Below are 72089 nucleotides of genomic sequence, written 5' to 3'. Positions count from 1 at the left end.
TCTAAGTTCCATCAGAAATGGTCTATAGACTGGTGACCCTTTTTTTTTATTTTCTTTGCTATTGTGGATAAGCTGGGATATAGCCAAATCTCTGAACTTCAGTTTTTTAAAGGCAACCCAATCTCTTCTGGAAAGAGTGCACAGCCTGCCCTGCTCCCATTTTTTTCCATTTTTCCAATGTAAAAACATACATTAGTCCTGCTGGAAAAATAATAAAAAGGAACTTCTGAATTCTGGAAGCTGCTGTCTATTTAAGGAGAAGGTACAACATGGAAGAGTTTGGCAGACTTCCTCCAGATGATCTTTAGAGTGTGGCTCATGCCCTGTGTAATGCAGTCAGTGCTTGGCCTCAAAGGATTCAAGGGTTCCATTTCCTCCCAGACAGCCCATCCTCTGTGCCAAAAATTATGTCACTATTCTGCCTTATCACTTAAAAAATTAACTGATCACCAAACTTCCCCACCACCTTTATGGTTTTTGGCCATTACAAATATGGACTTGATTAACTCTGTCAATACACATATGTCCTCATATGCTGGTTTAAAACTCATGATGCCATTTCCAAAAGTCTTTTTCAAAACTCAACCTCATGATGCCACTTTAACGTCTTTTTTTTCTTTAAGTTCAAACTTCATCTCAAAGAAGTTGTGAAATTTATACTAGTGCCTTGTTCCTGAAGGACTACAAAGAGCTAAAGCATTTGGTGATTGTAGAGAGCATGAGTAGCTCCAGTGCAGGCAGCAGCACTATAAATTTTCAGGGCATTTTGTGCTTTGAAAGCTGGAGTAGTTTGCTGGCACTAATGCACATTAATGTATCTGACTTTAAAGATTTTATGGTTCCATTTGACAGATGAGGTAGAGAAAGTTTAGGGTTCCTAAACATGTTTTCTCTCCTCTCAATTCAATGGTGCTGATTCCCTGTCCCCCATGTGTTGTCTTAGACCAGAATGGGTAGCTGTCAACTCACCAGGCAGCTCTGAGTTGCTTCTGCTTTGTATTTTTGTAGGTGAGCAAGTGCTTCCCTCCTGAATTCAGTTGCTGCTGGACTGGTCTTTTTCACACTAACAGCATTGCAAAGCAAAAAAGAATTCTTTAATTTCAAAGGACATGATTGTTAAAGTTGATTAGGGATAGTGGTTTGGATGCTCACTGACACGGATTGCTCTTTCAAGGTAAAATAAAACTCTATAGTTTAGATATCTTTTATTTGCTTTTTACCCTATACCCACACTGTGGTAAAAGTAAACAAAGTCAGTTTCTGGGAATGATAAGTTCTTAAGAAAACTTGTCTTCTAGGAAAAAATGTCTATTAGAGAAACAAAACCCAAATGAAGCTGTTAGTAGTCCTCTGTCTGTAAGACCAATCATGGTACCAGATCAGAAAGAACAAACGATGATGGTTTATTTTGCTTTTATTGTTGTAAAAATTGGAATAGAATAGGGTACTATCTTCTCTTCTTAGAAAAGTTTCTGTTGATCTGGAGCCCTGTACTGAAGAGGAGAAAAGTGGGCCTAGTTGAACAGAAGCTGATTGGACTTCTAGCTGTGACTGACTGTGCACTTTATTTTGGAGAATGTCTTCGCTCTGTCACTCTCAGTGGCACCAGAAGGAGCTTCTGGGATGCTTCCTGTAACAGGACTAGGCCACTTAGTTTATTTTCTTGATGAAAGGAAGCATTTAGTATCATTCATCTGATCTGGAAACAGAGGAAGGTAAAGGAGAGAAGCAAAAGATAATTTATTTGACCTAAGTATGAGAAATAACTACATTTTCTATAAATTATGGGTCTGAAGATTCCATAATGTTTTATGAGATTCAGGCCCAGAAAAAAAATGCATTTTCCACTCACTTTCACTTGTGTTTTGTTACATTTATTTTCAGTGGCTTCTTATCAGAATAAGGATTACTTTTATATCAAAGTGATGTGGTTTCTAAAGAGAAAACATCACACATTTTGAATTATTTTGCCATAACTTTCTTTACAACACAGTGTTTTACAGGGGAGTTTGCAATGTGATGAACTCTGAGGAATTTTTCTTCCTATTCATTTGAAGGTGTTTACCTCAGAAAGAATGAGAGCATTTATCTTCAGACTTGTTATTCACTGATCTGGATAAAATTGCTGTGTGAAGAGGTTCCATGTGAATTGAGATCAGACCAAAGAGTCAGTACCTGAATATTCAGCTGAGTAATCAGGAAGTTTGCTCTTCTGTTAAATATTTTCTCATCTGAGATTGAAAAAAAAAAATTAAAAAGAATCAAATAAAAATGTAGCTGTATCACTCATAATAAAATTTGGTTCATTTTTTTTTAAAATAAGAATTTGAAAAATGTGAGTATTTTATCTTAACAACATAGGTACTCTGGGACTGTTAAAAACTGTCAAAAAACCCAATGTATTTGAATATCTCAGCTTTATTTATCAGCACTGGAAACAAAATGCTGCTTTGTTATGATCAACATTTTGCATATTAAGACTATAACGATAAAAAAAATAGATCAGGCTTGTTATCAGAAAAGTATCACATTTTTTGTGATTTTAGTGAAGTGGATGGCAGTTAATCTCTGGCATGGTACACATCTGAGGATACTTTACATGTTAGACTACTTATTCAAAGGTGAATTTAAAGGTGAGCCTAATAGAGAATTTGGGTACTGAAAATTTAAGAGAGGACTGGCCTATGGGTTAGTTGGGGGCACTTTGCATCCAGTTCTTGTTTGCTGCTGAGCTAAGAAATTCATGGTTTTAATTTGGTTCATGACTTTTCTGTCAATTTTTAAACTTCTTAGTTTGAAATGGCTGGATCTATGCGTAGATAGCCAAGTTTCCTGGTAGCCCATGTGTGATTCAGGGAATACTTCTCTTTGTCTTAGGTATGAAAATCACCTCTTCTCTGACACTCCTATTACTGGGGATGTCTGTGAGCACCAGGACCCAGGGAATGAAGCTGGTGTTCTCCTGCCCAGCCTCTCAGTAACCCACAGAAAACTGGTGTCAGCTCCATTAGGAAATGGTGATACAGACTGGTTTGGGGTTCCACTGACCCCTTAGGCTGCTGCAGGCTCAAGCAGTTCAAGAAAAACAGGGGTAAATCTGGGAGCTTTCATGGGGAGAAGGGAGGAGATGGGTGGGGATTTCTTCATCCGCTTTTCCCTATCACCCTCACACAAAGGGAGAGGACAACGAGTGTATTCAAGTGAGCAAACATGTACAGATATGAACATGTCAGCTGTATCAAATGCCTTGAAATTAATTGCATGCTTAGAGTCACAGTGGCTGACCAGTGGTGGCCTAATCCTTTCAGAGCATTGCTCTCATCAATCAAGGACGACAGAAACACCCTTCAACAAGTGAACAGACGTTTTCTTCTGGGAAGAACGCCACAAGCAAGTTAGGGGTATTGTAAACAACACTGGGTTTATGTGGTTGACATCAATGCCAATACTCAAGGAAGAAAGTTTCTATATTTTCTATTTAATTTCAGGCACTTATGTTGTTCTTTCTGGAGTGTGTCACTGATATCTGTGTGTTGCTGACAAAACAAACTGAATTTATGTTGCTGAAATCATCACAATGAGTCATTAAAATCATTAAAATGAGTCAATAACATGAGTCATCAAGTGAGAGAGCTACACCTGCAACCAGCTCCTGTCCCTATGTTACGCAATTAAATTTTTGATGATGGCTTTAAAAACTGATGGCTGTCATGTTAACAGCTCATACAGCCACTGCAGTTATAATATTTAGTACTGATGAATGAATCTTTGTGATTGAATTAAACTGTGATTGAATTAAACAAAAATTAGAACCTGCCACACAGAAAGGGAACCTTGTTGCTCAAAAAGAAGTGTTTTTTTAAAAACGTTCTCATGAGCCTATGCTTGGGCAGGAATTGTTGGTGCATCAGAGATGACTTTCAAAACTAGTATATATTATGAAGATACATGCTGATTTCTGGATCTGAATTTATATACACCTTCATTCTTTCATTGGTGGGTTTTTATTTATGTGAATTAAAATGGTTTCACTTTTTGGAGGAGGAAAATTATATTTGAGATTACATGATGTATATATATGTATTAGATAAATGAAGCACTTGAGCTTTTTTAGGATGGGGACTACACATTATAGGTATCTGTAAAATGCCTGCCATACCTCTTTCTCCCTCTTATAGTTGGTGCCTTATTAATTAAAAAAAAAATGCAAGTATTATCCTTATTTTTTATGTGTTGGGTATTATTTGCTGAATACTGAGGATTAGAAGAAGTTTCAAATCTTCTAGTGACTGAAGATGCATCATTAATTTTTAACAAAAATTTGGTTTGTGCATTATTGGAGCTTTTTTCTGACCATAAGACAAAATATTTAAAACCCCAAATTTGTAAACTTGCTTATGTAAATAATGACTTCAATTCTTTTTGTCTTTCCAGATTTTTTAAACAATTTTCTTGATTTCAGGGACTTAAACATAGCTTTTGCTGTCCACCTTCACAAAGCCATTCATGAAAAGTTTGGTTTTAGGTATTGGTATCGGGTTTTGGCAAGGTTAGACTAGAAGCAAAAAAACTTGTCTTGTTCAACACTCTCTCTTATTATTCTAGTAGTCTCTTTCCAACTTTTCCCTGTTAATACTCTGAGATATAAATAAGCTTGTAAGAAAAAACACATTTCCAATTCTTAGCTGATTAATAAGAGCAAAATTAAAAAAAAAAAAAAAAACAACAAAAAAACCCAGTGGATCACCATGTTCTTTTAAAAAAGTTTGGGCTGTTTCATAAGTGGTGTAAGATGGTGAGGAGGGAATTTGCATCTTTCTTGTGCCTTCCCATTACTTTTTCTTGAGTGGCTTTAAGAAGTTCACTGAGGAATTAAGGAGTTTTAGCCTTTCTTACTGTTTCTTCAGAAGAAATTTATACCATGCTACAAAATGCCTTTTCTAGACAGATTAAACATTTATTCTGTCAGTCTATTTCATAATCTGTCAGATCACAGAGAGGTACCAATGGGAACTGCCTTTTCTTCTGCGCTAAGCTTCTATTTTAAAAGTGATTTACAATTCTTAGACAGAAAATCATAGCAATAGAGCTATAAAATTTATTATTGTGATCATGTCACCTTTCTCAGTGGACTTCTGAGTATTTAGTAAATAAAAGTGAGAAAATCAATCTTTCATGGGTAGTATATAATCTACGCTGTGATGGCAATCCTTCATCTTATCATGGCTTTCATGAACAGGGAGTTATAATTTCTATGGGAAAATATCAGGTGGTGACATCATTTGGAGCTTTCTAGAGAAAACACTGTGCTTTTATTTCATTTTGACAAGTCACAATGAAGCAGAAGAGTGGTTTGGCTGCTAAGAAATGATCTTTTTCTTCATATCTGTTTGCTACTCAAGTACAGCTTTAATAGATGGACATGTAATGAAAGTTGTGCTTCGGATTAACATCTAATACAGTTTGTGCAGAAGAGGGAAGCAGAAAAAAAGGGGATTTGAGAAAACTAATTTTTGGAGGAGCCCTTTCAGTAAGGCTCTTTGTGAAGCTAGTCAGATTTGCTAAGCTAAGGCAAAGCACCACCAGGAAGAGCCTCAGATCTGTGAAAATGCTGATATTTTTGCATTAAATTCCCTTTCTTTTCTAACTGCCTGTGTCAGAATATTTCAAATAAATACATCTTCCAAACATGATGCCTCCAGCTGAATTCTCTGCCTTGCTCTATATTTGCTTTCAAGTTAAATAACGCAAGATGAAAATCAAGAGCACTTTAATTCCTGTTCTTTTCTCAGTCGTAATGGTTCAAAAGTCTTAAGGGAAATTCTCAAAAGACTCTAATAGGCAATTTCAGTAATGCAGCAGTGTTATAGATTCTTGGCTTTTCTGTAAGGTGGACTATGATTTAAGAGACAGATCTTTTTTTATTTGCCTTAGTCTTCTATTAAGGGGTTTCTGCCTTCCTGGAAAAATGCTTATTTCTATCATTGATTGATGTCTTCAGTGAATCACAGTTTAAAACCTGGTTCAAGGGTTAGGTAATTCTTAGTGATATGATTTAATATTTCTAGACAGTAACTTTTGCTGTTAAAATCTAAAATATTTATATATTCTGGGAGATGGTGAAAACTGTTATTTTACCAGCCATAACCAGAGCCAAGCCTGCAGCAATGGTCATGAGAATTTTCTTGTAGAAAAAAATTCCAAACAATAAAAAAGCAGAAAGCTTCTCCTAGATTCTTATTATGTCAGAAAAAAAATAACAATCACAGTCACTTGTCCTCCATAAAGATGGGTGTTAAGGGAAGAGAACATTTGAGGAAGATTTGATAATAGTCTTCAGTTATGTTAAAGGTAGATGTGGAAGAGTAAGCACTCATCCTGTCTTACTTGGGATTAGTAATAACAGGTTTAAACTATAATAAGTGACAATAAATTATATAGAGTAAAACTTTATTACAGCATTGAAGAAGTTTTCTTTTGGAGATGGGAGAGTCTCCCAGCACTTTAGGCTCTTCAGAATAGACTGTCAGAAACACTAGTGCTGTGTTTTGGAGAAGGCTGAGAGACTAGATGTTATGTGATAATCACTTTCCTAGGAGAAGAAGGACCTCAAGAACTGCTTGTAGAGAGAGTAGCACTCTTCTAAAAGAGGGGAGTGGGGAGCATGCTTCCCATGGTGCCAATGCTTGACCATCAGCCCATAAGGCAAGTGGAGAGCAGCATTATGGCCTGTAATGGAAGGATGACGAGGAAGGCAGTGCCATTTCTCTATTGTGCCTGCAAGGCATAAGCTCCCTCTGCTTTAATCTGTGCTAATGGAAGAGGAAGCATTTACTAGCTGCAGGCTACCTCCAGAGGAGACACTGACACAATTCCTGCGCACACAGCATCATCCCTGCAGGCATCAGGCTCTGAGAACTCAGCTGGGGCTTCTGGCTCTCAGCAGTTACCGCTCAGCCCAGAGTGGCACAACTGCTCTTACACTGAGTCTCTCTGCTGAGGATCTCAGGCTGCTACTCAGGCAATTTTACCCCATTTTGCAGAGAGAAGAAATGGCTCACAGAGTGCCTGAGTGACAGTTCAAAGCCACACAAAAGCAGTCAGGTGCTCACTCCCTGTCAGCCTTGGGTAAAACACGGGAGTTTGCTCTGTAGTTTTTACCTGAATGAAGCAGGCTATTGTCCCTGTTGCTGAATGGACCAGCACTGTATTCCCAGGAGACCCACAAAGAAATTTGTTGAGACTTCTTTCACGTTCCTTACATGTGTTGATTAATCCTAGCCTCAATAAATGCAGAACAGTGAAAAAAATGCCTTCTCCCTGGCTGTATTTAAAAGGCTTGTGGATATGGGGCTTGGGAACCTGTTTTAGTGTTGAGCACGGTGGTGCTAAGTTAAAGGTTGAACCCAATAGTCTCAGAGATACCTTCCAACCCTTACAGTTCTATGATTCTCTGTTACTAAACATAATGCCAAACTAGGAGGATTCTTTTAAGACATGTTGAAAACAGCAATGGAAGCAAAACAAAATTAAAGAAAATGGGTGATTTTAGGCACATTTCACTGAGTGTAGTGATGTTGGTATAATTTTGAGAGACTAAATTTGTGCAAAAATATTTCACACCCAGTCTTCTTCCCCTGTATAATCCATCAGTGCCTTGTTCCATATCCACTTCTGGGGTTTACATTAACTGTGGTGGACTCCACTAAATGTGTCAAATTTAAACTAGAGCTACATTAAAATTTCTGGTGAAATTGAAAACTAAGAAGTTTGCAAGAAAGTTCATTCTGCAAGCCCAGTCTGAAGTTCAATTGGCACAAATCCCATTTCCCTTGGCTGTTACTGCAGATCCCTTCCCTTATGAGGTGAATGAATCTTTGTTTCTTTAGGTACCTGCTGCCTGTGCTGCCTCTGTGCCTCACAGTAAATGCAACAGGTAGTTATGTGTTTGCAAAGCCTTTCCTGATCTTGAATTTGCATTTCTATCAACTATGATGGGTGACTGTGGAGAAGATCTGTCACAGTTTCCTTTTGAAAGAAAAGTGGCAAGAGAAGTGAGTCAGAGGGAATGGGCTAGTTGTGAAACTTATTTTCCTAGCATCTCTTTTCTGAAATGAAGATCATCTGACTTGACCATCCTCTTGAACAGACTTGATCAGAGCTCAAAAGGAAGTGGATCAGGGATGTTTTGTCTCGAAGGCAATAGATGTATTACCTACTAGGGAATTACTTTTTCTCCCAGATTCCTATTTAGGGCATTTGGATTCTCAAGTGAATGTTGGTATGTTAGCCATGTAAACCTTTTTTTTTTTTTTTTTTTTTTTTGTCATCCAGTTGTATATCCCTAAGGTCTACAGCTGTAATATTACTGTTTTGACCGCTTTTTTTCTAATTGCAATAAATAGTTCATACTCCCAATAACTTGGTCAACTCTAGATCTAATATTTTCAAAATTTATTTAGAGCTTGTAATTATTTTTCCCAGAGGATAATTTTGCTTTAGTACTGTGATCTTTATTGCATTTACCATTACTAAACTTTGTAGGTTAAAACCATGCATGGTGTTTTAATTGAAAATACTTTGAGATTTTAGCCTCTATTTATATGCCTGAGAATGTGTTTATTCTTCTAAGATTTAATTACTGTTTGATTACTGTTTAATTACTGTTTGAAGAGATTGTGTTGTGTTTTAATATTAATGGGTTAATATGAAATGTTTGCAGTTCACAAATAAGATTTTTCTAATTAGACCCATAGCAAGTTAGCCAAATATCAGGAGACAAAGGTATTATGTACCTGTCATGATTGAACAACTCTGTGTTATCAGCAATATGGACAGATCCTATATGACAGTTACAAATTGTGGGTGAAATATTCAAATGTATTTGTTGTTTTATGGCAAATAAAATAAGTAAAATATTTTATTTTAACATAGCCATTCCTTTGAAATGAGTAGATTTAAATCTAGCCCCAAGTCTTCTGTAAACTTTATTCTAGCTATGTCAGTGATTAGAACACATAAGGGGGAAGGAATCTTTAAAAAGCTACTGAAGGAGCTAAAACACCTACAGTTAACAGGATGAGCATCCACTGGAACTTCTCTGTGTGACCTGGGAATGATCCTGACTGGTGAAGCTGTGATAGCATTGCTCTCAGGTTGTATCACTTTGCCTTCCCTCCCATCCTGGTGCATTTGGTAAAAGAAAAGAACTCTTATATATTAGCTCAACTAATATTTCAATTAAGTATTTCATATACTTATACTGATATATCCAAATCAAATACAATTTCTGTTGCAGAACAGGGATGGACAGAGGAGCTCTGATCTTTGAAACCCAAGGGATAATTTGCTTTTCTAAAGAGATACCAACTAAGGGCCAAAATACATTTCTGTCAGTGGCTAACTACTCTGGGTTGATTTACTCTTTTAAAAGCCTGTATGTTATTCATAGGACCTCATTAAATAGGAGGTTGTTCTTCACCCAAATATAGATCATATATATATATATTGCTGAGCTGTTGTTGTGTTCTCTCTGTGCACGTCTCACTGAATCAAGAGCTGTATGGTTAGAGCAACAGATTTTTGGACTCCTGCACTCAACTACCAATCTTGGTTTACTAATCTTTATGATGAATGGATTGATTCTAATAAATTAAGTGCATTATGAAATATGCTGTGATAGATCTCAATATAGAATTAAATATATAATCATGTTTTCCTACTTTTCCAAGAACTCAAAATTTTAAAAGTGTTTTTTCAGACTCTTAATGACTTCTTTTCCATTTGGATCTATCTTCAATTACAGCAACAAATCTGGTACTCTGATCTTGAAGTCAGTAAAACCATAAGCATGCAAGTTTCAGAGCTACTGTAACAGAAGGAAAAATTAGGTTGATTCTTAGGTTTCTGAAACAAAAAACTCTCAGGCAGCTTTAAAGCATGTAGTAATGACTCTGGAATTATTCAGAGGTGAATGAGAAACCAATGGAATTAATAAATAAACAGAAGTGCTGCTGTTCTGGCAACTCTTCTGGCACAGTCTGGAGACTCAAGTTATCATCAGTGCAATCTGTAGCTGTAGTTTAGAAGTGAGAAGTCTGAACTTCTTTCTAAAAAGGTCAAAGAAAAATTGTTGACACTAATCAAGGCTCACATGATAAAAAGGTATTCTGAACTGGGAAAACTTCCTGGTATCTTTTCTTGGTGGGTCTAAGTTCTGTGTCATAAATTATATTATTTATGGATGTCATGCACTGAGTCAGCTGTGAAAGTCTGGGCCACAACAAAGCTAAAATTTTACACTGGAATAAGATCTAGTGAAACACATGTCAAAACTATGATCTATGATTCTGGCTGATTCTTTAGACTCAAACAGAGAAGAGATCTAATGAGAAATTAGACACAGATTTATATATTAAGAGAAATTGGGCAATATATGTACACTCATTTTTAAAATATATATATACATATATACATATATAGTTTCCTGGCTAATTAGTTTTGAAAACGAAGGCAGAAGGGCAGAGAAAATTGCACTCATTGTCTTCTGTTTCAGATTCTATCCTTTCTTTTCCATCCTCTTCTCCTTTTGAATACTATAGAAAGGGGAAGGATGTTGAATATTATTAGTACCAACTATGAAACAGGTGCAATAAAGGAATGGGATGTTAAAAAGGACATTGGGTGCAAGTTCTGTGTTTTGTCCTCAAATTCTGCCCAATTCAGCTGAGCCTGTCATGTTGGAGGCATCCTAAAAGTACAATTATTCGCTATTTTCCTTTTGTCTTCCATGAGCTCTTTGTACCATGGTAATTATTAGTGCTCCTGAGCATACCCAGACTAGATTGGTTTACATGGGAAGTAGTATCAGATTACATCTGTTTCTACTTCAAAACAAAGTAAGGGAGGTTTCTTTTGAAGTTACTCAATTCTGTTTCTTGTACTTCCACATCTAAACTGTTTTGAATTTCATTATTTGGGTTTTAGTGAGTGAAAGAATAAAATTGTGTTGCTCTTAGTTTCATTGAGCTGGGGAGAACATATGAATAACATAGAAATTTTGCTGTATTTTAGCATGTGCCATTTATATGAGCATAAGTGTAACAAAAGGCAGTTGAGTTATATTTAATTAATTTTATATTAATAAATAAATATTTCATAAATTTAATGGAAGGAAATTATGCTACATTCTTTGTTGTAATAGGATCTAGAGTCAGCCAAAGCTGCCTGCACATTTCCTAACATTTCCAGAACTAAAGCTTTTAGATGACCTTGAACAACATCCCTTTTGCATTGCTTGTCTGTTGTTCTCTGACCTCCTCAACTGAAGTATTCACTTGTGGTCCTAATGTATAATATCATGACTAAACTGCTAAAATTGCTGTCTTCACCATCTCTGGCACTTTGATAATCTTGGGGCAACTCTCAGGAGAGAGGCTAGAGGTTAAAAATCAAAGTTCATTATTTTTTTTCCAAGAAAAAAAAAATCTTGCATAGATGATTTCATTAGCCCCCATCATTTCTATTATTATTGTGCCAATCTCTCTGGTTTGTCTTTTAAGTCTGTTCATTCACTTTGAATTCCAGACTGCTCTCCAGCAGTCTTCATATCCATGTAAGGATGCTAACACCTCTTCCACTGCAGTTTTGTCCCTCCTCTTTTTTCCTGCTGCTTCTGGCAATATTTGTGGTTTTGTTCACTATGTCTGGCTGCAGTTTCCTCCTTCTTCCTTGCATCTTATGTTTAGATTGCACCCAATGCTTTCTGTCTCCTCACATATAAGTGCTCAGAATTCTTCTTGATATTTCTGTCCCAATGTTTTCAAATAATCTTAATGTGTTTGTTCTCTCCTTTACCAGTAAATACAATGAACTCATTCAAGGTTTAGATTAAGAAATCAATGCAGAGTACAGAGTGAAGGTTGCACCAGAGGCAAGAGACAGGGATTTGATGACAACAAATTAAACATATGTTTATTTGTGTTACCCTCTTCTCTTTGTACATCAAATAAAAGCAGTTGTTTGTTTGGTTTTTTTTTTAATGGGAATCTAATATTTAAATGCTAGTGTTTCGTCTTTCAAGGTAAGGATGGAAGCAACAAGGTTCAAAAATATATTTTCTGCCACATAGGCAAAACAAATATATACTTATTTTAGAGGAATAATATAAACTTTTCAGTAGTAAAATAGAAGTTTGAATGGTTGTAGTGAGATGTTTTCTACAAGGCTTGATCCAAACAGTCATTGTAAAGATAGTCTTTTCTTCTGAATACACTGTGCAAAGAAAGAAAAAATTGAGATGATTCTGTGTCTTAAAAATTTATTCAGAACTGTTTAAATTGTTTACATATCTGTGCATGTTTTAAGACACATTTCTTTGTGTAGTCAATGACCTTTGACTGATGGGTTTTTCTGAAGGTTTGTAACCCTACATAAGAGAACTTTCGAAGTTCTCTTATGTAGGGTTACATTCTCTTAATTAGGGGAAGTGGGAACATTCAAGCCTTTCAACAAAATGGACCAGGAATACTGTGCTTACTATGATATCTTTGGCTTCCAGATGGGTATGTGAGTGCAAATGTCAAAATAGCTTGGTTTTGATGATATTTTGGATCTAAATGAAAAATCCACAATATCAGCTGATTCATCACTGAGCCACATAGGGAAAATCACCATCCATGTGTTTGCAATAATGCATTAAAAGTTTAGTAGGTGAGAAATGCCTGGTCATCCCTACCATGATCTGTCTTAAATCCCCAATATGTTCCATCCTAAGACACCAAAATTACTAAATAGTTCTCTTCACATATTTACTGGTTCATGTTATTCAGTACTTCAGATGGGACCTGGAGAACCTCATTCTTTGAGTAGAGGAGACCTTTGTGACTAGGGAATATGTCCTGGATCCAAATTCTGTCAGTTGTAATAGAAATGAAGCAGAAATTCAAGTTGGTACTTGAAGTATTTAGGGACACATCCCTTTTGTCTTTAAGTCTCTGACATGGATTGTCAGCCATCACTAGTTCCTCTAGGAAGTCAGATATTTATCTCAAGGCTGGAAAATAGGCATTTCCTTTTATGATGTTCATATCCATGACGCTTGTCCTGTAGTTAGGAAAACATTAATGCAGTCTAAATGGTGGTGGGAAAGAGAAAAGGGGTATTGAAAGGATAAAATGAGTCAATGGCTTGGGAAATTTTTAGAAAGGAGGAGAAGTGTGCTCACCTCCTGTGATTTCCTGTGAATTTGCAGCTGTACAGATTGGAGCAGCTGTCAAATTTCAAAGCTTTTTATTTTCAAGTAGGAAAGGGAGCTAGCTTTGATTTTCTTCATTCCAAGTAAATTTTTAACCACAGTATTAATAAGCAAAAATATGCCATTGTCGCTTCTCCTTTGCTGGTGTGTGTGTGCAAATACTCTTCTGAGAGTTGCCTCATTCAGCTCAAAAAGAGAAGCTCTTAATTTGTTAGTTTTGCTGGAACTCCAGTACAGTGACAATGTCTGGCTGATCATCAAATTTATGAAGACTCTAGAAATATAGAAGTGCCTTCAGACTACAGATGGAACCATGACTAGGTGACAGATAGGAGTGGTATTTTGAGGATCTAGAGATTTGGCTTAGGTATTTAAAGAAGTAAAATGTTTAAATCCTTTAATGGATCTGTGGTGATTAGTCAATTCAAAGGCTCCTGAAAACTCAAGAAATGTTTGGGAAGGGTTCATTTTCCCCTAAGACAGCAGAATGAAAACAACTGAGAGTGGTCATGGAAGTAGTTAAAACAAAGAAAATAGCTAACTCCTTTACCAAAGCTATGAGGTATTTTGATATGAACTGAAATAAGTTGGGAGAAGATACATCTGACAGAGATAAGATTTGAACTGAAGTCACCTTGAGTCTTGGCAAGCTGTGCAAATGCTGAAAGAGAAAATTTTGAATGTGTTGCATATTTCACTTTTTTCACATTTTATTTGCATACTCAGACCCTTCAAGAGGCTGGCTGATCTTTGTGAAGGAGTGAGTGTTTGCAGGCTCTGAGTCACTCAAGAAAATACAGCCACACTGCTGAGAGCTACAGAGGACTCAAGCCCAGTAGATACCATCTGGATCTGAAAAAACCCCAGCAGTGACTGGGTGAGGATTTGCTTTTTTCTTCTGTTGCTTTCATGCTGATGGCACTGCAATCCCAGCTGGTTTGTGTTTTGCTTACAGGAAGTGAGTGGAAGGAGAAATTCTGAATCTATCTCATAGATCAGATGAGGAGATCCTTTGCATGACAGTGGCACCAACAATTCACCATTCTCATCCCCCAGAGCTTCCTGTCCACCAAGTCTCCTTCTGACTGTACCTTTCCAAAGAGAGTGGCTACTGCCTGCTGAGTTGCCTCCTGAGGAGGGATGAGCAGTGTACTGGGAGGGCTTCACTCCAGTCCAGCCTGACATCAGGCCATGAAATCGAAAGGAAGCTTCAAAAGAGGTTTCCTTAATCCAAGGACTACCTGATATTGGAACACATGGAAGTATAGAAGTGTTCTGGTGAAACGCCCAATAGTAATAACTTCAGGATTTATAGAAGGATTTGCCTGAATGCATACCCATCTCCCAACACTTGATTTGTTACACAATTGTTATTCCTGAAGGAAACTGAGTGATCACTGCCATCTATTGGCAACAAATAAGCTAACATTACTTTCCCACTGAGAAAATGCACTAGAAATTACACCATTGACCTGAAATTCAACATGCTGATGTTAAGGATTTTGTTGGGTTTTTTTTTTTTGTTTTTAAATGAGAGTATCACCCCACATGAAATGTGCACTTCTTATGCTAGTTTTCTTTGTCTTAGTTGGATGTTTTTGTCTCTTACAACCCAAATCTCCATTTATACGGTTCACATGAGATTGTGCTCCTGTTTCCAACAAACACCTGGCTAGGATAGCTCCAGGGGATTAAAAAATTGAAATTTCCAAGTATGAGATAACTTGGTTTCCTCAGGGAAAAAATTTGTGCTCATGACACAAATCTTGTGAGAAGAATCACCACAAGATCTTCTAAAAGAAATGTACCTATTGTCACATTTTTGTTTATTATTATCACACTGGTCTTTAGAGAAAGGAAAGGAAAACCCTTTCTGCATGGGAGTTCTACCAATTTAGACATGTAAAGGAGAACTGCCAGCATCTATGAAATTAATCACAAGCAAAACAAAGTAAGTGATAAACCCCTTATTGATATTTTAAACATTTATCTTTGATAACTGAATATTTAAGGGTACTAAGTATACAGAAATAACAAATGTAAAAATGCATTAAATAATGTTTTTCAACACCTTTATTTTGAATGTTCAGTGTTTAAACGATTTTCATACCTACATATAAATAATTCAAAACTAATTTTAGACACATCCTCAGTGGCTCAAGGTCACTAACTTTATTCGAAGTTGGAGGTATTTTTGTTTGAAAGATATAATATAAATTTACTATGAGTGATATCATAACTGCAGTTGTGTTACAACTAACACAAGAATAAGTTTTTCTGCCGCATGTAAATTTATACCCTCAGTGACATTATTGCTACTATAGATTAGAGAATTAGTCAAAACAAATTTGGAAGAAAATTTTTTTTTTCCAGTTTGTAATCAATGGCATATAGACCTGCCTAAACACATTGAAGGTTGTTCCTTTTGAAAATTAACAGATGTATGTTTTCAGAAGCCCAAAATTTCATCCGTATTTGTGTTCCCATTATAGATTGGAATTTGATTTACCTCAGCTGACATAATTTTTTCTAAACAATCGCTGCAGATTCACCAAATAAGATGAGAACTGATATTCTATGTAGAAGCAGAATGGTGATTCAAATATTCAAACAGCCTAAAATTGCATTTCTCATTCATTTAAGATTGTTTTTCAGGTGCTTAGAGCAGTAAAGAAAACTTTGTCTATTTGAACCATGATGAAATTTAAGACTACTGGCTTGCAGGAGGAAACTGCTCAGCACAGACCAAGGATTTCAGGGTCTTGTGCTATGCAAGTACAAGGCAAGTAAAGCTGCCTGACAAGCTTTATGAATGGTTGTTTGAATTCTGTAAGAGAATATTTTCATAGACTTGTAATCCTTTTATCTTGAAAGGATTGCTGCTTAAATTACTGTTAACAAAAATGAGAGTGGGAGGCAACAGATGCCTGCCAGTATTAAGGGGATCAAAGCATGTTGGCATCAATAGATATATTTATGTTGCAGATTCACTGTATTAAATTACTGATGTATTTCAGAAGTTAAGAAAAATTTACTATCAATAAAAGAAATATTATGTTGCTAACTTTAGTTTGAACTTATTTCTCTTTAAGAAGAAAACCTTCTTAATTTGCCATTATCTAATAAATTTGCCATCAACAGCAAATTAGGATGAGCTGTCAACTCCTTCTAGGGCAGAGAGGCCCTGTAGAGAGACCTTGATAAATTAGAGGCCTGGGCAATCACCAACAATATGAAGTTCAACCAAGAATGTGCTGGGTTCTGCACCTGGGATGGGGCAAACCTGGATGTGTGTAGGCTGGGGAGTGAGAGGCTGGAGAGCGGCATTGCAGAAAGGGACTTGGGGGTCCTGGTTGGTGGCAAGTTGAAGATGAGCCAGCAGTGCCCTGGCAGCCAGGAGGGCCAAGCATGTCCTGGGGGGCATCAGGCACAGCATGGCCAGCTGGGCAAGGGAGGGGATTGTCCTGCTCTGCTCTGCACTGGGGCAGCCTCACCTCGAGTGCTGGGGGCAGTTTTAGGTGCCACAATATAAGAAAGATATTAAGGTATTAGAGAGCTTTGAAAGGAAGGCCACAAGGATGGTGAAGGGTCTGAAGGGGAAACCTTATCAGGAGAGGCTGAGGCCACATATTCTTCTTAGTCTGGAGGAGATGAAACACAGGGGAAACCTCATTGCAGTCTACAACTTCCTTGGGAATGGAAGAGGAGGGGCAGGAAACAATGTCTTCACTGTGGTGACCAGTGACAGGACCCAAGGAAATGGCCTGAAGTTGTCAGGGGATGTTTTGGTTGAATACTGGAACAGACTCCCCAGGGAGTGGTCACAGCCCCAAGGCTGACAGAGTCCAAGGAGTGTATGGACAATGCTCTCAGACACATGGTGTGACTCTTGGGGTGTCCTGCACAGGGCCACAAGGTACCTTACAACACAGCATATTCTATGATTCTATGAAATAAGATTAAATTGGTTTTTTCTTTAAAATAAAACAAAATTTAACATTTTTCTGTACTTGTTTAAGGCTAGGGGGAAGGAGTGATTTGCATATCCAAGACAACAAATGAGGTTTCCTACATGTTTTACACTTCTTGTTATAATTTTCCTATGTTCTACATGGGGAGGAAAACAGTTTCTAAAATGCAGTAATTGTGGCTTTTCAAAATTGAGAGCTTGCTCCTCTGTCTGAAGCAGTGATGTACACATTACAGCATTTTCAGCTTTTTCTATTGTTTGCTTTTTTTAGTATTTCCATTAAGTTGCTCTTTGATTTAAAGAACAAGAATCAGAAAGTCCTTAGAAAGAGCTTATGATCCTCCCAGTTTTGTGTTTTATTTTTTCTTCTCAATGTTGCTGAACCAAGGAATGTTTTTTCTTACAAATAAGAACAGAAGTGTACGAGCAAACACTGCTGACACAGAAGTCCCACTTCACATAAATATGTATTTTAAAATTCATTTAAATTAATTACATTTATTTCCTCTTGTGTTCTTATTTTCTTCATACTTAAAAAAGCTTGAAAAAAAAATTTAGTGATGGTTGTTTAGTGTAGGACTAAAAAAGTTCTGTTCTATTGATTTAACCCCATGCTCTGGATCACAATTTTTGTAATAATGTGCAGTGACAACATCATGACATTTTTATAATCAGCTGGGGGTCCCTGAAATTGTCTTTCCTAATTTTGGCCTTTAGTTGCTGCCTTAGAAATTTCATGGCACAGAACAGCAAAAATTCATTATGGTTAACTGGAATAAGGACTTCATTTCTCACAAAAAATAACACTTTTAAATATGTGTAGATATATGCAGGCATATGTATATATGGCGCTTTTTTTTGCTTGTACATAGACATATGTGCACATGTGTATATTTCGTCCTGGATCGGGATGAAAAGTCAGAAACCTGACACTTTTCATGGGAATGAGATTCTTCTAATACCTTTCTTGATTTTCTAGCTGCCAAGCTCCTTTGGTTCCCACCTCTCCAACTGCTTTCCTGGATGCCCAGCTGCCATGCTGGCTTGCTGGCTGCCCCAGGAGCCAGCTGCTCCAACTGGGAAGTGCAGGATTATGGGGAGCAGGCAAGCTCCCCACCCTGCTGCCAACTGGCTGGAGCCTTGCATAAGGAAACCTCTACTATTTCTGTCCATTTTTCTACAGACTCCTGCAGGATCTGTATGTGCTGTTTAATCCATGTTCTCTGATGGACCAGCAAACCTTCAGGGACAAAAAGTAACTTTCCTCAGTAAAACAAGTGATTTTCTGGGGCATGCAGGAGTGCTCTTCTCAAATGTGTACTTTAGCTGTGACTGCACTAATGTGTGCTCGGGATATGCCAGTGTGTCAGAACCCTATTCAAATGGGGATCAAGAAAAACTGAGAAAGAACCACAGAGGTCCAGAAAGCTGACAATAATGAAAGGCACTCAGGTATTTCAAGAAATGAGAAAGCAGGGCACTTCAGAAAGATAAGAATGATCTTGGAGAATGGAAAAAATATGGGGGGAAATCCTGACGAGCCAGTGTCTTCATCTTTTAGAGACAGAAAGCTATAATTCTTTTCAATTTATTCTTTTAAAATGCTTACCAACTTATAAAAGCTCAAGGTTGTTGCATGACTACAGGATAGTTAAGGAACACCACCCCTGGTTACACAACAGCAATGCCAAGTTCATCATCTTTCATTTACCTCAGTAGCAGAGAAAATTCCTCTATAATGCCCTATGCCAGAGAAAATGTTTTGCTTTGGGATTTTTTTCAGCTAGTAAATGACATAAAATCCAACTTACACACTAACCAGAATCTATTTAACACAATCCATACTGAAGAAGAGTGCATGAAAAGAATCTGACTTGTACGTATGTGTTTCAGGTATTTGACATTTTTGACAATGGTCTTTCTCCATAAATTATTATATTTGAAGTAATATTTCTCTTGTAAAAAATTTCTCTCCCTCAGTTCAAAAAAGTTGTTTGCTTGGGTTTTTTAACTTCTGTTTTCAGATGTTCAATACCAACTTAACTCTCCCTGTGAAAAGACCCCTTTATTTTCCAAGAAAATACAGTAAATATAGTATTTAAACCAATACCTCAGCTTCTTCCCCTTCATATGTCAAACACATGGTTTTTGCTTTTCATAATTTCCTTTCCTAACACAGCCCACTATTCTTTTCTTCTTATCTACCTCATGTATTCCAACTCCTTCATTCCTTCTTAATTTGCTTCAGTTTCTTCACTCTGTAAAAAAGGTGTGGAGCAGAACTTCATTCCTTCAGCCTGTTCAGCCTATTCTGTCTTTCCGTATCTTTCCCCTTGCCCTTCAGATTTCACTGTAAGAAAAGTCTTCCTTCCTTTTCACATTCAACTTTTTGATTTCTTCTTAATCACCTCCTCCTACTCTGCATTGACTCAGACTTTCTTTTGATCCTCTTTTAACTCTTCCCTGCCCCGCATCTCTTTCCTCCTCCCTGCATCACTGCTCCTCACTGCACTCACTCAACATTCTTTTCAAATCTTCTACCTCCTCCACTAACTTGTTATCTTTCCTTGTTAAATCTCTCCTTGACTCATTCAGTGTTATTATTGTTAATAATAATAGTAGAAAAGAAGCTCTCCATGGAAAGCAAAAGAGGTCTCTGCCAGTGAACCTGACAATATAAAGAGAGATTATAGAGACAAATGTGAGGTGAATAGAACTGAATAAGGCAATGGCACCTAATGGGACGATGAAGTCCTTGTTTAGTTCTTCATCATTTTGTTATTTCAGAAATTTTCTAGTGAAGGAAAAATTGGGTTAGGGATTAAAGCACCTGCAGAACTCACTATAGATAGGTAGCTGTTTCAGATAACCAAGTGGGAGTGCTTCGCCTGTGTCACTGAAGCCATTTGTCAGAGACATCCATATTCTTCTTTCCTTTCCAGTATTGTGGCAGTATTTATTCTTCTGCCTTTGGGTTGGGTTGGGTTTTTTACTCTAAATTGCTCTTCAAGTATTTATTAGGGCTTGCATCAAAATAAGTTAAACCTACTGAAATCAGATTTAGTAAAGGCCCATATGCTGCAAGCAGTCAGTGTGGCAGGCTATCCCTAATCTTAGTCTTTCTCCTCAAAAAGCTAAGGATTTTTGTCTGGCCCAAGGAGATCTGCTTATCTTAGATCCACTAGCTTCAGTGACACATTTTTTTACAGTGTTTTATAAACTGTCTGAACATCACATCTGGCAGATAAAAATCTATTTAATAGTTTGTTTTTTTATTTAGAAGTGTAGGAAAGAAACGGCTTAAGAAATGCAATCTTTGCCAAGCTTCCTGTTGGGTGCTGCCTACCAGGTGAGAGGGCAGCACAGGAGGAGCCCGGTGCAGTCTGCTTAGGAGCATATTCAAATTCCTCCAACAATAATGAAATGAGAGTTGTGGAGGAAGGAAAGCAGGAGATGAGACAGGAGAGATGGAGCAGTAGTGAATGCAGTGCTGGCTCCACTTCCTGCCAAGTCAATTCTCTCTTGACCTGGGAAGGAGAACAGAAGAGCATGACATCCCTCACAGAGGTCTTTAGTTCCTTTTGTTCTCCATACACTAATGAATTGCTCTGTCTGCCTTTGTCTTTTATATTTGGAAAAATATAAGGATAACTTTAACTGTTGCACATTTGTCAAAATGGTTGAAATGTCCAGTGCACTCAAACATTGTTGAGGTGTGCAGAGGACACCACAGTCTCATCTGGACCCACAAATTTCTGAACACCATAAGACAGCAATGCTTCTGGAAGAGGCACCCCTGCTCTCCTTTGCCACCAGCAATTCACTGACATCTCCATGGTATCCACTTCTTGATATTCTTCCCAAGAGGAATTGTGAGCTATACATGGACCTGGTGGGGGAACCAGCCATTAGGAACCAATTTCATCTCAAAATGGTTACTTGAGCCAGTTCAGCTTCTTTTTTTTCTAACTCAGGTTATTCTATGATTCTGTGATCATAGTGTGCCTCATATTAATCCTGTCCATGATTGTAAAAGATTGATAGATATTTTGGGTTTCTTTTTCTATATTTTCTGCTCCATTTGGTCCTTTCCATATCAGAAGGGGTCCCATTTTGAGAGAGAGAGATGACACTGATGTAAAGTGTGTCACCTGAATTGTGGAACCCCTCCAGCAGTGAACAGAAAGGGATCCAGTGGAAGCTATTAGATAGGCACAGTTTAGTTCCCATGGGGTCTCACTGCCAGGACTTGTGGCAAAAGATGCAGTAATTCAGAATAAGGAATGTACAACCTCAGCACAACTTCTTCCAGTTTTAATATTAGTTTCAAATAGACTGAAAATAATCTCCAACAACAATACACCATGTAATTAACACAGCTTGATTGTCTGTCAGTCAATCTTTATTCTTTTAAAAATGTCCAAGTCAATTTGGAAAAAGAGCCCCAGAGAAAAAAAATAAATACATCACTACCACCAAAATTAAAATTATTATTAAAATGAAATAATTAAAAAACATTGAAAGTGTTACTAAGCGTCTTTATTAAGTTGTCATAGATCACGATGAAAATTAATGTTTAGCAGAAATTTTGCAAGTGTTTAATATGGTTTCTTCTTCCTTTCCTTGGTAACAAAGAACTCAGTAAATGGCTTCCTTGTTTTTGGAAATACAAGGAACATGTAAAAAACTACATGAGTGAACACATTTGATATTTCAGCTATAGTGTCATGTGTCATTTTAAATGAAAAGAAAAAAAAAAAGCAGTGTCAGGGATGGATGGCTGAAAAGAGGAATACAGGATCAAAAACTTAATACCAAGGAGAAACTGAGGCAGCTGAAGGAACAGGTTAAGTGATGTTTTTAGATTTAGGAATAGCATGGCAGGAAGGACATTAGAAAAGAGGACAAAAAAGGACAAATTGAATAGGGCTAGGGAAATCTAGTTCTTTTGTTTTTTTGTGTGATTTTGGACCAGAGTTCTTCAACAGTCCAGTCTTGCAACACAGTAGAAAGGAAGCAAAATTAAATGCTTGTTCTTTTCAAACTTATCAGAAAAAAAGCCACATATAAATTATATAATGTATAATTTATTATTTCCTTTTACGATAATCAAAAGCTTTAGTTAGGATCTGGGATACGGCAAGGTCCTTAAAAGTATTTCAAACCTGATGCTAACAAATTACACAGATTATTTTTTTTAAAATTTTTTTATTTATAATGTCCAAATATACTTCTACATAATTTATTATAAGGTGAATTTTCTGCCATTGGCAGAGATTTTTACTAAATAACTTTTATCAAAGGATGAACATCTCAAGATATAAGGAAAATCTACTATCAAATAAATATTCCTTTGAACCATTATTTAATTTAATAAGAAATCTGGGGGGTGGGGATGGGGAGGGAAGAGATGAAGCCATTGGTCCCACTGCCCCTACTACCAGAAGAGTGCCAGGCCTAGAAGTAGTCTATTAAAAACAACAATTACTATATCCAAGTGAATTTAGAAATTATTGGAACACTGCTCACTTATTTAATTTCCACTGCTTTAACCCCAGGTTCTCACCTGATGAAAAAGGAACTATTCCTTAGGCATCCCTTTGATTCCTTGTTTTTCTCAAGAGGCAGAGAGGAGGAGCAGGTTGGTATTTTTCCCTTCCCTTTGAGTCACTGGAGACTTTCACAGCTGGAGACAATACGTCAAAAAGATCCATTAGTAATTTATAAAATTCTCAGCTTCTTGGCTAGTGTATCATAATCACAGGTTCAGCTTTAAGTCAGTCACCAGTGCTGGAGTCATCATGAAATTTTTCCTCTAGGTCAGATATGCAGAAGAATTCTGACATTCATAGCAAGGGGATGACCTGCTTCCTCAGGTTGGTTTATTTTAAAAATCCTCTACTCCTTCAAGGCCTTAAGGCTTTGGCATTGTTCTGGATTTTTTTTCCTGAAGTGCCCTCAGGCATTATAGATTTACTTTTGGCCTGTCACAGGTATTTTAAATTTGCGCTAGACTATTTGTTAATGTTGTGCCATCTGAAGGGGCACATGGAGGGCATGTCTTATACCCTGTTTGAAGTAGGTCTCTATTTCACTTTTACAGATTCAGGTTTGTGGGCCAAGTGACCATGATGCTCTTTTACAAATTCATGTTCCTATATTAAAGAGATTCCTAACATCAAATTTTTGTTTTCCAAGTAGATATTTTTAAACCAAGCTGAAAGTTATTTCTGATAAACTTGAGTCTTTTGCTCTAAAGTACTTTTTTCAAAATTTAAAAGCATATTCCTTATTTTTCTTCAGTTTTTTGTTATTTTTCCTGAGGTCTGAATTGATGATTAAAGTACAAGCTTTGATCAGTGGTGTCATCAGTGAGAAACAGCAGTATTGAGATTCTTCTTTCTAGACATCAGTGGCATTTCCTGGCCATCTCTTTTTCAGGCAGGAGTCCATGCTCACAAAGCTTCACTCTCTTCATTTGGTTGTGTTCTGATTGTGCCCTGTCAGTCTCAACATCCATATTGGCCTGCAAAACAGAGACCAATTTTCTTTACCTCTTGCCAGTCTAAACCTCAATTCCTGCTGAAAATCTCTTTCCGAATCAACACTGATGTATGTTTTATTCAAACAAACATTGCCCCACTACCTTTTCTCGTCAGAGAACCAGTTAATTCACTGAATTCAGACCATGTTAGCTTTCAAAGTTCTTCTCTAAACTGCCAAGCTGCAGAAAGCCAAATGCTTCTTAGAAATCTTTTGCATTGAAACCACCAATATGCAGCAGGTCTGCAAAGTCTGCCATCAGACAAGAAATCATCAAGGATTCACAGGAGACTATTGTGGAAATCTATCCTTAATGTAATAGATAATCAGAAAATATCTTTGTTGCAGGGAATGTTATCAAATGTCTTAACTTCTACTTTAGAAGTAACAAGAACCTAAGCTGGAGGACTTTCTCACTTGGGGTGGTCCCTACAGTTAATTTTTTCTAAAACTTTTCAAGCCTCCTCTGACACAACACTTAGATCCAAATTTTCTTTTTCTTTTTTAAAAGTTGATTCCTTCAGCAGTGGAAGTCAGTGAGCTCTAAACTCAGAGCACTCTCTGCAGCACACCTGGAGTGATTCTCCACCTGCAGTGAAGGCTGCCCTTGAACTTTTCCATCCACAAAATTCCCTAGGTTCAGGTTCCCCTGATGAAGGCTCTCTTTGCAAGAAGAAATGAAACATTTATTTTTTTTTTTTCTGAATCAGTGACTCCATGATTTGAATGTAAAGTCTTGACATTGTCCTTGTTGCCAAGCCCTGAAAATGTCACTCAGTCTTTGGTGTTGAAAGGAAACATTTGGGTGATGAACCTCATGTTGGTCCGATGGATGTCTTCAAGGAAGCCATGTCACCTGCGCAGTTACTCTGGTCACCAGTCAGCTTTTTGGTGCTGTCAGTAAGTTGCTGTCATGAATTTGCTGCCACAAAGAGCATATGGTGAAGATGCCTTCTGTGCCAGGAGATTTAATTTAAACCTGCTGCATCTGCAAATAAATTCTTTTAGCTGCTATAATGACAGGTGTAATAAGCTGTCATTACCTTAGAAAAAGAACTTTTGTCTTTTGCAGTGCATCTGACAGAGCTGAGGATCTGGGTTCAAAAGAAAAATACTCAAACCAGTGGGACAAATTGCTATCTATTTTTGGTATTCTGGGGTCAGATAACAGCAGGTGCCTGCAGCAGGATTCTTGTAGTGGAGGGTCTGCATTGTCCTTCTTAAATGTAATTCTGGCCGAAATGAAAAGGTGACAACAAACCAAGCCACTATTACATATTTTCTAAAATAAACTAAACTATCAATCTTCAGAATCATGGTAATACAAATTATTGCCTTTATATCTTCCATGTGAAGAAAATTTGTGAAGAACTGAAAGCAGTTCAAAAGATCTTTTGATCACACTGCTTTTTTCTCAGCCTTCGAGACCAGTTTTCCTCAGCACACCACTCCTAGGTCCTGGAAAATCTGTCCAGGTTTTAAAGTCTATTTTTCTTTGAAAATCTTGTAGAAGATTTTGTCCAGGGAACAATTTAAAAGGCAAGCCATGTTAATTTCTTGCTATTAAGTTCTCTAAGAGAAAAACTATTTGGATTAGATTCTTGTGAAATAACATCTATAGACTCAAACTCATGAGTTTATCCCATGTGCCATCTTCAGCTGAACAGTCCCAGCTGCAGACCGTGAGTCAGTGCAGAAACAAAACCTTTACTACTGAAACTGTTTCAGGAAAAATAGAAGACTAATTTCACAGTCCTACCAAACTTGGCTCCTCAGTGTTCTCCCTAGATCCTCTTTTCTTCCTGCTGAACAACTCGTAGGTTAGTTTTCAGGTTATTGTTTGAAACCTCTATGTCAGAAACTTCTTCATGTTTCCAGCTTGGTCTTCCAGAGCACAGGGGAGACAAAGGGCCTAAAAAATGACTCATTATATTGTAACTGCAGGTGCAAAATATACCCCAAACCTTAAAAGTGGTGACTTCATTGTAGAATTTCTTAATGATAAGGCCAGTAAAGATCATTACATCTTTGCAATTAAAAACGCTAAGACATGTTTGTAATAATAAAACTCATATGCTATTCTTTAATGGGAAGGATTATGATCTTTGTTGTATGGAATAACCTCTGGAAGCTGCTATCTAAAATTCAATTAAGAACACATAATTCTCTGCTGTGCTACTTCTACCAAAAAAGTTCAAAAAATAATATCAAGTTATGAGATGCACCAAGTTTTCATTTAAGATATAAATACAGCACACTGATTCTCACATTTCTTTTAATAACACTGTTTTGCTTCTTTAACTGTATGGCCTTCCCGTCAGACAGTCCATTAGCATGACCTGTGCCTTAAAAGCCACTTGCAAAAAACTCTATAGATTAACAGAAACAAAGGACTGCAAAAAGCATTCAAAAAGTCATCTGATTAAGTCCTCTGCACTGAGCCTCAACAGGCATGTATGTATATGGCTGTGTAAAATCTCTGATTCTAAGGAAATGATGTGATCTGAAAAGAGCTGCAATCCTCTGTTACTTATCAGGAATTACAACGGCCATCTATAATTTACTGCCTTGGCTAATACATTCATGGTTCCAAGGTGATTTCTCACTTCTTCACCTCTTCTTTAATAACAACCCTGCATTAAATCCCTGCTCAACAAAGTCAACAGGAAAATTCCTATGAACTTCAACAGAAACAGGTTTTCTCTGTTTTTCTTCTTGATTTAGATGAGTGGCAACGGAAATCTTTGGCTGACAGATTTATGTAGACACAGCAAGACACCTAAATTTTAAATCTTCACTTTAGCCTGTCTTTTATTTGAGTGTGTGCTTTGGGAATATATTTAGATAATTTTTATATTTCAGTGTAAATCCCGAGGTAAAATGTCACTTCTAAACCCACATTTACCAATTTTTCATTTAATGGATTTGTGATGAAGTGTTGAGCTTGACGGGAGAAATTAAAAGTTTTTGGCTGAGCCCTGATGAGACAGGTGCAGTTGTCTCTGCCTTGAACAAGGGAAAGCACTAGATCATCTCTCTGAGTCCCTGTCAGCCCTATGATACTTCAACATAACTAGTTTGCTTTCAACTTCAATCAGACATACTTGTGGCTAAGGCAGACGAGAAAATAAAAAGAACATGTTGCAGGAAAAATAATGCGTGTAGCTGTTTAAATCCGTTAGCTAAGGGAAGAAAATAACCAGACTTATTTAGGCTCACTACTAACAGGTTTTCTGTTCCTAAATAAGATACTGAGTGAAGCCTTAAGATGGTCTCTTTGATGTAAATCTCATGCTGAGATTCTTTCTCCCTATAATGATGAGGAGAAACATTAGAGCTACAAACAAAAGGGCCAATGAGAATGGGGTTTCATCCTGCCAGAATTGCCTGGGATTAGTAAAACATCATCCTCTGGATGCAGTCTTGTCTTCCTTCTTTCAGCTGCTCTCTTGTGAATTCAAATATCAAAACAACTTAAATGGAGACAAGGCTTTGCACAATAATAGGAAACAAGTCTTTTTGTTTATTTTTACACAAGACGTTAAGGTTCTTGAGTGCAGAAAGAATCTGAAAAAGCTACTTAAAACTTGTGATTTAGGTGTGCTATGGTTCTAATTGGTTCTTTTCATTTTAAGGCTTGTCCCAACTCCTACAGAAGTGAATGAAAATCTTTGCAGTAACTTCAAGGGCTGATAGATCTGCCTCTCAAGCTGCTCTGCAGGGACTCTCTTCTTTTCTTGTCTTCTTGATTATTCTTTTGAAAATACCAAAAGATAACATTAAATAAAAAGGGTAAGAAGTGAAGCAACCTACCTGTTTATTTTGTCTAACCTAAAACTAATTATAAAACAGTTCATTGCACTCTGGGTGGATATAATGTCCATCCAAGGAAAGAAGGATACAGCTCTTCTGAAGGAGAGAAACAAGTTCCAGTAGAGCTAAAGGACAATGGTAAAACTGGGTGGCTCATAACAGTAAAGGGCCTAGTTGGGTTCCAATAGAAAGCTCCAAAACCCTAAATAATCAGCATGTAAATTAAAGAACAAAATTTAATGGCCTTAGTATTTGTAGCAGCATTTGTATCTTAAGAGCCCACTGCACGGGGGTGACATATTTGAGAATCTTTGCTGCAGGGGTTAGAAATTTCCCAGACTGGCAGCTCCAGGATGTTGTCCATGAGGATTGCATAGCCAACTATGCCAGTCTGCAGACTCTCTAGATCTTCTCTGGGGATGTTGGCGAGAAAAGAGGGTCTATTTGCTTGTCTTTTGCAATACTGCTTTTAGTCCTTATGAGTATTCTGTTATCTGCCTCAAACCAACATCCAATAAAGACTTTGAGGTTTTTATGAGCAGCAAAATTATTCTGTTTAACAGAGCCACATGGATTTCTGTCCCGTGTGACCTGCTCCCAGGGCTAGAAGATGTAAACCTAGTCCATGACTAGTAATGAAGTTGGGCAGAGGAGCTCGAGTCAAGGCAATACTTTGGGATGTTCCATAGAAAAATTCAGTCCCGTTCTGTGGTGTCAATATATGTCTCTGAGAGCAAAAAAAAATAATAAGATAATAGAAACAAATAAGCAAACTGAGAGAAAATTTGGGATTTATTTGCAGCTAGTTAATTAATATGCTGCTTTGTTTTATTGCTGATTACTGCTCCCCTTTTCCTCTTCAATGAACATAACCATCAGCTTGCTAAAAGTAAACTCCTCATATGCACCCAATAAAGATGCAAAAGCAGGAAATCCCATAGCAAGAAAGAGAATGGTACCTTGCTTCAGTTATCCTGGGAATCCACAGGTCAGCCCAATGTATCTAGTGCATTACACTGACCTCTAAACCAATTTTGTGTGATAAAACCCTTTGCAAGGCTTTATTAGTTAAACATGGTTTGATCTCTGATCTTTGTGGGATCATGCCCCCAAAGGTGAGTGAAGATGGCCAAGCAGGGGATGATGTGGGGAAGAAGCTGGTTCCCATCACCAGCAATGACAGTCCCTGTGAGATACAGCCCAGAGTGTGTGCTGTCTGAGGCAGCAAGAGAAGGGCATGAATGAAGGAGTTTGGGGAAAGAGACAAAGTTCGTAGGGAAATGTTGTGTGCCAGACAGGTTCAGAATAGTTTAAATCTCTTTCAAATTCCCCTTTTTCACATCTTAAAGGATATCTCAGATCTTTTTTCTTTTTGTCCCACTCTTTTTAAGTAAATATCTAAGTGATAACTTATGACAAAGAGTTATACTTGCAAAATGTCAACATAAAATATTTTCTGGTATAATTAGAAAAATGTGTATTGCTTTTTAATCTGTCAAGACCACCTGCATACAACTGGTCTCCTAAGATTGAGATTTTATTCACTAGTTTATTTGCTACCTTTTGTGTGAGCTTTTCATTTAGTCTCATTGTCAAAAATTTAAAAATCTGTTTTGAAGAAGCAAACTTTTATAAGTTTCATAGTTTGTGAATTCACCTGCTAAAGAGAGACTACCACTTTCCTTGCCATCAAAACAAAACCAAATTTATACACACTTCAGACTTTGCTCACGGCTTCTTGGTTCAATAAAAAAGGGGGGAATTAAATAGTTTCCTTGTTGTACTCCCAAAGGAATCCCGCTAAGTTAAAGCACATTTTAATCTCTTGAGCCGGCAGCTTTATTAGTAAGCATTCCCCTATCTTCAGGGAAATCTAATTTCGCAAATATATCAGAGTCACTTCAAACGCAGCTTTCAGTTGCCATCCACCGGGGGACAAACGGGGAGGAGGAAGTTTGTCAGAAAAGACCCTCTCTGAGCCCAAGAGTGATTACCAGAGGTGTCTCCATCGACTGCCACCCACCTAAAGTCGATAGTACTCAAATGAGTACGCCGGTGTGGACTATATAAGAGAAGCGCATGGCCCTGAAGGGCGCATCCCCCATCTCCGGGCGCAGCACCGAGCGCCCCACTCCGCGCCCTGCGGATCCTCCGCGGGGACCCGGGCTCTCCGACGGCGGCACAGGACCTCGCTCCCCAGCCCGCACGCACCCAGCCCGACTCGCCTCCGCCTGAAGGTAAGCGGCCGCCCGCCGGCTCTCCGGAGGGGATCTCCCCGTGGAACGAGGGGGTGTCGCTGCCCCGGCAGCGAACCGCTGCTGGTTCCCCGGTGACTCCCCGGGTTTGCCGTGCACCCCGGTACGGCAGGGAGGCAGAGCCCGGAGCCGTCGGGGAAAGCCGGCTCTCTTGAGGCTCCGATTAACTCCTTTGCCCAAGAGGATTTTCAAGGCAGGCCAGCTAGAAAACAGTTTGTAAGTAACAGAATTTCCCTCCCTCTTAATCCTACCCGTTTTCTATAATTGGAATAGCTTACTTAGGGCATTAAGTACTGCTCTCGAAGCTCCAGCCTGTGTTGTTTTCGCCCTTTACACCCTGATTTGCGGCACTTCCAATGTAACTCGCCCCTCACTGAACTCCATCCGACTGCCGTCCGTGCTCTGTCCCCGAACCCCCGGTGTGGCACCGCCAAGGCTGGCCCATCGCGGGGGCTGCCCCGCCGCCCATCTCCGCCGGCAGAGCCAGGAGGCACCCGACTCCAGGGGCAAAGGGAGCCGAGCGAATCCCCTGCAAAACCCTGCACCGCCGATATGTGCGGCGCGGTTAATAACCTTCCCCTAATCCGCGTCTATTAAACGCAGGCTCCGCGGAGCCGGGCGAGCGCGGGGGCCGGCGGGGCCAGCGGGGCCGGCGGTCCGTCGGGTCCCCGTTCCGCGGTCCCTCCGCCGGCCGCGCCCGGCCCAGCCGTGCGGAGCGGCAGGCGGGGGTGCCCCCGGGCGCGGCATGGGGGGCGGGCGGGTGGGGTGCGGGCCGGGCCCGCCGCTGACCGCCTTCACTCTCTGCCTCCTCCCAGCGCCGCAGAGATGCGAGGGGCGAAGAAGCGGCAGGCGCTGCCCGCCATCGTGCTCCTGCTGCTGGCCTCGGCCCCGCCGCCGCCGGGCGCCGAGGGCAGGGACGTGCCCGCCGCCGGAGCCGAACGGGGGGCGCTCCTCGACATCCTCCTCCAAGCCCTAGGCGACGACGGCCGCCCGCTGCCGCCCCGCCCGCCGCGGAGGGAGCGGGTGATCTCCCGGCGGTTCAGCGGCGGCAGTGCCCCTCCGACAGACCCCCGAGCCGCCGCCGCCGCCGCCCCGCCGCCCCCGCGGCTCTTCGCCGCCGCCCGGCACGGAGGTAAGAGACGCCGCGCTGCCCCGCGCAGGGGGCCCGGGGGTGCAGTCCCCTCCGCATCCCGTCCCTGCCGCCTTCTCCGGCAGCCGAGCCCGACGGCTCCTTTTCCGGCGCATCCCGCTGCGGGAGGGAGCGAGCGAGCGGAAAGCGGGTCGGGGGATGCCCTCCCATCGCCCCGGGGCTGCCGCGGCCGGGGCAGCACAGCCCAGCCCCGCTCCCCGGCTGGAGATGTGGGGGTATCCGAGGGTCACTGGGGCTTCGGCACCTTCGGCCGGGAGGTCAGCTGCGTGCAGCATTGATCGACAGCCCCTCAGAGCAAGCCTTCCAACTTCCCTATACTGCAGCGCAGCACTGGGGGAACCACATTTCTCCCCAGTCTTAGGAATGCTGCTATGGTCTGCACAAAGATGATAATGACCAATCTGAGCGACATCTCTCTGGATGTACTGCTTTAAACTTCTTCAACTTTGCTGGCTCCCATGTGATGCACTTCTCTAGGTTTGCAGGGCAGATGCAGAAGATCCAGACCGAGCTGGGCATGGGGCTTATTTCACCTTTCGGAGGATGCTCAGACTAGGGCAGGGAGCCATCTCCAGCACTGGCACGGGCCAGGCTTGGCAGTGACAGCAGGGACAGTTCAGGGCAAAGCACAGCTGCCTGGTGATAGTTGCACAGTCCTTGGCCAGGAGACTGACACTGCTAGGCTTGATGCAGAGTCGTGCAAAGACATTTCCTCCTCGAGTGCAGCTGCCTGAGGGGTTTGTGTGGGTCAGGATAGTGCAGTGCCACAAAAAAGGAGAATCTAGTGAGTGTCCCTGGCTGTAGCCCACTAATGTTTTTCTCTTGTTGCCTGCCACAGACCTTGCTGGAGAGAGACCAAACTGAGGAAACCCAAGGAAGTTCCATTTCTTAGGGATTTGTGTCCCTGGAGAGCGCCCTTGTGGCAGATGGCTGGTAATGGGTGAAGCTGAGATGCAGCCCTCCTCAAGTCTCACTGGTAGACTTACTCTTTTCTGTTCAGTAGTCTGTTTTAAATTAAATTAAGCCCCCTTTAGGAAAACTTGAAGTTTGGTGACAAATTCAGAAGTTAATAGGTGCGTAACTGATTGGTAGGTTGGCACTTGTTCAGGGAGATTGCTTCACATTCTAAGGAAACTGGGCTAAAATTTATCAATCAAAAAAGCAATCAGTGCTCTGGCCTTGGAAGCTTCTCAGTCTGATCTGCTCCAGGTCTTGAACTGTACGTCAGTAAGGGGTTGTATTGTCCCAGTGAGCTTCCAGATATTCTTGCTTTTTTCAGACCGTAAAGTCTCTGGTAGTTACGGAAAACCAGCCCAAACCAGATTGCCACGGATTTGTGTGCTGACTGAAAAAAATGCTGCAGGTTATCAGCATGGCTGGTCATAATTGTTTATTTACTGTGGCTTGAGTTCTTTATGCGCAGTGGGCATGACCTCAGTAAAGTAAAAAAGTAAAATAGTCTTTTCAAGGTAGAGTACATGTAGGCTTACATTCTTCTTTTTAAGAGAATGAAAGAGTGAATGAAATATAAACCTGGGAATTTGTCTCAGATTTATACTTTGCAATTATTTCAATAATTACTATTATCAGGTTGTTTGAGGAAAAATTCTGATTTGGACAAGAGTCTCTCCCATTTGAGATGTTTGCTCTTAACTAAATAATTCTATTTAATGATAGAAAGCATAAATATTTCATAATATTTATATAACTTTGAAGGGGAATTTTTTTAAATCCATCAGTATTCTACACAGTAAGATTATGTTTTCTGTTAGTTGTTACTTTTAGTAACTGTGTTATGCACAAAAAAGAACAGCTGAACATCCTTAGGGAAATTCTCCAGTCATCACTGGCATAGGTGCAGTGCTCTTGGGGCAGCCACAAAAGTAGCTGTCTCTCCAGCCTAGAAAGAGCAGATCTACAATTTAAATAACAGTCACATTTTTATAATCATCTTATTTTTTGTTACCAATACCAAGGATACAAATTAATACCTGTCATGATGGTGTGTACTTTTTTTTTTTGGATAGAGGACTGTGACAAGGCTTTTCTTACAAATAATTAACTTTTTTTTGTAGCTTCTGTCATCAACACATTAATGGCAGCTTTTTGCTCCAGCTGGTAGTACCTGATCATCAGCTGAACAGAACAGCTTATCTTCCCCTCACACAGGAAAGTTGTTGCATTCAGTTGAGCACTCAGCCAAGCATTTGAAACTGGAGTTATGTATTTTGATTGTCTGTAGCTGCTGAAAATCAAACCAAGAGTCTGATTTAAAAGACAATTGAGCAGCTAATTACTTCTTTTGTTTGAAACAAAAAGCATCAGGAATAGTGCTGTATATAGAAAAGAGAATGCAAGACAATTTCTGTGTGTTTTTCTTTTCCTTTTTTTTCTTTTCTGAGGATGCTTCTCTGTATTATCAATGAGTTGAATAGCAGGAAAACTGAAATGTGCTTTCCCTTCCTCTCCTCTCCTCTCATTCCCTCACTCCTGGGACTCTCTCCAGCTTTGGTCTAGCCACTCACTGAGCTGCACCTCCACGCTCACCTTTCTTTTATTTCATTTAGGGGCTTGGTTAACTGTTAGTTATACATATTTATATGTAGTGAGAAAGCTGACCTGGAGTAGCACTGCGTGAATTCTAGGGGCAGCACAGGGCAAGGGACTATAATATATATATATATATATATATAATATATATAACTACACATGCCCAGGGGTGAGGTTTGAAAGAGGATAGGACCTCCTCCTTAGATTGACTGTGTACTGCTCATTTAGCTCAGGCTGTAATGGAAAAGCACAGCACCCACAGGGTTTCTTTGATGAGGCAGGAAGAAGAAGAATGAAACTCTTACCTGTCAGACATTGTACATGTACCACTCAGTTTAGATGCATAAAGAGGATACGAAAGCAAGAGTGTTTTTTTTCTGTGATGCCCCATCTGGATGTGGCTTGCAGGTGGCTCACAGACAGGTCCTGGGCCAGAGCTATGCCATGGGAATAGGAGTTGTGCTCTACCTCATGTGATTTTGTCACAGAGCAATGGGGCATGCCTGAAATAGAGTGGTCACTCAAACCTGTCCACCTGTGTGGGACAGTGAGATACTGTGACCTCTCTGGAAAGGACTCTTTAGGTCTTTCTCGCCTCTTAATTGGTTATATTGCTTAAATGGGTTATATTCCATGTCATGTGCTTCATAACCATTAGAAAATTAGCGTCATGGTTCTTGTATGACCCAGGACACTTATATATGCAATAGAAATACCAGTTTCACCATCACTTTAGCTGTCTTAACTTCTTATCTCTTTTATCCCTACATGTTCAAATGCCTTATCTCACACAGATCTGTCCCTGTTTTTCTTGGTGACCTGATTAATAAGTGAGCACTTACTCTGAACTGTACCTTTAGAAGAAATTCCAACTAAACAGAAAGCAATCTTAATATTTTCTAGGATTCCTGGTAGGATGTTACTAAAAATACAAGTTGTTCCTTTGAGTTATTATATCCAATGGGATTCAAATTTCTGTCATAGCATCCTTTACTTGCCTGATTTCCATGAAGTTTCTATGCTTGAGTGTGATTTTATTTTTTTTCACTAAGAAGTGTCTTTAAGTTTTTTAAGCTTAGTGATGAAAGCTCTTCAATGGATAATCTTTTTTATAACTATCCCCTGCTTCTGATGCATAACTGTGGTCAGCTTTTTTTTTATGAAGAAAACATGTGTTTTCACAAAGAGAAGATTCAGCTTCAGGTTATTTTTGGATGCCACGTCAGGGGAACTAGAATAGTTTGTCATTCTTCTTAGATTTTCTTTGTTACATTTATTCAAACACTTTCCTCAAAACCAGAATAGCTTCCATGTAATTAGATTTAAAGAAATCTTGAGAAATAAAAACTCTTCTTGGATTATCCTTTCCTTACAAATTGCCCACCATGGTAGAGAATAGAGCTATCTTGACTTACAAGCATTAGGGGGCTTTCTAAATTTCTCTTTTGTCCTGGGAGACCAACAAGACGTGTTAAAACATTTTGAGTAGTCATTTTTCAAGCATGAAGGAATGAAGATAAATATTGCTCTGAGTTTACGAGTATGTTCAAATTAGCCTCCTGAGCATATGTACTTCAGATTTAGAATAACATATCAGAGAAGAGAATTTGGCCCTCAAAATATTTAAACTTTGAGGCTGCACTTACGAGTTCAGTTTTATGCCAAAATTTCCTACACATCAGCAGCAGAAAACCGTAAGTTGTCCTATGACGTAGTGCTAGTTTAACTATTCATAATGAATTAGATTTGAAAGATATGTTTGAGGTTTATTTTAGTTTATGGTTAAATCAAACTCGTCCTGTGTAAGGCATAAGAAAAGTTTTGTTATTTTTCCTCACTTAAAAAATCTCCTGTAAGTGTAGTGATAATTACAGCTGGGAGCCCCTAATTCTTCAAGACTTGCTGTACCTAATACTAAACTGCTTCAGTGAATGTAACTACAGATCTGGAGTAAAGAAAGGAGACCACTGAGGAATGTAAACTTTGTCTCTAAGAAATTAAAATGCATGGTATGACATAACACAGAGTTCTTTGTAATACTTAAGCCTCATCCGATTATTATTCTTGTTAATAAGATACATTTATTTTTTTCCCCTGTATTCTGTCAATAAGAATTGCTGGGCATTCATCTGATTTAAAGGAGGAGAGTTAACAAAAATTACATTCTCCAAAATCAAATTTATCAAAAACACATTATCTTAGAAATTAGCAAAACAGTGGATGAAATTGATTTAAAAGAATAATAACAGTTACATTAAAAAAACCCACAAATAAATTCTTCTGATTTATAGTAATCATTCCTGATTCTGTAACTGACATTTTTGAATCAATTATTTTTACAGTCAAGTTGGTAGGTAGGCTTTTCTTTGTTTTTGGAAACAAAACCAGGCAAGCATAGTGTGCTTTTGAAAGATTAATATAATCCATATTCCAAACAGGCAAGGGGCTTGGTTTTCTTTATTTTTAATGAAGTGTACATGATCTGGAAATGAATTCTAAGTTTGTATATTCCCGATCTGGTGGTTAAAAGAAAATATATTGTCATAAATTAGCAAATGTAATGAACCATCAAATACTACTCCTGTCAGCTGAACATCTCTACGGCAGTGTCCTTGGGACAGGGTAGCTGGCCTGGGAGCTGGGAGGAGTGAAGATTCCACAGGGCAATATTCTTCCCAGGCCAGTGGGTCCTGAGGCAGGATCAGAGGGGCTGTGAGGACCTCAGCACACTATGAGGCAGAAATATAAACAGTCCCACGGGGTTCAGTGGAAATAACCATTATTATGGTTATTTCTTGTATCATGGGCAGCTGTCAGTTCCATCCAAAAAATACGAGTGGGCAGGATAGATTTTCATTTCATTTGATGAAAGTATGTCCCAAAGGCTGCAGAGATATTCCTTCAGTTCTGCACAGTGCTTGGCTCAATCACGGTTACAATGGCTTTGCAGTCACACCACAGCTACATTCCTTTCCCTGACTGCTTGGGCTCTCAGGTGTACTGTGCAATATGACTTTTAACTCTGGGTTTGGCAAACATAACTGCCAGACAGTACAGCCAGGCCACTGAACAAAAGGCATGTGAAATTTAGGATGAGGCAGCAGTCTTCCATATCGTGGTGAAGAGTATCAAACCCATGGACCAACCCTGGGAGCTGATGAGGGAGTGAGCAAAGATAAAACGTAATTTTCATGTACATGGAGACCTAAAACAAAGCAAAGTACCAGAGCAGACCTTCAAATGAAGTGGTCACCAAGAGGTTTTGCTCTCACCCCCATTAATCCCAGAGAAGGGCACTGGATATCTGCTATGTCGTGCTGTCCTGGCAGAAAAAGGGAGAAGCCCCACTGAACTGCTGTACCCTGAGCAGCAAACGTTTCAGAGTGCACTGTGCTTGCCCAGGAGCAAGATGGGATGTCAGCATATGGGAAAGCTTTTCTGTTGAGCTATTACTTTGATCAGTATTAGGAGAACTTCTGGGTTTTGTTTTAGTCCTATTTCATATTTTTATAAAACTCATATTTAGCACGACAAGACACTCAATTACTAATGTGTACAGCTCTGGCCCCAAAAAAGTGAATGTCAGAATTTTCACTGTATGACACCAGGATAGGGCCTGAAGTACACCAGGACTTCTCCAATATGCAGCAGAGTGAATAGCAATGAAAGCAGAAGTTTTGTTTCAAAGAAGATCTGCATGCATTACTGTCTGTAATCAGGATTTTGTATTAGTCTAGCTTGGCCCTGAGCCTGTGAGCGAACTGAAGAGCGGATATATTTTGTGTGCTTTTTTTCTTTCTATTACACGCAATTCAATTTTTATATCAAGAAAGAATGGCAGGTCTCTGTGTCTTTGTGGTTTGTTATTTCAGGTGTTAGTCTGCCAGGGAAAGCCTCTGAGAGGTGGGATAATGGCAGTGCACAGGTAAAGGGCTTTTTAATACATTATTGTTTGATAGACTCTAGCCTTGAAAATACACTGCTTCAAGTGTGAGGATGACGTTGCTTGTTAAATAAATATGTATAGAAGGAGAAAGATACAAAAAGAGAATTATATATACATCCATACATCTAGGCACATCCTCTTTTAATTAATAAGGTTTGAGGGAAATTTGCATGAGAATGATGTGATTTAAGAGTTACCTATGTAACTTATAAAGGCTTATCTTTTCCAAAATATAAAATAATATAATATATATCATATATATATATCATATATATATAATATATATATAATATATATATAATATAATATAATATAAATATAAAAATACACAGCATAAAATTAATTGCAAAGAAGTGGTCACTGTGGAAAGCTATAAGCAAAACTTCATAATCAATGAGATGCCCAAGAAAGATGCACCATCTACAAAATGAGCCACTGAAAGGCTGCAGAGAGAAAGGGGTGACTGGTTCCATGCCTAAAGTACACTTAAGGCCACAGCCTGTGTTTGGATCATTTTATCCTTAAAGAAGATCTCTCCAAGTGACCTGAAAGTAGTTTTTGGAAGGGTAACATATCCCCCCCTTATTAACACCCGTTTTTTAGAAAACTAAGATTTTCAGAGGTTTATCTAGTACATTTCACAGAAGTAAACCTACCCAAAAACTGAAATGGAACCTTATCCTTTGTTAATAATTTGTAAGACTTGTTTTAAAACATACCCAGTAAGTACATTTTAATAGTCATGGTAAATATCTTCTTTTTCATTACTTGCATTCATAAGACATTACAATGTCATAAGACATTGTACTGGAAAGAAAAACAACAAACAACTCCATGACATTTGTTTATGTTTGGTTTTGCTGGTTGATGGTTAGGCTTTTCTATTCAATTTAAGGATGACTGCTTCATTTTGTCACTTGTGAATTAGAGGTTACTACTTTTGTCTATGTCCTACAGGCTATTTACTCAAGTTTTCTGTGTTTTTAATGTCAGCCAATTGGAAAACAGTTGCTCTAGTGAGGGATTTAATTGACTATTGATTACATACTGAGGGCACAATTCTTTAGGTTATAAACAAGATTTAACACATGAAGGATCCAAGTGTTTGATTGATTAGTGGCCATTTTGATATTATCCTACATTTTATTATGTCTGCTTGTGCAAAAAAATCATTAATGTTCAGCGCTCCACTGTTTTTACCAAAACAGTGCTTAAAAGTTTGTTTAACATAGGCTTTAACATCAGTGAAAAAAATACTATTTGGAGTTACAAATTGTGGCAACTTTTTTGATCCTAATACTTTGCTTTTAAACACACAGTTAAAATGTATGCAGCCAAGCAAAAAACACTCATAGTACAGGCACAATTCTGAATGCTAAGAATATTTAAACTTTTCTATTTTTTTGTACGTTTATTCTTGTTGTTTTTTAAAGTCTATTAAGCTTTTCTTTCTCAATTCAAGTAAGTTGTTTCAATTGCATTTTAGTATGTATTATCTTATTATGTGATTTGAAATCTGTGTCTTTAGCTCAAAGAAAAACATTTAAAGTTACATCAGCAAAGCAATTGTTGCCATGTTCCTTGCAGATTTTAGACAGGATCCTGAGTGACATAGCATAAATCTAATTAAGGCTTTTCTGCTCAAATTATTTCCTCCTTTTTTACTCAAGCCCGTAAAATTAAGTGAAAAGCAAAATAAAGCCCTACTGGAAAACAGTCAGAAATTTTTTCTTCCTTAATCTGTTCTGTTTATGATGACTTTGAAGTGAAGTGTTAGAAAATGCATTCTTTTCAGTATATGTGGCAGTAGTGGATGTATACCCAGTGGATGTATATCCTGGATTAGTAAAACCCTTAAATCCCACTGGATTAAAATAAGTAAGGAGATAGCTGTGATGTTATTACTCTAATCAAGATGGAGTAATTACTTCTTTGTCTGTTAATGACATAGCATGCCCAACACGAGACATCTCTGCTGTCACAGAAATGTCAATTTAGGAAATCTAGGAAAAAAATTTTCAGAACTTGTCTTTTGCATGATAAACAAAGATTTATGGCTGAGACATACTAATAAGAGAATTTTTTGTGGCCTTCAGGTAGACCTTCTGTGTCAGAAGACAATCTAGAGCAGGCTAATTTCTTGCATTTCATACTATGCAACTAAAGTTTGAATGGACCTCTTGGTCAGTAGTAAATTAGTGAAGTACCACGATTTGGGCATCCCATTATTATATGTTTAAATGACAGGTTTGTATATGAAGATAATGTAAACAGATTTCCCCCTTTATTCGGTACCAAGTCTCTTTTCCAGATATCGGGCAATTTTCATTCTTTCAAAAAAGGGATTACTACAAAAGAAATAATTTGTGTGGATAAGACTGGCAAAGGTACAGCAAACTTACCCTCAGACCTCCTTCTCATGAACAGGGTGGCTCTATATTATCTACATGATGGAGTCACTGCACTTGTGAATGTGTGATTCAGCTGCATGGGAATATGGAGGGTCACTTATATAAGATGCAGTCAGGGCTTCCAAAACCCTTGAAACAAATCCAAACTACACATTTATATTGAAGTCCACTGTCCCAGAACTGAGCAGCACCTCCAGAAAAGCCATCTTTACTTTTGGCTGGGATCGCTGTTTCTTTCCTGTCAGAACAAGGAGTGAGAGAAGGAGAAAATCTGGAGATTAAGTATTACAAATATGTTAAGTGTTATCTTAGAATAAATAGAAAACCTCTCAAGTATTAAGGATAGCACTTTCTCTGCAGTTACACTCTATTTCAGAATGCCAGAATATTATAACAGTGAAAGTATTGTTAAAAAAACAGGGAAATGTTGAAGTTGCTCAGCCCCAAGATATGGAAAGTGTCTTCTGCTTTTTTATTTAAGGTGAGCTCTTTCTGTTCCATACCTTTTGGCCCACTGAAATATATGTTTGCATGTATATACAGCTGTTTGTGATCCTTAAAGATAAAACCTCAAATAATAATATTTCTAAGTAGCTCACTACCTTTGATACGTAACACTCAAATAAAATATTTTGATCTTGGTTATACTTTATAAGCAGTCTCCTTATGTAACTATGATAGGGTAAAATGACCCTAGCCTGAGTATAAACTTGACATATATTAACCTGACTGGGAACATCGTTAAAGTAGTAGTTTAGATAATGTATCTTTAATGGAGAAATGGTGTATTATTAATCCATTTGTGATAGATGATGGATATTAATCCATCTGTATCTGTTCTAATTCAGAAAGAAATAGAAACATTTCTAAAATAAGCACAGGAAATGTAAAGTACAGTTAAACATCACCATTTGCACAGCAATCAACCTGGAGCCTATTCATATTAGGAAAATAGAGCAGGGTCTAATTAAGCTCTGGCAAACTCGATTCTATTTCCTTTCACACCAATAGAGTTTGCCTATGTTTGTCAGTGCTGAGTTTGGCTTGTATGCAGTTAAGCACATGTCATCAGTTTTCATTCAGTCAATTCAACTGGTTCATATATTGCCTTTGATGTATTGCAGCTGTTCTTGTGTTTAATTTATGCAAATATTCCAGAATCTACATTTATTAGCAGCCATGATAGCTAAAACAGAGTGCTTTGCAGAACTGCACAAAGTGAATTTCCTCTTAATACTAACAGATATGTAGTCTCTGTATCTTATTCTAAGAGTGGTTTTGCCCTCCAGTAACTTTCCAGGCATAATTTGGAGTCTCTGGATTCATCTGAAATATCATCTGAAATGTCTTGATAGTTTAGTGATTCCAAGTGGCTGATTTTTCTGTTATAGAAAAAACCCATTATGAATAGGGAAAAATAGCTTCAGAAAATAATGCCTTGAATAGTTTGACCTGTCTTTCCTATATGTCTCATTATTTTCAGTGAATTATCCTTTTGTAAGTTTAATGAACAATTAGTACTGTAATATATCTTTCCTCTTGGAAAGGGGGAAGTACATATTCACAGATTAGTATCCAAAATAGCAAGGGTTTCATAGTACCCTAAATTTTCTCATTTGAATTATTTCAGGGATATGCCGTCCTTTTTATTAAATTTTCTTTCAAAAAGAAGGATCTTTTGCTTAAACTCATACATCACATCTGTAATAGTTTTGAGATTTTTTTCTTTACTTTTCAAAATAAGTATGCATTTTAGTGTTTTACATGTTCATATTTCTGACAGAGGCGAAAAGAAAAAAGATGAAGTATGCACATAATGCTAATCTGTCTGTATGTGGTGCTGTTGCAGAGTCTCATAATGCAAAGTATAGTTGTTAAATAAGCTTTTATATTTCAAAGGAAAACTTATCAGAATATATTAATCTAGATCTTTATCCTTTCTAGTTTTAACTGTTTTCTAAAGTGATCTCTAATAGTAATAGCAGAAAAGTAACCATATACACTACAATTGGCTTATTTCTTGATCCCACAGCATTTTCTGATGGAAACAGGGATTTGCTGAGAAGGAAAAAAAAGAAATCCATCCTTCTTAATGTTCTTTTGCCAAGCTAATATAAGGGTCTCCACAGGCAAGGATTAACTAATACAAATATGCTTTCTGAGCAGCTATTGAAGAATTACTAATAAACATAATTACAGCTGAGTTCAAGATATCCAACCTCGTAAATATGTCCTGGTATAATTTCATTACACTTGGCTGAAGCCCTAGAAGAAGCCAATGCTTCAATCTCTTTGTTCAAGTCTTAATGAGATATTGGAAAGTGGCTGATTAAAAAGCATTGGATCAGAAGAGGCTGCTGCATTCTGAATGTTGCTCTCTTTGATGTTGTTTACCTCCCAAGTTGACTCATTTCCTTGGCCAACAATCTGCACATGAAGCTCTGAGCCTACTTTGTTGGACCATTATATAGTGTTTGGAAAAGAAATGTGGTAGGTGGCTGTTTGGTGACCATTTTAAGTGTTCATTGGAACTCACACCTTAAAATAGAGCTCTCCCCAGAAGTGAGGCACAACGATATGGTAGCTAAAGGGGATGCTAAGAAATAAGAGAGATGCCCAAGGAGACCTTTAGTTTTTTCTTAGAAACCACACTTTCCATACTTACTGCTTTTATTTTCTTTCTGTTTGGTAAACCTGTTTGCTACCAGTTTCCAGCTGCCTCTGAAATCAATGATTTTTCTGCTGTCCAAGGCAGAGTCTGTAATAAATCTGTTTGTGACACTGAAGCCTCTGTGTGGCACTGGGGAAGAGCTGTGGCCTGCACTATGTACCAGCATATACCTGTGGAGAGCTCCAGACTTTAGTTAATCAAAAAACAGCCCAGGCATAAGGAATTAGAATGTGAATATCTCTTGAGATTGGACTCAGATCCTTAACTAATTCTTTGAGAGTCTTAACAAATTAAAAGGTGTGGATGAAGTTTGAATAATTGGTGGTCCCTTCATGATGTCTTAGCATTGTTCCATTACTTCCCACAGCACACACAGGAGGCAATCCCTCTGTGCGCATTCACATTTCCCAGCAGATCAGTTCCACACTGCATTGTTGGTCAAAGTAGACTCAAGTAAGTGCAGTGTTAAACTGCATCCTGACTTTTTTCATCTCCGTTGAACTCGTCTCACTTAAAGTTCTTCTCATTGCGTGTATCCCCTACAATAATGTAGGAGGAGCCATAAGGTTTCCCACTCAGGCAAGGGTTGACAAACACCATTGTGGGACCTCACAGTTTTCAGCTGAACCTGTCTTCAGATTATCCTTTTATACAACCTCTGCTCTCTTAGAGTGGAAATGGGGACTAAGAAGTTGGCATGTTTGGTTTAAGGCTCTTTAGGGATGACCTTGCATTGTGAATAAATTATTAAGCATGGCTTGCACAGATAGAAGTGACCCAGAGAACCTGGGTTTAGAGCTTCTGAGGTAACATTAGTAACACACATTGGAAGGACCCTCAGTTGTATGTCTTCTGAGAGCAGCCTGTGTTTTCACTTCAGGTACAATAGCCTAAGGATTATTTAAAATTAACCATATAGGTTTAATTTGAAGAGGCAAGTATACACGCTAAGGATATTTGACACACGGAAATGAGGAATGTAGCCCACGCCTAGTAATTTACTCTTTCTCATAAGAGTATGGCAAAGATTCAGAGGGTGAAATAGGGGAGGAAATAACATGAAAGCTGATTTTGCCAAACAGGTAAAGACTTATTCACACTAGTAGACTCTCCAGCTGGGAAAATCCATGGTTGTTATAGCCTCTGTGCCACCAGAACAGAAAAAAGGCTTGGCTCAGAGAAGAGAATCTGGCTCAAAGAACTTAAAATAAATATCAGATGTCAGAGCTGTGACTTAATTGTTTAGCTAAGTAGATCATGTGAATTACACACAGATTGAGGACCTGGTTTTGCTCCTGTTGAAATCAAGGAGAACAGAATCAGGGCATACTCTCCTTCCAGCATTCTTCAGTCCTCAAAAATGTGTTTGAGAATACACCAGCTCCTAGAATAATAGCTGGGAATTCAGAGAGCTGCTTCTACACAATGCTTTGTGGTTTATTGCTGTAAACGTAAGCTAAGACTCTAAACACATTCTATTTCCTTAGTTGCTCTTGGTTTTTATTCCAAAATTTGACATTCAAACAATGGATTCTGTCACTAACTATGGCAATTGGAGCTCCCAATTCAGACAGTGGTTTTTGACAGTTGCCAGTCTCAAAGAGATACATTGAGATGTACATTTATTTTCCACCCTTTATTGTAGTCTTGCATTACAGCTCTTCCAGTCTTGGAATTAGACCCATGCCCCAGCTCAAGGACATTAGCTTGTAAATATTAGCTTGGGAAATTGTAGTTTTGAAAGACTTATAACTTCGTAGAGATTTTTTTTTTCTTGCAATGAACATCTAAGAGATGTTTGTTACTTTTATGAATAAAAAAAGAATTATTTTTTTTACTCTCACCACTATGCTAATAAATGCTTCCTTTAGTATTTTCAAATTCTCTGTTAAAAATTAAAAAGACAACCTCAAACCAAAAAAAACATACTTAATCATGAAGACTTTACAGAAGTTAGGAAATTATTAAAAGAAAGACAGTAGCACCTAAAAACTTGAAAGGAATTTTTAGTTACAACCAAAATTAAATTACCTGGAACTGACTGTCAATCTTACATTCAGAAAGAACGGGATGTTTTTGAGAGAAGGCTTCACATGTGAAATTGATGTACATTTCCATTATCTGGCTAAGATCCTTCACATAGTGCTAGTGACAAGGTGAAATACTGGCAGACATATGACAGGAAAAAACCCCACATTTGGAAACATCTACAGCCAATTTATGGACTGACATAAATTTGTACAAATTCTGTCTGGATGATGAATGACTTGGTACAGCATGTAACTGATACATTATAAAGGAACAGAGCATAAAGAAATTATTTAGCATCATATTTCTGGACATAGTTGGAAGATGCTGTGGGAGATACTCTGATTTAGATAGGGCAGTTCTTATGTGCTGGTTTCTGCATTCATACTGCAGCTAGGGCTCAGCTTCTTCAAGTTCATGATGATGATAATACCATTACAGCAGTCTTTTAACCAGAACTGAGCTGTGATTTCTTTTTCTGAGAAATGAAAGTACAGTGTCTAAGCACTTAGTGAGAAATTATGTTTTCTTCACAAATGGTGAATTAATCAAAGAAAAATCAAAGTTTAAGGGAAAGAGGAGGAACATAATATTCCCAGTGCTGAAAAACGTGAATAGTTCACAGCAGGAGAAACTATCCTCCCCATTCCCAGTCCACCTATCTTGACATGATTCAGACACGATTAAATGTTTCTTCTGTAGCTTGAATGAGTTAGCTCCCTCCAGCTTCAGGTTGTGTCCTTCCCACAGCTCAGTGCCCAGTCTTGGAGGAGCCAACTCTAGGGATAATCTCTTGCCCTTAAGAGGATGTTGAACTGGTGGCTGGCAAGCCCTTTCAGGCCGTAAATAGTCATTGCTCTGCTGAGGTGGGAAGGCCTCCCTGGAATTACTGTTCATGCCGTTAGTTGTCTTCATAGCAACGATCGCTAACTATTCCTGTCACTCTCTGCTCCCACTCGCAGCTCAGCGGAGTCCAGACAAGGTGTGGAGGCCAAGTAGAACGCAAGGAAGGGGAGAAGGCAAAGGGCAATGGCTTGGGAAGAGTAGGGCAGGGACAGAGAAGAGTGGGGGAAGTATCTGTCTGTGTCCTTACCATGGATGTGAACAGATCTGTATCATCCTCCTCTGACTGCAAGTCCACCTTTTCTCTTTCTGAGGCTGCTGAAGGGCCTTGGTTAAATATAGTTGTCCTCATAGATTCTGAAAGATTGACCTCAGGATGAATAAAGGTAGGAACGTGTTTTGTATCCACTGAAAATGCTCCAAGAGATACAAGATGAACACCAAATTCTCCTCTGCCTGTTTCTCCTACTTTTGTTCTCTTACATCTGCATGAATTTTCTAGTCTTCATCCTTGGTGCTTTTAAATAAGTAGAAAGGTGCTTTTACTTTCGATCGATATGGTGATGTAGATGGATCACAGAGAGTGGGAAGATGAGACTACATGAGCAGTTGTAGTATCTCAAAGATGGTCCTTGGAGTTCAAGTCAGAAAGCTGGGAAAGGAAAGAACTTCCATATTCTTTCTAATTAGCAGCATAATAAAACGAAAAAGCAAAGTCAAGTAAAATCAGTATGTGTTTGCTTTCTGATCTGATTTTGTGAAAGTTTTTATTGAAAAACTGATTTCACCTGAAACATAGGAAAACCTGGAGAAAACAAGAGTTTCTCAGAGGACTATGTATCATTTCTCCTTCCTGCACTTGCATGAAAGAAGGCAGGTTTCCCCACAGCCCATCCCACATTTTGCTTGGGATGGACTGTGCTTGCAAGACTGCCATGGTCCCAGACTGCCATTATCCCTGGCTGGGACAATCTGCTCTCAGTATCTCTGGTGATGTCTAATAGAGGGGTACAAGGATTACAGGACTGAAGGTCTTGCTTTCTCAAAGAAAAACTTCATTCATTTTCCAGCACAGATGAATGGAAGAAAAACTGCAGCAGTGAAGAAAATTTAGAATACAAATGAGCACGTATTTAGAATATAAATTTAGAATAGAAATGAGCACATAACGCCTTCTGAGACAGCAGCACAATTATGGCTCTGGTGCTTCAGAAAGAAAACTTGAAAAAAAATGGACTGCTTTAAAAGTTATCTGTCTCATGATATACACCAAAGTTCATTTGCTTTTCCTAAAAACAGTGATATTTTACAGTTTGAAACATCCAAAAAGGGCCTGGATAATGGACAGTTTTTTAATAAAAATTAGCACTGAATCAGCAGGAGGTTACTTACAGATTGGCCAGAAATGTGGCAAGCAGCTTGAGACATTTTATTTCTAATCCCATGTTCTCCTTTGTATGTAGTAGTAAGTAAACTGAATTAATTCAGAAACAGACTCAATTTAATAATTTGCAGTAAACAAAGAATGGGGGATTTAGGGATAAAACACTGCAGCAAATAAATGTACTTCTTCTCAAAGTTTAAGAACATGTTTTGGTGCATGGTTTACAAACTTGCATTGTTTTTAGGTAAGATGTAGGATTTAATCAGAAGGACTCAAGGAGAGAGATAGTAGTAAGGATTTAAGGAGAAATTATCCCTCTTAGGTGTTCATAGGCCATGATCCAATGGGGATGATAGAACATAAAACATAACTGAAATAGTTATTTTGAATTAAAATTGGTGTTTCACACTCAGAATCATTTGGCTGAAGCCAATGATTTATTAAATCCAGCTATCTGCTATTTTGGGAAGCACATCCAAGAATCTTGTTCATAACCTTTTTCAAATAAATGGAGTTCTCTTCCCTGTTCATCATTCATTAGAGATAAATAAGTACTCCTTTATTCTTGAAGAAAGATCAGAGTCACGTCTTTCGTGTTACCATTTATATTGTAGTATGTACAGAATCTTCCATGCTATTTATAACAGTGTTCCTAAAATTTACTGCCCCATTGCCCAAATAAATTCTATAAATCCAACAGAAATTGTGTCCCACATTTGTCATTTTTTTTCTTGATATCCACCTGAGGGTCTCTGTAAGAACAATAAAGCTGAAAACTACTTGAGTAAAAACTGCCTTCCATAATTCTCTTGCAATTACATGAATTAAGTGTTAATGAATGAGAGGGAGTATATGACTATCAGTGAAAGTAGAATTTGCCTCTGGTCACTGTAAAAAGGCAGCACTTCAAATTAAATTTCAAAACTATTTTTAGAAATCTTAAAAGAAATAATGAATATTCCATTCCAAGCAAAAGGTAAATATGGAGAAATTTGAAATACTTCAAATCTATTCACATCTCTAGTGTGCAGGTGTCATCCCACAAACAAATTTTATGAGGACAAACATAGATCTACAGACAAAAACTAAGCTTGCAGAAGTAGGAAAGATGTATACTTTGCTCTTTATATGTTTTCAATGGGCTTATTTTCACACCATTTGTAGGTGTCCTTATTTGTTTTGGGTTTTTTTATTAGTTTTAGGAATCCCATTATACAATAATTTGTGCATTTTTTTTAAATGTCCAGTATTTGCAGTAGAACCAAATTGATTTCACTTAACCAAATTGATCGCATTTATGCTCCTGAGTGCCCTGTGGATATTAATTTAATTTCTGGTTTTAAGGGAGCAGCTGATGTAGATAAGACTTACAAGGGTGAGTAAGAGAGATGGGACATAAGTGAATAGACATTCTGGGATAAGAGTGAATGGTTGACTTTAGAGCGAAGAGAGAACAAAAATAGAAATCGTGACTAAATGCCAGACTGTGATTTTGGAAGCTAGTGCTTCCTTTTACACCCATCTTTAGCAGAGTTAATAATAACACTGATTTTTTTTTAATGTAATACTCCTGACAACGGTGGCTGGCATGGCAAACTTCATCAACCATTATGAAAGCAGACACTGGTAGGCTTTCTCTTTGGGGTCATTCCATTGTTCCTCTAAACTGCCTGATGTCACAGCCCACTTCATTACTCAAGTTTCTGGTGAATGTTCCAGAATAAAATCTTAAAATTTTAAGACCAGATATTATATTCATAACTAAAGTTGGGAGAATTTGAAGATATATCAATTAATCTGCATTTAAAAAGGGTATTATTGTGTTCCTGTCAGAAAAATATTACTGGAATGAATACCAAGGCAAGTAAATGTTAAGTCATTGGTTTAAGTATCTTTAGAAGCACTGTTTCAAGCCTGGACAAATAATTAAAAATGGAAGCATTTATTAGACACAGGAGCAGAGCTAGCATTTTAGGAATTGACTAATGAGGTAAAATAATATATCCCAATGCGCCTTCCAATTTTCTGTATAAATAAAGTCCTAATGCTGACCAAAAATTTTATGAACAGCAAGTAAGTCCAAAGAGATTAGAATACTGTTTATGTCTACTTGTTTGGAGGATAAATCGACCAAGTAATTAATTATGGATTCATATTTGCACTCTATGTGTAACCCTTAAGCTCTGGAGTATACTTTGTGTTATGGGAACTGAAAGGACTCCCATTAGGCAGGGAAGCCTGGTAAGCTCTGGTCTCAGAGCAAGAAGGTATGCATGAGTACTTTCAGCATATTCAACATTCAGTAGATGGCAGTGGCATGCAGTGATATATTAATTCTGGATTTTCTCTTGAGCAGACACTCTTACCTCTGTGAATCCAAGCAGTATTGATTTGGGGATTTATCTGAAGCTTTTTCTTCCCCAGAAAATACTGAGATACTAGAAAATTCTTCATTTGCTAGAGTAGAAAGTGTCAGAAAATGAAAAAAAAAATTACTAAGTTATTGTAGTCTTCATTACATAGCACTTGGAGGAATCTGGTGAGTTTTGAATTTCAAACAGCAATAGTACATCCAGAAAGGAATGTGTCTGTCTGGAGCGTTGACTCATTTTCCATCTATGCTCAGTATGTACACATCAAAGTCTCAAAACAAAAGTATTCAGTAAGTGGGAGCTGTGTGTGTTACTTAACAGGAGTAGTAACACAGTGACTTCTTGCAGTACTGCACACAGAAATAGATATTTTCCCATGTCTAAAGGAATGAATTTCAGATCTAGCAGGGAAAAGCAGCATATGTGAGTTGGGTTGGGGATAAATAAACAAATTGCTAAGACAATTAGAAATTATTGTAAAACTTTAATCTGCAGAAAACAAAGAAAAAGAACAAAACAAAAGCAGAAATGCAGTTTATGTAGTAGAATTTGCAAATGAGTAGTCTAAGAGAATTATAATACAGCATTTAAGTAGATATTTTCCCATATGGCAGTTGTTTCTAACACAAATAATATAAAATACTTAATAATTTATGATTTATAATGATGGAAGGAGTTGCTTCTTGTTGCACATGGGTTTTCCTGTCTCTATGGGATACTGCAATAGGAAAAGCATTAAATCTGTTCGTCTGTGAACTGAGTCGTAGTACAACCACAAATTCATCCTAAGGATTCTGAGCACTCTTAAGGACCTCAGAATCAATTGCTGGTCCCTTAGTAGGGAATAAAAATGTCGCACATTTTCAACAAAGTGCATACTCTGTTTCTCTGCTGTTTCAGACACCACATGAGGAGCCAGAGAAACATTTCAATCTATACTGATATGTCTATTGTGTACAAAACAAAAATTAATATCCTTCTGGTAGCAATTGCATAGCAGCATAGAAAATACAGCATTTCCAATGTACCCAAAGCTTCTGGAAGTCCTCAGTTTTTCAGGTAAGGACTTTGTCCAGCCCTGCTCCCAGAAGTAAGAGTTTTGTGCAATCTGGTCACAGCCTAAGTGTAATAATGAAAGGAGGAAATTAAGACCTTTTAATTGGTTGGGGTACTGAATATGCTAATTGATTCAGCCATGGTTAGCATCACCTGCTGCTGAGGGCTGTGCTAGGAGCTGCTCTCCTGAGCACTGTGAAACCTCAGTGTGGAAAGTGCCCCAGCCAGGGACTGGGATCGACTCCCTGTGCCAGCTGCCCACAGTGGTGACCACATGTCTCTGTCTACCTCTAGCAGTTATGCCCAGGCCAGAGCTCTAAGCACACACTTCTTGCTCCATTTATTCACAGGGTGTTTTTTCTGTGATCCCCAAGTATAACAGCTATGCTTTACTCCACACCACACTCTTATCGAATGAACATTAACAATTTTTCCTCCACTAGGATTCCTTATCTTTGATCTTTGAACTGTTTTCTATTTTGAGCAAAACTCTTTTTATTTTATTTTTTTTAAGCTGAGGCGGTACATCTATTTCTAAAAGTTGTAGGAATAGTTATGTATGTAGATTAAATGCAGAGAAAGGATGTTTTGGGACATTCAGTTTATATATATATATATTTAAGCACTGTTTTTCTAGGATTTCACTTATATTTGGGACAATCATGCTGAAGATACTTTCATCCTGACATTTCAATGTCATTCTATTAACTCGTCTTCCTAGCAGATCTCTTTACTTGGGTATTATTATCTTGTTCCAGTTAAATTTCATCTCTGTTGCTTCAATTCTTCCGGGAACTTATAAAATTCTTAACAAATTCACATTTAATGGATTTTATTATCACTTTTATCACCAAACATTTTATTTTCTGTGCTAACTAAACCATCTTGACATTGTTGGAAGTATGCAAACATCCTGCTAGTGGTGTTTCACCTTGTATTGTTGCAGTAGGCAAGAGTTGCCATCTCTAGCTCAGATGAAGAATTTGTAGTTAAGAAAAGCTCCACCCAAATGAATGTGACTTGCCTGTGTAAGTACTTGAGATAGTTTTGCTGACATTTTTGGGAGCATGATATTTCAACCATTGCAAGATTTATTTGTATACTATGAACCAATATAACTTTTGTATAAATTGAAACTTCGGAGAGTCTTGTTCTTTAAAATGTTACATTTATTTAAAAATCTGCTAAAACATACTGAGTTGTAAGCAGTTTCATGACATGAAATGTTTTTTCTAAAAAACAAAACAAAACAAAACACCCAAACCCACGTTCTCTTTTCATGCCAAAATGTTTTGGAAGCCTGCATCTGGGTTTATAACATAATATTCAGCTGCATCTTACTGTTGACACTTTTCTTCTGCCATTTCACAAATAGAAACAAGAAAATGCACAACTGTAGTGGGTTGACCCTGGCTGGATGGCAGACACCCACCAGTACCATTCTATCACTACCCTCTGCAACTGGACAGGGGAGGGAAAATATAATGAAGGTTCATGAGTTAAGGACCAGGAGAGATCAGTCACCAAATACCATTACGGGCATAACAGGTGGAATTAGAGACACTAATTGTATTTACTACTTACAAAATCAGAGCAGGACAATGAGAAGTAATACAAAACCTTAAAAACACCTTCCCCCACACCTCACTTCTCATATCTACCTGTAACCCCCCAGTGACAGAGGGAGACAGGGAATGGATATTAGGTCACTTCATTGCATGTTGTTTCTGCTGTTATTCCAGTGTGGTATCCCTCCCACGGGAGACTATTCTTCATGAACTTCTCCAACTGGAGCCCATCCCGCAGGGAACAGCCCTCCACAAACTCCTGCTATGTAGGCCACTCTTTCCTGGGGTGCAGTCCTTCAAAGACAGGCTGCTCCACTGTGGGTCCCCATGGGGTAACAAGTCCTGCCAGGAAACCTGCTTTAGCATGGGCTTCTTGTTCCATGGGTCTGCAGATCCCTGCCAGGAACCTGCTCCATCACAGGCCTCCCACAGGCTCACAGCTTCCTTTTCCTCAGGCACCCACCTGCTCTGGTGTGGGCTCCTCCAGGGGCTGCAGGTGGATCTCTGCATCTCCCTGGACTTTCATGGGCTGCAAGGGCACAGCTGCATCACCATGGTCTGCACCACCAGCTGCAGAGGAACCTCAGCTCCAGAACAATGGAGCACCTCCTCCCCTTCCTTCTTCTCCACTGAACTTGGGTGTCTGCAGAGTTGTTCCTCTCAATGTTCTCAATCTGCTCTTCTCTGGCTGCAGTTACATCTGCACAACAACAACTTAAATATGTTATCACAAAGGTGTTACCACCACTTCTGATTGGCCCAGCCTTGACCAGTGGAATACTTTTGCTGTCTGATTGACATGAATTCTCTGAATAAACTAAAAATATACAAAAGTTGTCTGTTGGGAACGTAAACAAATGCTTGATCTTGATTTTTTTCTGCCTGAGCATGTCAAGGTTTTATGTTCCAAGTCAACAAACTGTTGTGTGGAGTTGGCTTATTTCAGGGCTGCGATCACACTTCTTTTTATTTATACTCCATTAGGACATGAATGTTCCTGGCACAATTATGGTGACATGATACTGGAGACACTGCAAACACAGGGTAAAATCAGCACCTGCTGCCACAACTTTGCAGCCTGAACAGACAAAACACAGAGAAACTGAAGGCACAGAAAGGTGTCAGAAAAGACCCATGGAAGGTGGAGCAACTATGTCTTAAATTGCAAGTTGAAGACAAACCTGAGACCAGGATGTGGTTTATTTAATCTCCTGCCTTTTTTTGTAATTTCACCCACATTAGTGAAAAATTAAACATTCCTGTCAGCTGCTGGGTACAGAATAACAACTGAAAGACTAATCTTCGGGGGAATTAGATTTACGACAGTGGTTAAATCAACTTTGGAAAGTTTGTAACAAAATTTGAGAGAGGAGAGCTGGATCAGCTGTCTCTTATTGATTCCTAGCTCAGACCTTGCTAGCTCTCCCCATCATCACATTTATCCCAGCTGGGATAAAATGCAGGCAGATCTAGTCACCTCTTACCTAAAGCCAAGAGATCTCTAAAATGACACATCTTGATAAAACTAACAGTATGGATTGGTTTAGAACCAATTTTGCATTATAAACTTAACCATTCTCTGTGAAGCAGAGCTGGAAAACCCTCTAAATTTGTCCCTGGAGTTTACCGTAAATATTCCTGCTATTTTAGGCAGAAAAGCCAACAAATCCATCGTAGCACCATTTAATAGTTGCCCACGGCCAGTGCTGTCTGTGGAAGGACGGGAAATATTTTGCCCCAGATGAGTAAATACCTTAGGATATACATAGAGGTCCTAATGTAAATAAGAAATCCTTGAACTAAGGGTTTTTTTATGATATAAACTGAGAGTATGCCCAGAACAAACACAGGATAAATAGCACAAGTGCCTTTTAACACAGGTGTACTCCGTGTTGAGCAGTGCACACTTTGTAAGCCTGGGCATGAGAATGCCACAGTCTAAATATTCCTCCAGCTGATTAAAATCAGTGTTGCTATATCACATAGGATATATACTGGCTGTCTTTTAATAGTTTGTGTAATATGGTCTTGGGGCAAGAATGGACTGAATAAGCTCCTTCCACCCAATATTTCCCGTTCCTGTGGTTTCACAATTAAAACAGTTTTTAATTTTCCTGTTTCTTTCTCAATTTTTCCCAGTGTGACTTTGACGTGTTTTGATTTTAGTAATACTTTACCAATCTGTCTTATTATATCAAGGCTTCTGCTTTTCATTTGTGGAATTAGTATGTCAGAGGATTTTAACTTGCATTGTGAGGATATCAGCCTTTATTGTGAAAATGGACACCTTAATAGGTGATACATAATGCATGAAATATGACTGGATCAACTAAGAATTTGTTAGAAGCCAGGAAAACTAGTTCAGGGACTTTTCATGGTGATTTTTTGCCGCTTTATAGAAGAGGTTGTTAGAAGTGTGTATGGACTTGATATTCTGCTTCTGGCTGCGGTGTGATCAGGAGTCAGTGACACATGTTCTATTCAAAGAAGATGTTCATTAGTTTGATTGAAATGCTAAGTCCTTTGAGACCTCAGACTCGCAGTTGTGTACAGACAGAAAGAAGGGCTTGGCTATGCTGCTGGAAGAAGGGAGAAAATGACTGTGCTTGTGTTGGGCAAGGAGTTCAGGGGGAGTTGCCTCTGCCATTAGAGCCAGGAGGGTTCCAGAAACCTGCGCTGCCCGTGATTCTTATACAAATGAGCTGAGATTGTTTTTGTGCAGGGCTGGGGGCTCACTGATTGTGCTGTACCCAGTAAATGCACTGGGCTATTAAGCAAAGGAGCGCTTGCAGGAAGCTGAGCGGCGGGCACATGTTGAAAAGCTGATTGCTGCCCGGAGGGACAGCAGCCGGCACGCAGGCAGCGCCGCTCGGCTGCTCTTCAGCACACGACTGACCCAGATTTCCCTGCTGGGGCAGCCGAGGCTGGGCCGCTCTGAAGCCTGCCCCAAATGTGGGTTACTCGTGGAAAGCAGACTCTGCAGTGCTCCTTCTCAGGCTTCCCAACACGGCTACAGCTGCAATTTTGTACTTGCAATGCACAGCTCCTTGACAGAGCATCAATCTGTCCTCCCTGTTTCACCTTCTGGGCATTAAGGGGTGGGGTTTTGGCTGTATACAGACTTTTCCTAAAGAATTTTATGGGGTAAATAGAAAATTTTATGGGGCAAAAAGCAGTTACTGTTCCCGTAGGAAATTCTATGCACTTTGGAAATGTCTGTATCTAAATGTTATTTATCCTAGCAAGAATGGTCAATTCCTAGCCTATCCTTCACCAGGCTGTGGTTATTCATAGTACTTGTCTACTTGAGGCATCTCATTCAAAGCTCACACCAATTGTTTCCCTACTTTGCCTTTTTATATTCTTCATTCTGTATAATTTTAAATTACCCGACATGCCTTATCAGTAAAATTCTAAGTTTATTAGAGAAGGAGTGAAATTTCTTCAGAAATAAGAAAATGAATTAGTTTAAACTGACATTTTTAAGGAATCTTAAGTAAAGTAGGTCTCCTAACCTTGATGAGTTGCAGTAAGACTTGGGTATTTTATCTTAAAATCCCAGCCTAAAAATACACCCATGTGACCTCTGAGAAACTGTCTAAAGCCAGTGGTAAGAATTTATCTTGGCAGATAACCAACATCTTCCTGTAGTATGAAAGGAAACTAGCTCTCTTCTGAGCTACATGTTAGTTCAGATTGGGAATTGAAAAAATGCAGAGGAATACAAGGATTTAAAATTACTTTAGATGTAAGGAAATATTTTTAGTGAATAATTCTATTTAACTGTAGGTCCTAATGGTGCAAGTTAGTCATGTTCCTTGTCTGGAACTGCCAGGGAAGGTTTTTTGAATTTGACATAACAGGCAGCTTTTTACTGTCTCCAGTAATAGCTACAGGTACCCAAAAATTTTGTAATAGTTTTTTCAGTGGAAAATTCATGAGACTGGATGGAGGTGTACTAGTTCTGAGGGTATTTACTTGCATCAAAAGTTTATGCTGTCAGCCAGAGGCAGCATCCCATTGAAAAAAAAGAGGAAAAAAAGAAAAAGGAACTTTTATCTTTTTTTGTTCCATTTTCTGTTCTTTGTGATTATTTTATGTGTTCTGACTACTCTCTTGTACTTTCTGGGGAAAAAAGAGGCCATAAATGGAAAGGGAATATTTTAAAATTCACAGCAGTTTTCACAGGAGAGGAGGACCATTTTTTTACTAATACCACAATGAAAATGTGCACGGCCCATGTCTATTTTAGGTGATTTGTAGGAGACTTTTCCCTTCAGGTACTTGTTATTTCAAAACCAAAAAAATTATATTTAATTTGTATTTATCTAAGTATTTTACATTATTTCTTTAGGTATTTACATACTTATAAGCATGATCATGTATTTATATTATTTGTGATATTTCTATACTTACAGCCCCACTCAGACCTAACATGTGCAGGAATTAGTGTCAGAAAATCATAGTGCATTGTAGGATGACCATTTAGTATTCATCTGGGAATTATCTGAAATACTTCACGATGTTGTTTACATACCCACACCCTCACAACTATAAAAAGTAATTCTATAGTTAATTTGGGAACGTCAAACATCTTGACATACTATGTTTTCAGAACTTTTATTTTAATTCCTTGGTGATATAAATATAATTTTTTTCTTCTCTCCTCAGAAATTTTTCCAAGAGATTCCAGTCTAAAAGACAAGTTCATAAAACATTTTACAGGTAAGGCAGCTGCTTGTCTTTTCCCACATGTGCATATTCTAAGTAGCTACAAATGTCACACCACTAATTATTTTTGAGGCTCAACACCAAATTAACATTTCTGAAGTTAAATGTGCATATTTTAGAACCAGAAATTTTTGAAGAACTCTAATTTCATTGAATAATCAACTGAACTATCTGGTCAAAAATAACTTTCATAACGTGGTAAGTAAAAACATTATTTAAAAGTCTGTTTAACTTTTATCCTCCTATTGTGCTTTCCATATTTATTTTCACATTAACTAATTTTAGAACTTTTCATTGGCCTGAACATATCTTTAAGAAACAGACATTTGTGACCAAGTAAGTTTTCAGCAAATCAGAGATTTTTTCCATCTGTCTCATGATGTCTATGTGTGTATACTTATTTTATTAGTGGAAACAGATAGAACAAGGAAGGATTAAAGTAGTGTAAATGAAAAATAAAAACAACTTGCTGTTTCAAATATGAAAGTTTATGATGATTGCAGCCAAATACTTGAAAACTGAGGTGCAGTTGTATAATGCACTTTGCTTTGGGACTGCATTGTAGCTACTGAGAAAAATATTGTACCCTCTGAATGGGTACAATATTTTTCTACATGCAATACGAGTTGCCAATGACAAGGTGCTTGCACTGATTCTTTGCTCTTCAGTTCCAGCTTTCTGTATCTCAGAAAAGTGAAGGTCTCAAAGTATGACACTGCAAATCTCTTGCTGATTTTCAAGGTTATTTGAAGTATTGAAACTAAAAGCTAGAGAAATTGTTGGCCATCAGAGCATGAAAAAGAGAATTGGAAATAATTCTGCATTTCCTCTTTGCTGGAAATTTCAAGCAGTATTTGACAAGAAAGGAAGGCATTTGTTGTCTCTTTTGCATGGGGGTAGTGTATTCAAACCTTTGGGATAGGCACAACTTTAAGGATCTGTCTGCCAATGGCTCACTGCAATCCAATGGAATCTACAGGAAATGTGCCAGAGCCAGCTGGCCCTTCACCCCTGCAATAAACAAGAGTAACTGTGAGCCTGACCATTTTCAGTCCATACGAGAAATTAACATAGAGCTTCAAACTACGCTATGCTATATAACACAGCAATACTGAATATTCCTCTCCTGGGAAGGACAGACAAGAAAGATTTGTTTATGTTAGTACTTAATCCATTTCCTTTTCATTTTTAGCTTTGGAAACTCCTCAGCTACCATAAAAAGCTCAACATAAGAATGTAGGGAAGCTAAGAAATGAATACAGAATGAATTTCATTACTCAAAACCAGGGAAAAACAACCATGAGTTTTACAGAAGGTATTTCAAGTGTTGTAAATCATAAAAAGAAAAAGAGAAAAAAAAAACAAACTTGAAGGCCTGTCTCTGGAGCCATTCATTAAATTAATAGTCCTTTTCTGCATGAGTAGTTGCTATCAAAAATGCTGAAATTGCTTGAGTAAGATTAGCGGGAATGAATAAGGAAAGCAGGATCATTCCAAAATACTGAAAGTCTATTTGTTGGCTCAGAATTTCTACCTACTCTCCCTCCCTCCCTCCCTCCCTCCCTCCCTCCCTCCCTCCCTCTTCAGTGATGGAGTTTTCTTCCTGTTGTAGTATTTTATTTTATATTTTATTTTATTTTATTTTTCATAGTTTTACCAGATCCTGTAATCCATAGACTGAAATCAACGTTAACTTTATAGTACATTATCTTTACAGTTTCAGGGTTAAGAAAATTATTGCACACTTCTCATATGCCAGGAATAATAGACACATTTTAAAACCAAATAAGAACCATATGTAACAGTCCTTGACTATAGGAAAAATCATAAATAATCTTGTGAGTCATAAAGCAATCTATCAATTTAGCTTGGAAAGCCAGCTGACACAGAGTGTTTTGTAAGGCACAAATAAAATTAACAGCCTATTTTTGATGACAGGGAAGAGAGCTAGAAAACCATATATTATCTGAAGGGACATGGAATTTATTTAGTGACAAAAGCCAGTGTTGTCTCCATATATGCTGGATAATTTCAAATTATATACTTTTCCATGAACCTAATTACTCAGATAAAAAGAATGGCAACAATATTCCAGTTCAGACTCACAAAGGCTGCTCTTCCAGTTTGTTGAAAAGCTTATTTGTGCATGAAGAAATCTACTGAAATCAATGTACTACTGTAAAATATATCTAACCTTCAAGTATGTTCACTGTCATAGAGAGGAATCTTCTCTGGAGTTCATGGCAGTTTGGCTTCACTATCTAGAGAAAATTAGCTTGATATATTTTACCAGGCTCATAAGCCATCTTTCAAGTAACAAAGCAAGTATTTTTTCCCAGAAATGCTTCCTATCTTCTCTGAAAGGAAAGTTGGCCAACAATGATCCTGCTTCATGTGGATCACTTTGTAGCATTGCTTGAAACAATCTATTATTATTCAGGGTTCTTACTCGTACAAAGCTTAGACTTAAATTTAGTCTAATTCATTTAATGTCAGTTTATGTCAATGTTTCCAAACCACAGGATATTCATCCCCAGCTTTCAGTGACAGTCTTGCTAAGCAGGTTATGTGGTACAAATAATACATTTTTGCTCTCCTTTTCAAGTTGAATATCACCAGTAATACTTTCCTTGGCCATCAGCAACTTTGGAAGGGGTCTTTGGCAACTTGTTACAGCTGGGCCAGGTTTTCATAGAAAAATAGAATGGTTTGGGCTGTAAGAACACTTAAAGATCATCTAGATCATCAGGGTTGGCCCCCTGGCCATAAGCAGGGATACCTTTTTTATCAAATATTAATGTAAACAGATGGCACTGCATATCCAGAGAAGAGAACAGTGCACTATGCTCTGGACATGCAGAGATTTTCCTTGCCAAAGATGAAACACCTCCTGCATTTTGCACATTTGTATGCTTTTTTTTTTACTAGGATTATTTTAACAGGAGATCAGGTTCCTAGATGTTATTCACCTGTCATTTTTTCCCTCAACACCCACACTGTATATTAAGAATTTTATAAACCATCTATGTGCAAATCAAAAGCATTAGTACATGGAAGTACTTCATCTTCCCAAGGGTTAGAAACTCATATTTACTTAAAATGTTGCTTTTATTTATCTCTAGAAATAATATCTTCAGTCCAGATGCATTGTTCCTTCTACATTTGACTACAGACAACTATTGAACAAACTAAATTCTATTGCATTTGTCATTCTATTTTTCACCATGTAAGAAATTTTACTGCTAATTTTGAATTACTGGAATTTCAAGGCGAAATCAGCCTGTCGTTTTCACATGTCATTTTTCTGGTTTTTCTATTGTGAGCATAAAGGCAAGGAAACAGAATTTCTTTCTGTTATTCCACCAGCATTATTATACTTGTGTTGCATCATAGTTGCTTAAGGTATCGTATAAATGCAGTTTTAGCCAAGAAAAAATGAACTTAGTGTGTTGTTGTCATTCATTGAAGCTGCAGAGCAATGACACTGAGAGCTTGTTGTCAACTCCTCCTTGCTTTTAAACAGGGCCAGTCACATTTTCCTCAGAGTGTAGCAAGCACTTTCATCGACTGTATCACAACACAAGGGACTGCTCAACGCCAACCTGTAAGTAGCAAAGTACCTTTTAATGATAGCTGTGATACTTGTTTGAAGGCAACACGCTTTTCCTCTTGAGTGTTTGGTGTCCTGGTCCTTCTTTAACAGTTGCTCTTTAGCACAACATTACAAAACATACCCAGGGTCTTTTAATATATTAAGACTTTCTGTTAATGCACTTGCTGTCAGATGAAAATCGTGAAGTTCCTTCAAAGTGATGTTGAAATAAATGAAATTAAAACTACACTGAGAAGAAGCAGTAGGGCATGTTTATGCAGAGGGCAGATGTTAAACCATTTTCTCCTTCCTGCTCTCTTTAGCTTTACTTGTGCAAGATAAAATCTGAACCATTCTTTACCTTCTATTAGTGCTTAATAGTAGCGTTTTATCTTTGGGGTTTAGTGTATTTCAGCTTGTGAGTATAATGTTCTGTTATATGCCCATTATTAAATAACATAAAATCATTTCATTCATCATTCTGTTATTGATCCTTTCAGTTCTCATCAAACAACCTTCCTCTCTGAGACTGCAGAAGCTTTGCTTTAATACAGCCTGAATATAATTTTGCCAGAGACATTGGAAAATAGAAGTGTTCTTGGATAAAATGGAAAAAAAGCAAACAAAAACCCAAAATGGAAAATCCTTAAATAGAAGTTACTTCAGCATTCTCTAGTGCAACGGACAATTCAATTAAAGTCAGTGGAAAATAATGTTTTAATTAGAATGTAATGTTTTAATTAGAAAAGGTGAATTTCATTTGGGATGTGTAAGCACAATCTGTGGACAAAGTTTGGTGCTTTGCAAGCTTTTCAGGATTTAATGTGAAAGAACAATGGCACTTTCTGACTGCATCACTTAGAAGCACTGTTTGTGAGCAGCTGAGATGCTCTCTCACCATAACTCTGAGCTCCTCAGCACCTCAGAGGGTTTAGTGTTTGAAAGGGGATGGAGCAGCCCTCATCTCCTTTTGCCTTTACACTTCTCAGAAGCTGGAAGTAGGAATCCATGGCTGATCCTCAAAAGATATACATACAGCTTCCTAAGTGGACAGAGGAGTAGGCAATGCATATTTCTATTACATGCTGCACAACAAAAATACCATGTTGCATATTGTATGCCTTGATACATGGATCCAGAAGATGTGGATATTGTTTGGAGACTTTTTATAGTATTTCCTGAGTGTTTCACTTTATTTCTAAAGAAACACAGTAATGTTATTTTTCTTCTAATTAAATAACATTTCTTAAAGTCAAAAACAAGACTGTGATTTTTGAACAGTGTGAAGCACTTATTTTTCAGTTCAACTATCAAAGCAAAATGTAAAATAAAAAGGGTGATTTAATCCACAGCAGAGTTTTTGTTCCCCCTTGTGTCAACCACACCCAAAGCAGACAATGAGTTACATTCACCTGAAATGTTGTTTTAAAAAGGAGAGCTAAATCTTCAAATTTGTCTCCACCTTATCCATCACTCAAGCTGATCATAGCCTAGATCTTTCCCTGTGTCTTTAGAGGGGTTTGATACTTTCTTTCAGGGACACCTTAGTCATCACAAAATGTCTGAGGATGAGTTATTTCCTCTCCTTCTGGCATGCACAAATATTTTCTGAGGAACTGAAACACAGATAGCAATAATTTTTTTGCTGTTTGGCACAATTTATATATAGTTTTATTAAAATACTTATCAAGCAAGAAAATAAATTAGCACCTATGTATTTCTTGTTAGCAAACTTCAGAAAGGATGGCAGTGACTCAGGGCCCACTTGAACCAAGTGGTCATTTGAACCAAGGACACATGACAGAGGGATTGGAAGTGGGAGGTTAGTATCTTTGGTCTGATGATTAGGAGAGGTACTTAAACATGAAAAATATGGAGTTAAATCAATATAAATACTAAATGGAATAATAAAATGTTTGAAACAGCCTAACTTCCATCTATGTTATAGTCTGATAGTTAGAATAGCCTCCCAGTTAATGAGTTAAATTCCTGCTATTCCACATCCCAGTAGGAAACTACCTGGTAGAAATTCAGTTCCTGCCATCACTTGTACTTTTCCTCTAGAGCACTAATTATGCTAAGGTACAATTTAATATTGCATCTTGCACACATAATTTCATGAATTTCCATCAGATAACAGTTTCACTGTGTAGAGCATCTGAAATTCAAGTACAAACTTTGCATTTCATTTTATGCAGTATTTTGAGGGTATCTGGCAACAGAGATTCATTATTACTGTGGGTAATTTTGTTTTATAGATTACAAAAGGTGTGCAAGATTGCTAACAAGATTAGCAATGAGCCCTTTGTGTACACAGTCCTAGGATGTTTGCTATGTAAGTATAACTTTCCCCACTCATTTTCTTATTTGTTGAATGGTCTAGGGGTTTACTTCACAGGTGTACCTTGTAATCAGGTGTGCATACAGAAATGTGGTGTTATCAGAATGTATCAACATGCAGCTTTGGCATTGCAGAACTGACTTGCTACTCCTGGAAATACATGAAATCAAAAATACCTCTGTCAGGCCCCACTATAATTTCCTACAGGTCACTTATGGAACTGCAGTCCATAATAATGCACTTGGTGGCCTCTTATTGTTCAAAATTTCAAGGAGTCTGCTTGGTGAAAAAAAAATGCCCAAGAACATCATCAGCACATTTATTTCAGGCCGTTCTGCAGAGGCCTTTGCAATTAATCCATGGAAGAAACAGATTGTCTTGGTTTCAGGTCTGCCAATGCAATCTTCACAGATAACCTGTCACTTCATTAATTTCTGGGACCCCTTTTCATTGCCATATGGTCTTCTGAGAATTTCTAAAAAGTTAATAACCACTTCATGGTGATGGAAGGAAATTGAACATGAAGACACGGAGAACCAAAGGTTTCACTAAACAGTCTGGGGAAGAAAACAGTCTATTCTTGTTTATGAATAGCATGTCAAATGTGGTAATTAAACAGCATTGTCACTGATAAAGGTAATATCTCCAAGTGAGCTGTTTTCTCCTGTTGTTTGAATATTAATAAGGTGATTATACTTTCAAAGGTTAATTTGAAAATACACTCTCTGGCTGTTATTATTAACTACTAAAATTTATGAAATCAGTGAATTTATTTAAATATCTTTAAAGATGGTTTCCTTTCACCACCTCCTCCTGACAAATACTGCAAGCTTGGAGCTTGGGGGAGTTTTGCATGTCACTTCTTCCTGCATCAAGACTTCAATTCATACTAATCAAGAATAAGAAAAGAAGAGTAGGATATGAGTCAGTGTTAGCTGATTTGATTTCTCAGTGGAGGTGGGATTCATTTTGGTGGCTGTGCTTTAAAAAATATGGCAAAATTTCAGTTCTGAGAAGAAATGACATAATTTCTTTCTCTTCCTCTCTTCTTAACTAGTTTCAGTCTCTTTGGCCTCTCAATTTCCAGGTGTTGCAGATGGTTTTGAATATACCAAGGACAATGAACCAGAGACTGACAAGGCATCTCATTACTTTGCCTGTATCTCCTTTTCATGACTTAAGGCAGGAATCCTTTTTTGAATGCCTTATTAAAAAATAAATATTTTTTTTAGGGGGGTACTTAAATTCCTGTTTGTTTTTTAGTGTTATCTTTTAAATCTTAACTTTCTCAAACATCCCACCACTCTCTTACTTTCTGCAGTTTTACCTTTTTAGTCTCTGTTTTTCCTTTATGTGTATCCATTTCTACCTCTGGATTCATGTATCAGGGCTTTCAGATAAATTTCTGGTGCTCCAAATTCATTTTTTCTTTCTCTTCCAAGAGAATGAGTCAAAGATCTGCCTACATATCCATGGTACAGAAGCATCTATCTCATCCTATTTCCATCTTTAAAACACAAAAGGATCAAAAGTTGCTATGATTTGCAAAGCCAGGTGTTTTAATTTGCCTGCCAAAAATACACTCAAAGACATGAAAAATAGGGAAGGTTTTAAATGGTAAGCATTGCTAGCAGCTCGTGTGCACTGCACTCACTTAAAGTTGTATCTAGGCTGGCTTTCTCTCTACTTTGTTAAAAATAGAGAAAACATTATAGGAAAAAGTAGAGCCATGATGTGAGTGCTTCCCAGCTGTCTCTGTGCTCCCTCGCCCCTCTTCTCTTCTAAGTACAGTGGATAGTTTCCATTATAAATAAGGCATCCTCATATCTTCATGTTTACTAATATCCACTTATTCTTGGAATGGAAACATTTTCTTGAGAAGGGTGAAGAGTGGCAGGAGTCGCTCTCTCTTCCCTGTTAATGGGGAGTGCAACAAAGGAGTTACATACATTCATCCCTCAGTAACATTGCATTTCTAACATGATTCTCTGGTAGCTTCTACTACATCTTTTGACACAAGGGATCTGATCTACTAATGTAGATAGGATATGGCCATAGATCCTGTTGTCTGTAAGAAAATTTGCCTTCACTTTAACATCTGACAGAGTCTTGGAGATTCTTGGTTGCCTTGAGGAAGGAGGCTCTCTCACTTGAAGAGCTAACAGCTATTTTTAAGCCTTTTCCTGCCAGCACTAGAATAGGCTGCCTTTTCCTCATTAAAAAAGAGCTGCAGTGCTATTATGCAAATATTTTCCTTCCTCGTCTGTAAATATCCGGGTATACAGGGAACATGTGGAATTTTCCTCTTCGAAAGGAACTTTTTCTTGGGGAAAGCCAATCATCCGTGCGTGGGATGTGGTCGCTCACACCTTGGAGGGATGTTTCAGCACCATGGAGAGGCGCCACGCCCCGGGCAGCCGCCGGGGTAGCTCCAGGGCCGGGATACCGGGCACACGCTGCCCCCACAGCTCTTAGAGGTTTGGGTGGGTTTGTTTTCATTTCCTGAGTCAGATCCCTGCAAATGGAAATAAAGGATTTGATGAAAACCCGGAATGTAGAGCTGCACGTGACCAGGTGCAGGGGACACTTATTGCAAGGTGCAGCAGCACAGGCCACTGTGTGTTAAACCTCTTGGCATTGACGCTGAGGATTTGCCAAGGCAAAACCCAGTAGTGTTCACAGGAGGGCAAGACCTACTGGCATTTGAAGTTAATCTTATGATTTATGCAATCCGCAAGAAAATGTGGTTTATGAACTGAATTTTACTAAGTGGTCTGCTTCTCTGGTTTGAAAATGGCATGTCCTTTTCTCTTGCAGACTTTCTACCAAGGAGAGAATTCTGATTTGCCAAGAAAGTGCCTTGAAATCTTCAAAAATGGAGAAGACATCTTTTATCTTTTTGATTTACAACATTTTGTTACTAGATGCATTTTATTTTCATATATTTGTCCGACATTCCATATTTGTGTGAAACATTATTTTATTTTGTAAATTTGTTGCCTATAGTTCAGACAAGCCAATTATTTAAATACATTGTATATGGAGAATACTAATGATATACTGATTAAATGTTATAACCATATGCAGGGAGTTGGTAAAATTTTGCTGTTTCTCTTGTTCCGTTGTATTTACATTGTTCTGCTCAGGCTCTTACTCTCATTATTTGCACTAACTTGAAATGCAGAAGTCTGTGTAACTGAAATCTGAATAAGCTGTAAGTGGGGAAGTTTTACTTGCCATGGAAGATATTTTATATTATGAAGCTTTGTTAATATATACATATATATTATTGTGCATCAGAAAAAAATTGCTCAGAAATGCACCTTGCTTTCAGGAACATTTGTATGACTATTCTGGATTTTCATCAGTTACATTTGTACCGGCACTTATGGAAAGAGTTGCAAATAATGTAAATATAAAGACTGGAAAACTGCAATGCAGTTTTGGTGGAATAAAGAACATAAAAAAAACCTATTTTACACGAGGGGTTATTTAAATATATAGGTCACTTATAAATACACTAATATATACATTTAATCTACTGGTGAACTTGAAATAATCTTCCCCTAAGAACTTCAAACTTTTGGGTTTACTATTTTAAAGCATTTGATTTTCATGGGGTAAATTTTATTCAGCCATTTATTCTTCAGCTACATAAGGTGCAAACAAAAGTGCAACATGTACCTAGTGTGAACAGAAAATATCTGCAAGTATGTAAAGGGGGTAATAAAAAAGTCTAACAGAAGAAAAAACATGTTTTAAAGTATAATACCATAAATTCAAGGGGCATAATGAATGAATTTGGCTGGTGATACATCAGTCTTAAATATTTGGGAAGACTCCAAGGCACAACTGCCACATATTTTTTATTTAAAATCAAATTGTATTGGTCACATTTGTTATCCATTTGCTATCTCATCTCTTTTATTCCAAGCTCATGTGATTGCTTTACAAAGAACCTAGTATCCAGTGAGGGTTTTATGGTCAGACCCAGAACAATTGACAACACACATGGATTACTATGCTCAAATCACAATTTTTGAGATTAATTGACCATTCAAGCTAATCCCTTCAGATAAAACATTATCTCTATCCTCTACCTCACTATGGACTTCATGAGTTGCCTTAGCTTCTATGCCCAACACTTTTCCCTCTGCAGAATAGCAGGAAAACTTTGCCCTGGGATTCCTCATCAAATAGCAAAGAGCTGCCTTGTTGTCCAACGGGGCTTTTGTCCTTTTCAATATGTTCAATGTATTACCACACCAAAGCTGAGAAGTGTCCTCTGATGCTCTAAGCAGTTCAACCCACAACTTTCAGAAGTACTTACCCCATCTGTAATCCCAGCTAGAAGGTTTTCCTGTGCTCTTTGTATTTGTCATTAACTAGATTGGCTTCCAAACTCTCTGCAATCATGTTATTTTGCTAAGAGCAAAGTTTTCAAGACTCCCTCTAATCCATGCTGAAAGCAACATTCACACTGAAAATCCCAGTGATTTGAATGGTTAGAAGGATATTTTTGTAGCTCTGTGAGTAACATACTTCATAGAAGGATTATTGGCCAAAACACTTCAGCAGAGGAGAAAGGATAAGGCTCAGAACAGGCAATCAGGTTCCAAGAAAAGCATTTGCATTTGTCTTTAGTCCCGTATTGATATTTCCACTCTGGTTTGCTAGCTTCTTGGCCTAAAAAAAAAGTTTCTCCTGTCTTTCCTCAAGGGACTGATAAGAATTCAAGTATTTGTGGTTTCTTTTTCTGAAAGTTCTGAAAGTTACTTTTTGCGATATCTAAATTCCAATGAGAAGACCTATTTTGGGTTATTTAATAAAATTTTTGAGCTCAAATCTAATGTGCTAAATCAAGAGATTTGCCTTTGTAAAAATAAAGAAATGTTCTTTCTATTGAGTAGAAAAGTGATTAAGTCCCTATCTTAGAGGAGATTCACAGATGTTACAAAGATGCAAAGCAGAGATTAGCTTGACAAGCTAAAATATTTATGAGGGAACAAAAATCATGAAAAGATTAAAAGGATAAAACCCCATAGTTCTTCGTGAAGAACAAATAGTTTAGACTTATTATTTTTTTCTGGAAATAAATTATTCTTTGAGACATTAGTGGCATGGCTCCCTTCTTTCTGCTTGACCCCTTTCTGATGCTCAGTATACTCTAAATAGCTGGAAATAAAACCAAAGAAAGAACACATTACTGAACCACCCCTCTACACATTTGTTTGTCACTATAGTCCATTTTAGATGCAGGGATTCTAAAGTCAGCAGCATAAAAATCACAAAGTAGCATAATATAGTCACTTTCCTGTTTAACCTGAAACAAAGGCTGTAGTCCTTCTAAGATGTGTTAATGCTACATTTTAGGAATCAAGTCTAGAGAAGGATTTTTGGAAACACAGTAAAGAACCAAATGCCATAGAAGCAGAGAGGAGATGATACTCAAGTAAACTGCAGTTTTGTCACATTTTCACATGATTGTTTTCTCTTCTAGATTTTCTTTCATTTTTTCATGCAATTTAATCAAAAAATATTTTTGCTTCATAAATACTTCTGATTTGCTTTTTTTCATTACCGTGTTATCCTTGCATGCTCAAATTTTTTGTCTAATTTCTGTCCTGGTGGAGAACATTGGATAGGGACAGAGCCAGCATCTACAGTAGTGGCTTATCCCAATTTTTCACTCTGCTAAACTGTTCACATTTTCCAGACAACTTCATTGCTTTAGACTTCTGAGTTTCTAGAAAAAACCACTGTCAGAAAATACAGTTGTTGGTCTGGAATATTGCAGAGAGAAGGCCGACTGCATAAGGCCAACAGAAATTTAACTTGGATCTGTGTGAATGGGTGCTGCAAACCAAAGTTCAATTTTCTGTCTTTATTGCTAAAACCGTCTTAATATTTTATCACAACGCTGTAAAAGGTTTTTTTATCTGTGCTATGGGTGCTATTCAAACACAGGACAGAGACCCTATTCTCATCTCAGAGATGTTAAAGCCATAGAGTAAAACAGTGTGAGGAAAGCCTACACGAAAACAATGAACTTTTGATGATTGGTGAGGTGGAAGATGACTCCATTGTCAGCTGTCTAAATGCATCACTTGGAGATTTGACAGCGGACAGCAAGACAGCCAAGCAGAGTTTTATAAAGAAACTCTTCCTGTGATGAGGGCTCTCATTGTAGAGGGCCTTTTCTGAGAAAATTAAAATAACTCAATGATACTCATAGGAGCCCAACATTTCCCACATAGGAAATAAGTGATGGTATGAACACCTTGCAATTGTCAAAAACTGAAATTTTAACATGGAATGAGACATTAAGTTTAAAAAGAAAAATATACCATGGACCAAAAATGAGAATAAGAAAAATGTGTAAAAAATTAACTGTCAGATTCACCTTGGACATATGCACTGGTCACTTGTCTATTGTGAGGACCAGCAAATGTGTTGGGAGAGTAACTGAGATGTAAAAAAAAAAAAGGATATATATTCAGATCATATATGAAAGATGACTATGTTTGTTTTCAGCTGCAGGAGGAAGTGAGTAAAGTTGAGACATTAAATAGATGAATATGCCTGAGAAAGTATCTACCTGAAATATGCCCCACTGCTCTCACCATCCCATTGTCAGGGGCTGTATGCACTGGACCTGAACTGGGAAAGGCAGCTATGGAGAAGCAAAGGAGAGGTACAAATAAAAGGAGTGAGGGTAGGCAGCACTTACTGCTCTGGCATATGGGTTTGAATTCCTTAGGCTAGTATTTGCTGCTGGTCTGCACTTAATTTCATTCCTCCTCTATTAACCATACAATGGCTGAACTTTCCACCCAGTCTTACCTCCTCACTATCTCTACACATATGAAAGCCTTGTCCTCTGCTCACAGATGTATTAAAAAAAAATAAAAATCAAATATAAGCTCTTATCATTAAAAGTCCACCAAAGAAAGAACATAGTGCAAATAATTTGTGAAGCTTTCATGTAGCTTCACTGTAAGATGATAATTCTTAAATATTTTGACAAATTTATACCATTTGGTAGCATGGTTTTTGCTTTTAGACCCAAGGATGGGTAGTTTTTTCAACCATACCAGCATCATTTTATTGTCCATGTAGAGTGTTATTAATGAAATTACACTGCACAATGTAATGAGTATATTTACTTTAGCTTTGGTGCTCATTTGTCCTTATAACTCCTGTAATTCTATGGAAGTGCAGTAATTCTGCCCCTTGCTTCAGTAGTTGATTCATTTACTTACTTGAGTATCATAAAATATTTGTGCCCTCCTATTAAAGACATTTCTTCTAAAAATAACAGTCCTGTCATTGGAATTGCTGTCCATTTTTGCATTGAATATGGTAATTTTTGCATTTTATATATGAAGCAACAAGTTCAAGGAATAATTACTAACTCGTTTACTACAAACTAAGCTATTCTATTTCAAATATTCACTGATGGGCATGCACTTCTACTCATGAATCACATTTTGCAGTAGTCTTCTGTTGTCTGCAGTATTAAGTCCATTTATGCTGTTTGCCTGCCTTAGAACTCATTGTCTAAATAGTATATAAAATAAATATTTCCAATTTGTGCAACTGATATTTCTTTTCTAGTAACATTCACTATAGTTACAGCTGAACAATGAATTTGTGTTTTCATGGAAATATTTCTCTTCCATATCTCGGAAAATGTTAACTTGAAGCCCATCATTATATCTGCACCTAAAATGTAAAATGACTTTTCTCATATGCATTGGCTCATGATTATTCAGGTCAAGTTTATTGTTTTCATTGTTTCCCTGTCACCCAGTATCTTAAGGTCTGGTAGGAATATTTTACAGGTCAGCTTTTGTCTTTGGTACCCAAAGTGACTCCTTATCATCAACAAAAATACTTAAAAATTATCCATTTTTGATTGTGCTTTGTTGGAGAGGGATATATTTTGTATTTAGTCATAAGAGAGGGCTAAGAGTGCAAACAAACTTCAGCCTTTCCATTCTTTTCTATTTTGAGCCCTGCTTCTCTCAGTAAATATACCCCTGCCTTACAATGTTCTCCCTTCTTCAACTAGAAGCTATGAGGATCCACTTAATTCATACATTCCTGAATGTCACTTTGAGTGCTTAGGTCTTGCACTTGTATGGAAATGCTGCTTTTTGTGTCTCTAAACTTCTGTGATCTTGAGCTATTTAGTGCTTTAAATGGGAATAATTTCTGCTAATATGATCTGCACATCCTTACTGCCTTACCCATACAATGTCAATCTCTAACTCCTTGGTGTAATTCGCTGTCTGAAAAGTCTGCATGAAGATGTACTCTATGGGAGTTGACTATGGACAAACTTCAGGATGATGTTTTGAAGGTATAAGACCCTGAATAATTTCACTGTCAGATTCTGAGTCTTATAATGGCAGTTTTTAAAAATATTTTTTAGGGGACTCCATTACATTTATTAAATTACATTAATTAAAAGATTATAAGATTATAAGATGCCTTTGTCTAATAGGTTAATGCTGCATCTTAAGAGGTCTTTCCCATTCATATACCCCAAAGAAAAGCAATAACTAACACTGATGATATCAGAAACTGAATTTTGCAAGATGGGGGGAAATGTTACCTGCTCCTGAGGAGTTTCTTCATCCTTTACATGCCCTGAGTAAAACTTGTACCTCTTTTACATGAATTGTAAAGCCTTCAGGGCACCTTGAACCAGCCTCATGGTTTATTTACAGGTGATAACCAGAGACAAAGTATGAAAAGGCTGCTTCTGAACACTAGAGGTTAGAACATGCCTGTCACACACAGACCCAGGATACACAGTCGAATGACAGAGCAGACATCAATCACCAGCCTTTATTTCGTTCTCACTTTTGTTGGAATGTGTTGGAATGTATTCTTAAGTTGTTCTGGGGCTGAATTGCTCTGGGTGAGACTGGATTTTGTCAGTTTATGGAATTATATTGCATTTTCCCAAATGAAATAAGTGTGTCCATGGTACTGCTTGAATTCTTGCAGTTAATCCATACAGAGTCTCATGGCTAAAGCATGAAACTAAGCATCAGAGTTCTGAGGAAGCTGCCTTGTTCTCCACTCTCTGATATCCTCAGGCCAGGATGGATAGCAGTTCCTCAAGCCCAATGTAAATCTAAAGGAGAGTGTCAGAGTCACTGTCACTGCTTTGCTTAAAGAAAGCTTTGAATTGAGATTTTTTCCTAGTAATTTTTCATTAAGACTTGATGGCATCAATAACAGAGACAATTCGAGAGAATTTTTCTTCCAGATTTCCACATTGTATAATGACAAGAAACACAGATCAGGTCACACTGTATCTTTTCATCACAATACTAACTTTTGGAGAAGCAGCAAAAAACATGGAGTCTTAGCGGCACGGTGCAAAGCAGCATATTGCAGGTATTCAGCTTTTAGTTTATTAGACTAGAACTGAACTAGAATCTTGTCAGACTCAAGAGATCCTGGAGACCCCACAGTACAGTGAAGACTAATGTGCTTTGCAAGAGAAGTAATCTTTGTTTTCATGTGTATAAATTATTATTGGAAAGAATAGAGATGAATTCCAGACTGGCTTATGTTTGAAAGGAAGGAATGA

General features: G+C 38.0%; 1 protein-coding gene across 2 annotated transcripts; it reads left to right on the top strand.

The window, feature by feature from the left end:
- The first annotated feature begins 29523 nt into the window (after positions 1-29523).
- On the top strand, positions 29524-67914 carry ALKAL1 (ALK and LTK ligand 1). Of its 2 annotated transcripts, XM_019008900.2 has the most exons (6): positions 29528-29818; positions 30652-30968; positions 56487-56540; positions 60070-60150; positions 62397-62473; positions 65297-67914. In XM_019008900.2, exons 2-5 carry the CDS (start codon positions 30662-30664, stop codon positions 62459-62461), a joined length of 507 nt encoding a protein of 168 aa, XP_018864445.1. In that variant the 5' UTR covers positions 29528-29818; positions 30652-30661; the 3' UTR covers positions 62462-62473; positions 65297-67914. The 2 variants fall into 2 exon arrangements, with proteins under 2 accessions (XP_018864446.1, XP_018864445.1); XM_019008901.2 differs by lacking the exon at positions 62397-62473 and having other exon boundaries at positions 29524-29818.
- The last annotated feature ends 4175 nt before the right edge of the window (positions 67915-72089 follow it).

Source organism: Parus major, chromosome 2, assembly GCF_001522545.3.
Source record: "Parus major isolate Abel chromosome 2, Parus_major1.1, whole genome shotgun sequence".
Taxonomy (NCBI): domain Eukaryota; kingdom Metazoa; phylum Chordata; class Aves; order Passeriformes; family Paridae; genus Parus; species Parus major.
Note: the sequence above shows the minus strand (reverse complement) of the source record. Positions and strands in the feature narration are given on the sequence as shown.

Excerpts from the sequence above, each read along its gene's own strand:
- ALKAL1 (XM_019008900.2), top strand. The coding sequence starts at position 30,662 with ATGCGAGGGGCGAAGAAGCGGCAGGCGCTGCCCGCCATCGTGCTCCTG. Across the intron at positions 30,969-56,486 it reads CGCCGCCGCCCGGCACGGAG|AAATTTTTCCAAGAGATTCC; the intron begins GTAAGAGACGCC and ends TTCTCTCCTCAG. Across the intron at positions 60,151-62,396 it reads GGACTGCTCAACGCCAACCT|ATTACAAAAGGTGTGCAAGA; the intron begins GTAAGTAGCAAA and ends TTTGTTTTATAG.